Source organism: Protomyctophum bolini, assembly GCF_963924005.1.
Source record: "Protomyctophum bolini genome assembly, chromosome: 16".
NCBI classification, from domain to species: domain Eukaryota; kingdom Metazoa; phylum Chordata; class Actinopteri; order Myctophiformes; family Myctophidae; genus Protomyctophum; species Protomyctophum bolini.
The window spans coordinates 29,792,436-29,846,982 of record NC_137877.1 but is presented as its reverse complement, the minus strand read 5'-3'; the positions used below and the strand labels follow the sequence as shown (position 1 = coordinate 29,846,982).

At 40.2% G+C, this 54,547-nt stretch overlaps 1 protein-coding gene across 1 annotated transcript; it reads right to left on the bottom strand.

Moving 5' to 3' along the window:
- Nucleotides 1-17,180: 17,180 nt before the first annotated feature.
- On the bottom strand, nt 17,181-41,821 carry prpf40a (PRP40 pre-mRNA processing factor 40 homolog A). The gene is made up of 27 exons (XM_080785406.1): nt 41,774-41,821; nt 38,294-38,374; nt 38,044-38,187; nt 35,840-35,923; nt 34,702-34,720; nt 34,575-34,594; nt 32,728-32,772; nt 32,522-32,632; nt 32,178-32,298; nt 31,921-31,945; nt 29,997-30,218; nt 28,840-28,945; nt 25,866-25,930; nt 25,605-25,769; nt 24,192-24,300; nt 23,807-23,957; nt 23,262-23,395; nt 22,053-22,167; nt 21,207-21,298; nt 20,534-20,650; nt 20,254-20,391; nt 19,246-19,341; nt 19,070-19,156; nt 18,670-18,766; nt 18,531-18,592; nt 18,240-18,401; nt 17,181-17,732 (listed from the first exon to the last, which is right to left on the bottom strand). Exons 1-27 carry the CDS (start codon nt 41,774-41,776, stop codon nt 17,643-17,645), a joined length of 2,661 nt encoding a protein of 886 aa, XP_080641532.1. The 5' UTR covers nt 41,777-41,821; the 3' UTR covers nt 17,181-17,642.
- Between the last annotated feature and the right edge of the window lie 12,726 nt (nt 41,822-54,547).

The window sequence follows — 54,547 nt, the reverse complement described above, 5'->3', positions numbered from 1 at the left end:
TGAAAAAAAAAGTTATCCTCGTTTCTCATCATTTTGGACCGTGGGCTATAGCCCATATCGTACGGCATACTATAGCGCGCCGTTTTTCATCATTTTTGAAGATTTGAAAAAAATGACGAAATGACAAAAACGATGGGTTATAGCCCATGTTTTTTGAAATTTTGAAAAAAAAAGTTAGCCTCGTTTCTCATCATTTTGGACCATGGGCTATAGCCAATATCGTACGGCATACTATAGCGCGCCGTTTTTCATCATTTTTGAGGATTTGAAAAAAATGACGAAATGACAAAAACGATGGGTTATAGCCCATGTTTTTTGAAATTTTGAAAAAAAAAGTTAGCCTCGTTTCTCATCATTTTGGACTGTGGGCTATAGCCCATATCGTACGGCATACTATAGCGCGCCGTTTTTCATCATTTTTGAAGATTTGAAAAAAATGACAAAATGACAAAAACGATGGGTTATAGCCCATGTTTTTTGAAATTTTGAAAAAAAAAGTTATCCTCGTTTCTCATCATTTTGGACCATGGGCTATAGCCCATATCGTACGGCATACTATAGCGCGCCGTTTTTCATCATTTTTGAGGATTTGAAAAAAATGACGAAATGACAAAAACGATGGGTTATAGCCCATGTTTTTTGAAATTTTGAAAAAAAAAGTTAGCCTCGTTTCTCATCATTTTGGACTGTGGGCTATAGCCCATATCGTACGGCATACTATAGCGCGCCGTTTTTCATCATTTTTGAAGATTTGAAAAAAATGACAAAATGACAAAAACGATGGGTTATAGCCCATGTTTTTTGAAATTTTGAAAAAAAAAGTTAGCCTCGTTTCTCATCATTTTGGACCGTGGGCTATAGCCCATATCGTACGGCATACTATAGCGCGCCGTTTTTCATCATTTTTGAAGATTTTAAAAAAATGACGAAATGACAAAAACGATGGGTTATAGCCCATGTTTTTTGAAATTTTGAAAAAAAAAGTTAGCCTCGTTTCTCATCATTTTGGACCATGGGCTATAGCCAATATCGTACGGCATACTATAGCGCGCCGTTTTTCATCATTTTTGAGGATTTGAAAAAAATGACAAAATGACAAAAACGATGGGTTATAGCCCATGTTTTTTGAAATTTTGAAAAAAAAAGTTATCCTCGTTTCTCATCATTTTGGACCATGGGCTATAGCCCATATCGTACGGCATACTATAGCGCGCCGTTTTTCATCATTTTTGAGGATTTGAAAAAATGACGAAATGACAAAAACGATGGGTTATAGCCCATGTTTTTTGAAATTTTGAAAAAAAAAGTTAGCCTCGTTTCTCATCATTTTGGACTGTGGGCTATAGCCCATATCGTACGGCATACTATAGCGCACCGTTTTTCATCATTTTTGAAGATTTGAAAAAAATGACAAAATGACAAAAACGATGGGTTATAGCCCATGTTTTTTGAAATTTTGAAAAAAAAAGTTAGCCTCGTTTCTCATCATTTTGGACCGTGGGCTATAGCCCATATCGTACGGCATACTATAGCGCGCCGTTTTTCATCATTTTTGAAGATTTGAAAAAAATGACGAAATGACAAAAACGATGGGTTATAGCCCATGTTTTTTGAAATTTTGAAAAAAAAAGTTATCCTCGTTTCTCATCATTTTGGACCATGGGTTATAGCCCATATCGTACGGCATACTATAGCGCGCCGTTTTTCATCATTTTTGAGGATTTGAAAAAAATGACGAAATGACAAAAACGATGGGTTATAGCCCATGTTTTTTGAAATTTTGAAAAAAAAAGTTATCCTCGTTTCTCATCATTTTGGACCATGGGATATAGCCCTTATCGTATGGCATACTATAGCATGCCGTTTTTCATCATTTTTGAGGATTTGAAAAAAATGAAAAAATGAAAAAAAACGATGGGTTATAGCCCATGTTTTTTGAAATTTTGAAAAAAAAAACTTATCCTCGTTTCTCATCATTTTGGACCATGGGCTATAGCCCATATCGTTCTAGTCAGGGTTCTAGTCTCCTGAAGAACATTTTCACTGTCCATCTAAATTCTAAAAGGCTGGTTAAATGAGACATGGGCTATAACCCATCGTTTTTTTCATATTTTCATTATTTTCAAATCCTCAAAAACTATGAAAAGCGGCATGCTATAGTATGCCGTACGATATGGGCTATAGCCCATGGTCCAAAATGATGAGAAATGAGGATAACTCAAATTGTCGTAGTGGTTAAGATGTTGGCTTTCCACGTGGGAGACCAGGGTTCGATTCCCGGCTGTTACACTATCATACAAAAGAAGACCTCAACAGCGCTAAGAAAGATCTTATTAATATGATGCTGTGTTATTTAAACTTTACTGAAGGCTAACGAACAAAAGATCACTTCAAAATTACCAGGAGACTTTGCCTGAGAGTGTCTGACTGATGGTGCAGTGGTCTAATCATCAGGGTTTCAGTACAGACATTCCATGTTCAAGGCCTGTTCCTCCTACAGCTCAATGCTGCAGTAATTTGAATTTTTCAAGGCTAGAATAAAAAATAAAAACTCAAAAGCACCCGGAGACATCTGCTGAATGCCCAAAGGTGCCGTGGCGTAATGGTGTGAAGCGCTTGGCCCGATGCCTCTGCTACAGTCAGTTGGCCGGTTCAAGTCCCATGTCATGACATCAAGGTGCTGGAGGACCATCGGGAGTTCCTCCTACAGCTCAATGCTGCAGTATTTTGAACTTTTCAAGGCTAGAATAAAAAATAAAAACTCAAAAGCACCCGGAGACATCTGCTGAATGCCCAAAGGTGCCGTGGCCTAATGGTGTGGAGCGCTTGGCCCGATGCCTCTGCTACAGTCAGTTGGCCGGTTCAAGTCCCATGTCATGACATCAAGGTGCTGGAGGACCATCGGGAGTTCCTCCTACAGCTCAATGCTGCAGTAATTTGAACTTTTCAAGGCTAGAATAAAAAATAAAAACTCAAAAGCACCCGGAGACATCTGCTGAATGCCCAAAGGTGCCGTGGTGTAATGGTGTGGAGCGCTTGGCCCGTTGCCTCTGCTACAGTCAGTTGGCCGGTTCAAGTCCCATGTCATGACATCAAGGTGCTGGAGGACCATCGGGAGTTCCTCCTACAGCTCAATGCTGCAGTAATTTGAACTTTTCAAGGCTAGAATAAAAAATAAAAACTCAAAAGCACCCGGAGACATCTGCTGAATGCCCAAAGGTGCCGTGGCGTAATGGTGTGGAGCGCTTGGCCTGATGCCTCTGCTACAGTCAGTTGGCCAGTTCAAGTCCCATGTCATGACATCAAGGTGCTGGAGGACCATCGGGAGTTCCTCCTACAGCTCAATGCTGCAGTAATTTCAACTTTTCAAGGCTAGAATAAAAAATAAAAACTCAAAAGCACCCGGAGACATCTGCTGAATGCCCAAAGGTGCCGTGGCGTAATGGTGTGGAGCGCTTGGCCCGATGCCTCTGCTACAGTCAGTTGGCCGGTTCAAGTCCCATGTCATGACATCAAGGTGCTGGAGGACCATCGGGAGACGGTGCTCTCTCCCCCTGTTTCCTGAGATGTAACGGTTGGGGCTTATGTCTGAAAGAACCCTGTCCAGCTAATCTTTTACCATGAAAATGTCCAATTTAACATACTCTTACCACCTCTCAGTGTGCCATTTTCCAACTGGCCTGGAAGCCAGACATAAAAGAGGGACTTTCCAACCAAGTTTTGGGCCACATCAATTTCCCAAATTTGCAATTTCCGCAATTTGCAATTTCCGCAATTTGCAATTTCCTCAATTTCCGCAATTTCCAATTTCCCAAATTTGCAATTTCCGCAATTTGCAATTTCCGCAATTTCCGCAATTTGCAATTTCCGCAATTTGAAATTTTCAATTTCCCAAATTTGAAATTTCCGCAATTTCCGCAATTTTCAATTTCCGCAATTTGCAGTTTTTCATTGTCAAATTCATATAGTCACAGACTATTCTGTCAGATGATGGGCCAAAATGCATTGCTATTTCTTTTTAAAAGTTTGACCTAATTCTTATCTGTAAAACTTTAGGTGGACAGGGTTCTTTCAAACATAACCCCCAAATGCTACTTTTCAGGAAACAGGGGGAGAGAGCACCGTCTCCCGATGGTCCTCCAGCACTTTGATGTCATGACATGGGACTTGAACCGGCGAACTGACTGTAGCAGAGCCAACGGGCCAAGCGCTCCACACCATTACGCCACGGCACCTTTGGGCATTCAGCAGATGTCTCCGGGTGCTTTTGAGTTTTTATTTTTTATTCTAGCCTTGAAAAGTTCAAATTACTGCAGCATTGAGCTGTAGGAGGAACTCCCGATGGTCCTCCAGCACCTTGATGTCATGACATGGGACTTGAACCGGCCAACTGACTGTAGCAGAGGCATCGGGCCAAGCGCTCCACACCATTACGCCACGGCACCTTTGGGCATTCAGCAGATGTCTCCGGGTGCTTTTGAGTTTTTATTTTTTATTCTAGCCTTGAAAAGTTCAAATTACTGCAGCATTGAGCTGTAGGAGGAACTCCCGATGGTCCTCCAGCACCTTGATGTCATGACATGGGACTTGAACCGGCGAACTGACTGTAGCAGAGCCAACGGGCCAAGCGCTCCACACCATTACTCCACGGCACCTTTGGGCATTCAGCAGATGTCTCCGGGTGCTTTTGAGTTTCTATTTTTTAATCTAGCCTTGAAAAGTTCAAATTACTGCAGCATTGAGCTGTAGGAGGAACAGGCCTTGAACATGGAATGTCTGTACTGAAACCCTGATGATTAGACCACTGCACCATCAGTCAGACACTCTCAGGCAAAGTCTCCTGGTAATTTTGAAGTGATCTTTTGTTCGTTAGCCTTCAGTTAGTAAAGTTTAAATAACACAGCATCATATTAATCAGATCTTTCTTAGCGCTGTTGAGGTCTTCTTTTGTATGATAGTGTAACAGCCGGGAATCGAACCCTGGTCTCCCACGTGGAAAGCCAACATCTTAACCACTACGACAATTAGAGTTATCCTCATTTCTCATCATTTTGGACCATGGGCTATAGCCCATATCGTACGGCATACTATAGCATGCCGTTTTTCATCATTTTTGAGGATTTGAAAAAAATGAAAAAATGAAAAAAAAACGATGGGTTATAGCCCATGTTTTTTGAAATTTTGAAAAAAAAGTTAGCCTCGTTTCTCATCATTTTGGACCGTGGGCTATAGCCCATATCGTACGGCATACTATAGCGCGCCGTTTTTCATCATTTTTGAAGATTTGAAAAAAATGACAAAATGACAAAAACGATGGGTTATAGCCCATGTTTTTTGAAATTTTGAAAAAAAAAGTTAGCCTCGTTTCTCATCATTTTGGACCGTGGGCTATAGCCCATATCGTACGGCATACTATAGCGCGCCGTTTTTCATCATTTTTGAAGATTTGAAAAAAATGACGAAATGACAAAAACGATGGGTTATAGCCCATGTTTTTTGAAATTTTGGAAAAAAAAGTTAGCCTCGTTTCTCATCATTTTGGACTGTGGGCTATAGCCCATATCGTACGGCATACTATAGCGCGCCGTTTTTCATCATTTTTGAAGATTTGAAAAAAATGACGAAATGACAAAAACGATGGGTTATAGCCCATGTTTTTTGAAATTTTGAAAAAAAAAGTTAGCCTCGTTTCTCATCATTTTGGACTGTGGGCTATAGCCCATATCGTACGGCATACTATAGCGCGCCGTTTTTCATCATTTTTGAAGATTTGAAAAAAATGACAAAATTTCAAAAACGATGGGTTATAGCCCATGTTTTTTGAAATTTTGAAAAAAAAAGTTATCCTCGTTTCTCATCATTTTGGACCGTGGGCTATAGCCCATATCGTACGGCATACTATAGCGCGCCGTTTTTCATCATTTTTGAAGATTTGAAAAAAATGACGAAATGACAAAAACGATGGGTTATAGCCCATGTTTTTTGAAATTTTGGAAAAAAAAGTTAGCCTCGTTTCTCATCATTTTGGACTGTGGGCTATAGCCCATATCGTACGGCATACTATAGCGCGCCGTTTTTCATCATTTTTGAAGATTTGAAAAAAATGACAAAATGAAAAAAACGATGGGTTATAGCCCATGTTTTTTGAAATTTTGAAAAAAAAAGTTATCCTCGTTTCTCAGCATTTTGGACCATGGGCTATAGCCCATATCGTACCGCATACTATAGCGCGCCGTTTTTCATCATTTTTGAGGATTTGAAAAAAATGACAAAATGACAAAAACGATGGGTTATAGCCCATGTTTTTTGAAATTTTGAAAAGAAACGTTATCCTCGTTTCTCATCATTTTGGACCATGGGCTATAGCCCATATCGTACGGCATACTATAGCGCGCCGTTTTTCATCATTTTTGAGGATTTGAAAAAAATGACGAAATGAAAAAACGATGGGTTATAGCCCATGTTTTTTGAAATTTTGAAAAAAAAAGTTAGCCTCGTTTCTCATCATTTTGGACTGTGGGCTATAGCCCATATCGTACGGCATACTATAGCGCGCCGTTTTTCATCATTTTTGAAGATTTGAAAAAAATGACAAAATGACAAAAACGATGGGTTATAGCCCATGTTTTTTGAAATTTTGAAAAAAAAAGTTAGCCTCGTTTCTCATCATTTTGGACCGTGGGCTATAGCCCATATCGTACGGCATACTATAGCGCGCCGTTTTTCATCATTTTTGAAGATTTGAAAAAAATGACGAAATGACAAAAACGATGGGTTATAGCCCATGTTTTTTGAAATTTTGAAAAAAAAAGTTATCCTCGTTTCTCATCATTTTGGACCATGGGCTATAGCCCATATCGTACGGCATACTATAGCGCGCCGTTTTTCATCATTTTTGAGGATTTGAAAAAAATGACAAAATGACAAAAACGATGGGTTATAGCCCATGTTTTTTGAAATTTTGAAAAAAAAAGTTATCCTCGTTTCTCATCATTTTGGACCATGGGCTATAGCCCATATCGTACGGCATACTATAGCGCGCCGTTTTTCATCATTTTTGAGGATTTGAAAAAAATGACGAAATGACAAAAACGATGGGTTATAGCCCATGTTTTTTGAAATTTTGAAAAAAAAAGTTAGCCTCGTTTCTCATCATTTTGGACCGTGGGCTATAGCCCATATCGTACGGCATACTATAGCGCGCCGTTTTTCATCATTTTTGAAGATTTGAAAAAAATGACGAAATGACAAAAACGATGGGTTATAGCCCATGTTTTTTGAAATTTTGAAAAAAAAAGTTAGCCTCGTTTCTCATCATTTTGGACTGTGGGCTATAGGCCATATCGTACGGCATACTATAGCGCGCCGTTTTTCATCATTTTTGAAGATTTGAAAAAATGGACGAAATGACAAAAACGATGGGTTATAGCCCATGTTTTTTGAAATTTTGAAAAAAAAAGTTATCCTCGTTTCTCATCATTTTGGACCATGGGCTATAGCCCATATCGTACGGCATACTATAGCGCGCCGTTTTTCATCATTTTTGAGGATTTGGACAAAATGACAAAAACGATGGGTTATAGCCCATGTTTTTTGAAATTTTGAAAAAAAAAGTTATCCTCGTTTCTCATCATTTTGGACCATGGGCTATAGCCCATATCGTACGGCATACTATAGCGCGCCGTTTTTCATCATTTTTGAGGATTTGAAAAAAATGACGAAATGAAAAAACGATGGGTTATAGCCCATGTTTTTTGAAATTTTGGAAAAAAAAGTTAGCCTCGTTTCTCATCATTTTGGACTGTGGGCTATAGCCCATATCGTACGGCATACTATAGCGCGCCGTTTTTCATCATTTTTGAAGATTTGAAAAAAATGACAAAATGACAAAAACGATGGGTTATAGCCCATGTTTTTTGAAATTTTGAAAAAAAAAGTTAGCCTCGTTTCTCATCATTTTGGACCGTGGGCTATAGCCCATATCGTACGGCATACTATAGCGCGCCGTTTTTCATCATTTTTGAAGATTTGAAAAAAATGACGAAATGACAAAAACGATGGGTTATAGCCCATGTTTTTTGAAATTTTGAAAAAAAAAGTTATCCTCGTTTCTCATCATTTTGGACCATGGGCTATAGCCCATATCGTACGGCATACTATAGCGCGCCGTTTTTCATCATTTTTGAGGATTTGAAAAAAATGACAAAATGACAAAAACGATGGGTTATAGCCCATGTTTTTTGAAATTTTGAAAAAAAAAGTTATCCTCGTTTCTCATCATTTTGGACCATGGGCTATAGCCCATATCGTACGGCATACTATAGCGCGCCGTTTTTCATCATTTTTGAGGATTTGAAAAAAATGACGAAATGACAAAAACGATGGGTTATAGCCCATGTTTTTTGAAATTTTGAAAAAAAAAGTTAGCCTCGTTTCTCATCATTTTGGACCGTGGGCTATAGCCCATATCGTACGGCATACTATAGCGCGCCGTTTTTCATCATTTTTGAAGATTTGAAAAAAATGACGAAATGACAAAAACGATGGGTTATAGCCCATATTTTTTGAAATTTTGAAAAAAAAAGTTAGCCTCGTTTCTCATCATTTTGGACTGTGGGCTATAGCCCATATCGTACGGCATACTATAGCGCGCCGTTTTTCATCATTTTTGAAGATTTGAAAAAAATGACGAAATGACAAAAACTATGGGTTATAGCCCATGTTTTTTGAAATTTTGAAAAAAAAAGTTATCCTCGTTTCTCATCATTTTGGACCATGGGCTATAGCCCATATCGTACGGCATACTATAGCGCGCCGTTTTTCATCATTTTTGAGGATTTGAAAAAAATGACAAAATGACAAAAACGATGGGTTATAGCCCATGTTTTTTGAAATTTTGAAAAAAAAAGTTATCCTCGTTTCTCATCATTTTGGACCATGGGCTATAGCCCATATCGTACGGCATACTATAGCGCGCCGTTTTTCATCATTTTTGAGGATTTGAAAAAAATGACAAAATGACAAAAACGATGGGTTATAGCCCATGTTTTTTGAAATTTTGAAAAAAAAAGTTAGCCTCGTTTCTCATCATTTTGGACTGTGGGCTATAGCCCATATCGTACGGCATACTATAGCGCGCCGTTTTTCATCATTTTTGAAGATTTGAAAAAAATGACAAAATGACAAAAACGATGGGTTATAGCCCATGTTTTTTGAAATTTTGAAAAAAAAAGTTAGCCTCGTTTCTCATCATTTTGGACTGTGGGCTATAGCCCATATCGTACGGCATACTATAGCGCGCCGTTTTTCATCATTTTTGAAGATTTGAAAAAAATGACGAAATGACAAAAACTATGGGTTATAGCCCATGTTTTTTGAAATTTTGAAAAAAAAAGTTATCCTCGTTTCTCATCATTTTGGACCATGGGCTATAGCCCATATCGTACGGCATACTATAGCGCGCCGTTTTTCATCATTTTTGAGGATTTGAAAAAAATGACAAAATGACAAAAACGATGGGTTATAGCCCATGTTTTTTGAAATTTTGAAAAAAAAAGTTATCCTCGTTTCTCATCATTTTGGACCATGGGCTATAGCCCATATCGTACGGCATACTATAGCGCGCCGTTTTTCATCATTTTTGAGGATTTGAAAAAAATGACAAAATGACAAAAACGATGGGTTATAGCCCATGTTTTTTGAAATTTTGAAAAAAAAAGTTAGCCTCGTTTCTCATCATTTTGGACTGTGGGCTATAGCCCATATCGTACGGCATACTATAGCGCGCCGTTTTTCATCATTTTTGAAGATTTGAAAAAAATGACAAAATGACAAAAACGATGGGTTATAGCCCATGTTTTTTGAAATTTTGAAAAAAAAAGTTATCCTCGTTTCTCATCATTTTGGACCGTGGGCTATAGCCCATATCGTACGGCATACTATAGCGCGCCGTTTTTCATCATTTTTGAGGATTTGAAAAAAATGACGAAATGACAAAAACGATGGGTTATAGCCCATGTTTTTTGAAATTTTGAAAAAAAAAGTTATCCTCGTTTCTCATCATTTTGGACCATGGGCTATAGCCCATATCGTACGGCATACTATAGCGCGCCGTTTTTCATCATTTTTGAGGATTTGAAAAAAATGACAAAATGACAAAAACGATGGGTTATAGCCCATGTTTTTTGAAATTTTGAAAAAAAAAGTTATCCTCGTTTCTCATCATTTTGGACCATGGGCTATAGCCCATATCGTACGGCATACTATAGCGCGCCGTTTTTCATCATTTTTGAGGATTTGAAAAAAATGACGAAATGAAAAAACGATGGGTTATAGCCCATGTTTTTTGAAATTTTGGAAAAAAAAGTTAGCCTCGTTTCTCATCATTTTGGACTGTGGGCTATAGCCCATATCGTACGGCATACTATAGCGCGCCGTTTTTCATCATTTTTGAAGATTTGAAAAAAATGACAAAATGACAAAAACGATGGGTTATAGCCCATGTTTTTTGAAATTTTGAAAAAAAAAGTTAGCCTCGTTTCTCATCATTTTGGACCGTGGGCTATAGCCCATATCGTACAGCATACTATAGCGCGCCGTTTTTCATCATTTTTGAAGATTTGAAAAAAATGACGAAATGACAAAAACGATGGGTTATAGCCCATGTTTTTTGAAATTTTGAAAAAAAAAGTTATCCTCGTTTCTCATCATTTTGGACCATGGGCTATAGCCCATATCGTACGGCATACTATAGCGCGCCGTTTTTCATCATTTTTGAGGATTTGAAAAAAATGACAAAATGACAAAAACGATGGGTTATAGCCCATGTTTTTTGAAATTTTGAAAAAAAAAGTTATCCTCGTTTCTCATCATTTTGGACCATGGGCTATAGCCCATATCGTACGGCATACTATAGCGCGCCGTTTTTCATCATTTTTGAGGATTTGAAAAAAATGACGAAATGACAAAAACGATGGGTTATAGCCCATGTTTTTTGAAATTTTGAAAAAAAAAGTTAGCCTCGTTTCTCATCATTTTGGACCGTGGGCTATAGCCCATATCGTACGGCATACTATAGCGCGCCGTTTTTCATCATTTTTGAAGATTTGAAAAAAATGACGAAATGACAAAAACGATGGGTTATAGCCCATGTTTTTTGAAATTTTGAAAAAAAAAGTTAGCCTCGTTTCTCATCATTTTGGACTGTGGGCTATAGCCCATATCGTACGGCATACTATAGCGCGCCGTTTTTCATCATTTTTGAAGATTTGAAAAAAATGACGAAATGACAAAAACTATGGGTTATAGCCCATGTTTTTTGAAATTTTGAAAAAAAAAGTTATCCTCGTTTCTCATCATTTTGGACCATGGGCTATAGCCCATATCGTACGGCATACTATAGCGCGCCGTTTTTCATCATTTTTGAGGATTTGAAAAAAATGACAAAATGACAAAAACGATGGGTTATAGCCCATGTTTTTTGAAATTTTGAAAAAAAAAGTTATCCTCGTTTCTCATCATTTTGGACCATGGGCTATAGCCCATATCGTACGGCATACTATAGCGCGCCGTTTTTCATCATTTTTGAGGATTTGAAAAAAATGACAAAATGACAAAAACGATGGGTTATAGCCCATGTTTTTTGAAATTTTGAAAAAAAAAGTTAGCCTCGTTTCTCATCATTTTGGACTGTGGGCTATAGCCCATATCGTACGGCATACTATAGCGCGCCGTTTTTCATCATTTTTGAAGATTTGAAAAAAATGACAAAATGACAAAAACGATGGGTTATAGCCCATGTTTTTTGAAATTTTGAAAAAAAAAGTTATCCTCGTTTCTCATCATTTTGGACCGTGGGCTATAGCCCATATCGTACGGCATACTATAGCGCGCCGTTTTTCATCATTTTTGAGGATTTGAAAAAAATGACGAAATGACAAAAACGATGGGTTATAGCCCATGTTTTTTGAAATTTTGAAAAAAAAAGTTATCCTCGTTTCTCATCATTTTGGACCATGGGCTATAGCCCATATCGTACGGCATACTATAGCGCGCCGTTTTTCATCATTTTTGAGGATTTGAAAAAAATGACAAAATGACAAAAACGATGCGCTATAGCCCATGTTTTTTGAAATTTTGAAAAAAAAAGTTATCCTCGTTTCTCATCATTTTGGACCATGGGCTATAGCCCATATCGTACGGCATACTATAGCGCGCCATTTTTCATCATTTTTGAGGATTTGAAAAAAATGACGAAATGACAAAAACGATGGGTTATAGCCCATGTTTTTTGAAATTTTGAAAAAAAAAGTTAGCCTCGTTTCTCATCATTTTGGACCGTGGGCTATAGCCCATATCGTACGGCATACTATAGCGCGCCGTTTTTCATCATTTTTGAGGATTTGAAAAAAATGACGAAATGACAAAAACGATGGGTTATAGCCCATGTTTTTTGAAATTTTGAAAAAAAAAGTTATCCTCGTTTCTCATCATTTTGGACCATGGGCTATAGCCCATATCGTACGGCATACTATAGCGCGCCGTTTTTCATCATTTTTGAGGATTTGAAAAAAATGACAAAATGACAAAAACGATGCGCTATAGCCCATGTTTTTTGAAATTTTGAAAAAAAAAGTTATCCTCGTTTCTCATCATTTTGGACCATGGGCTATAGCCCATATCGTACGGCATACTATAGCGCGCCATTTTTCATCATTTTTGAGGATTTGAAAAAAATGACGAAATGACAAAAACGATGGGTTATAGCCCATGTTTTTTGAAATTTTGAAAAAAAAAGTTAGCCTCGTTTCTCATCATTTTGGACCGTGGGCTATAGCCCATATCGTACGGCATACTATAGCGCGCCGTTTTTCATCATTTTTGAAGATTTGAAAAAAATGACAAAAACGATGGGTTATAGCCCATGTTTTTTGAAATTTTGAAAAAAAAAGTTAGCCTCGTTTCTCATCATTTTGGACTGTGGGCTATAGCCCATATCGTACGGCATACTATAGCGCGCCGTTTTTCATCATTTTTGAAGATTTGAAAAAAATGACAAAATGACAAAAACGATGGGTTATAGCCCATGTTTTTTGAAATTTTGAAAAAAAAAGTTAGCCTCGTTTCTCATCATTTTGGACCGTGGGCTATAGCCCATATCGTACGGCATACTATAGCGCGCCGTTTTTCATCATTTTTGAAGATTTGAAAAAAATGACTAAATGACAAAAACGATGGGTTATAGCCCATGTTTTTTGAAATTTTGAAAAAAAAAGTTAGCCTCGTTTCTCATCATTTTGGACCGTGGGCTATAGCCCATATCGTACGGCATACTATAGCGCGCCGTTTTTTCATCATTTTTGAAGATTTGAAAAAAATGACGAAATGACAAAAACGATGGGTTATAGCCCATGTTTTTTTAAATTTTGAAAAAAAACGTTATCCTCGTTTCTCATCATTTTGGACCATGGGCTATAGCCCATATCGTACGGCATACTATAGCGCGCCGTTTTTCATCATTTTTGAGGATTTGAAAAAAATGACAAAATGACAAAAACGATGGGTTATAGCCCATGTTTTTTGAAATTTTGAAAAAAAAAGTTAGCCTCGTTTCTCATCATTTTGGACTGTGGGCTATAGCCCATATCGTACGGCATACTATAGCGCGCCGTTTTTCATCATTTTTGAAGATTTGAAAAAAATGACAAAATGACAAAAACGATGGGTTATAGCCCATGTTTTTTTTAATTTTGAAAAAAAAAAGTTAGCCTCGTTTCTCATCATTTTGGACCGTGGGCTATAGCCCATATCGTACGGCATACTATAGCAACACTGGAGAACGACCACGATATCTTTGAAACGATCGCTTAAGAGTTTCACTGCCTTTACGTTGCTAAATAACAATCGTGTGTTTGTTATAACCCCCTTAACTTCCACGTTTTTGTTACACAGACGGCACGTCTTCTCTACCTCCACTTTGTCGTTGTTCGCCATTGTTTTTATTCTCCTTATTTATACGTATTTAATGTTGTTTTCCCTCATAAATCCCTCCTAATTCAAGTGTGATTCACGCATGCGCACTGTGAGCACCCGTGTCGCGGCTGTCGCCTGCAAACGACGTCAGATGAAGGTGGATCTGTGGCCATCATGTGATTGGTTGAGGGAAATTCTAATCCCCTCCCCCTTGAAATCTCTCAGACAGGAGACAATGTCAGACTGAAGCTTCAGCTACAGTCTACTCTACAGTCTGATAATCAGGCTAGCTGTGAACAGCATTTCCCCCATGGGAGCAAAAAGGTCTAATTATTAGGGTGTGGTAATAATGCTATTGTTTTTTTTACCCTAACTGCACAGGACAGTTTTATGTGGCCGTTTACCTCTTGGATATTTATAATTGTGTTTTCAGGCAGGGAGACAAAACTTAGACATTACAGCAATGATTAGGCCATGTGATCAAGATCTGTCTGATTTACTGTAAATCATTGTCTATTTAACTGCTACTTCTATGATCACTCAATACCAAACAATGCACGCCCACTTGTTTATTTATCAAATGGACTTATCTATTTTCCCTTAGCCTCACATATTGCCCCAGGCAGATTAAGTCTGATCCCTCTCAATTGAGGGAGGAGTCGGACTTCACGGCCAAAGTGGTGACGAGCCAACCAGATTTGTCTGGAACCAGGCTATAACCAACCAGGGCACAGTATGTGAATATGGGGCGGGACATTGCAGAAGAATATCTAACATTGAGTGGGATGAGACGAATATCCACGCAATGATATTAGTAAGAACTAGAACTGCACTCTGCCGAGTGCATACTTGCTTGTTGCACACTAGTAGGCCATAAATGGCCTACTAGTGCGCAAGCAGAGCGCGCAAGTACTTTCGACCGCTGGAAAGTATCACATCTCAGTATCTCTGTGAAGGAACGTTTGAAATGTATAATCATTACGTGTAACTATTTGCTACCTAACTACTTTTTTACAGAAAAATGAATCATTGATATGTGATGAAAAAAAGGTATATAAACTGAATTAAAATATATTATACATAAATTGTCAATTGTTTTAAATGTATTTCATTTTGTACTATAGTGATATTAATACTAAATCATGATCAGAGTAATATGTGTCTCTAACTTCAATTTCTGTAATAATACTTTCAAATTTGTTGAAATATACATGATCTAAAATACTTCCGAAATCTGTAGTTGGATTTGTATTCAATTGTTTAAAGCCTAATCTTGACATGAAGGTCTTTATATTTATATCTTTTTCAGTATAATGGTCTTCATTGAAATCTCCTATTATCATAATTGTGGAAGTCGGAGATGATAGATACTTTACCATTTTCTTGAGAAATGTGTTTAATTCCGTAAGGTTTGTTTTAGGTGATCTGTACATAAGAATGATATATAGATCTTTATTTTTTACATGTATACATACGTGTTCTACTTTTTCTAATATCTCGATTTCTTTTTTAATTATTTCAATGGCAATATCTTCTTTTATAGCAAACATAACTCCCCCACCTATATCATATTCTCTGTCATTCCTGATTGTTTTGTAATTGGTGTTCATTGTTTTTAATTTAAAAGTAATGTTATTATTTTTCTTTAAGTGTGTTTCAGTAAAAGCTATTAGATCCAACATTTCGAGTTGGGAATATCTTGTAAATGTGTTAGATAACCTCTGATGTTCAACAATCCAATTTTTAATGAATGTTTTAATGGTAATTGAGTTATCTTCCGTATATTTGGATTTTCTAGAGGTGATTGTCGTAATCGTATCATTTCTCTTTCTACATTCTTATCTACTTTGATCTTTTTAGGACTAAAATCAAGTATATATAGATCTCTTATCCTTTTCACTCGACTGAATGCTACATAGGCTTGTCCCGGGTTAAAACGTGAGCCCTTCATAGATACGACAATCTCTTGTATAGTTAAACCTTGAACCTTATGAATAGTTAATCCCCAAGCTAATGTCAACGGGAATTGAAACCTATTTGTTGATCCTGTTCTTCTGCCTCCATGGAAAATTATAGCTTCATGTCTGTATATTGGAACTGCTTCTGGGTAATTTTTATATTTACTATTAGACTTCGCATTAAGACCAACATCTTTGTCTTGGAATTTAACAAGTATTACTGTAACATAGGTGTCGTTTTTCTCAAAGTCAATATACTCAACAAGTCCTCTGATACCGTTGACTAATCCATCAGATACCATTACATTAGTAGTCAACATCACTTGTGCACCAATTGCTATACTGAGTGTTGTTGGTAAACCTCCTGTTTGTGATAGTTTACTTTTTGTGCAATCCAGATCAAATAACCGTGTGTCTTTATCTTTTCTACTATCTTCTGCCTTTATATGAAAAATAGTAATAGTAAATAGTAAGTGATGATGTAAGAGATATGGTCATCTGTGTAGTCTGGTCCCAGCAGACCAGGCACAGATTTACAAATTACAAATCACATTACAACTACATACAGAGTATGTAGTTGTAATTTGATTAGCAGTATACCGTGGTTACTTGGTTCCAAAAAGTGAAGCCAAGTTTTTTTCAACCGTAAGTCTGTGCCTGGTTTGCTGGGACCAGTTACAACATTACGTCATCGTTGAGAACTGGGACCAGAGTACATGGTGTGTATATGTATGACTAGCTCTCAGTGATGACGTAAGAGATATGGTCATCTGTGTAGTCTGTTCCCAGCAGACCAGGCACAGATTTACAAATTACAAATCACATTACAACTACATACAGAGTATGTAGTTGTAATTTGATTAGCAGTATACTGTGGTTACTTGGTTCCAAAAAGTGAAGCCAAGTTTTTTTCAACCGTAAGTCTGTGCCTGGTTTGCTGGGACCAGTTACAACATTACGTCATCCTTGAGAGAGTACATGGTGTGTATATGACGTAATGTTGTAACTTGTAACTTGTAACATTACGTCATATACACACCATGTACTCTCTCAAGGATGACGTAATGTTGTAACTGGTCCCAGCAAACCAGGCACAGACTTACGGTTGAAGAAAACTTGGCTTCACTTCGAAGAGACCAAGCGAAATGATTACTTGCGCGCTCTGCTTGCGCAAGTAATAATAGTATTGCTATGCGAGGCAAATTTTCCCTAGAAAGTACTTCTAAATTGAGTAAATTCAAAACTCTATACTAGGATATGCTTTTAATTCAATATCAAAACGGTTGGCAAAGGAAAACATGTACAACTAGAATGGACTAAAATGGATCTAAAGCATAGTAAAGGCAACAAAAAGGGCTGTCAGACATGTCACCGAACATTAACCCATGCTGATATCATTAAAATCAAAGGTGTGATTTCAGCATAGCACCTTTCCCTATCATACTGAACATGGAAGCAGGTGTTCTCCTGTGCAGCCCATCACCAGTATGTGCAGTACAGTCAGATGAGCATGGGAGCCCATCACCAGTATGTGCAGTACAGTCAGATGAGCATGGGAGGGAATGCATGTTGTTAAGAAGTTGTAGATACAAGGATGACGAGGATGGTCAGAGAGAGGGACACATGATCACGGTGCGTCCAATTGGATGGTCGGAGAGAGGGACACATGATCACGGTGCGTCCAATTGGATGGTCGGAGAGAGGGACACATGATCACGGTGCGTCCAATTGTTCCAGCAGAGTTCTTCTCCTCTTCTCCAGTTCCCCTTCACTCAGCTCGCTGCCCGACGTATCCCAGCCACCCTGCTCGGTCACATGACACAGCACGGAATAATCAGCCTTTTGCAACAGATCTAACAACTTCAGCCCTATATACTTCACCAGATGACAAATGGCAAAAGTAGAATCTAAAAGCTCACAATGCCTCACATTGTGTAGATCTATTTTTTATCTTTAAGAATTCTGAACATTTGCCCAAAACAGGGACACCAGGATAAATGGCATAAATGATGGTTAACCTTTCACTGTTACAAATGATTACCTGTCAAAGCAGCCAGTAAGGCAGACAAACATGGTGCTACAGTCCCAGGTTTAAAAGTTTTTGCCTCCCCAACTCCCACCCAGATAACAAGAATATCAACTAAATGTGCTGCATTAGTAAAGTATTTGCCTCTCCAACTACCACCCAGATAACAAGAATATCAACTAAATGTGCTGCATTAGTTTTTTCATAAATGAAAGCATTGGATGTTATCCTACTTTTTTTAAACTTTAGAAACTGAGTTCAGACACCAGAAAGCAAACACCAACCTCTTCTTTGGCAGCTTTCCTTTTAGGTGACTTCTGTCTGGATTCTGTGTGTGCTTTCCCTCGGGACCGGTCATTCTCTTTATCTTTCTCCTGGTCCTTTTCTCGCTTTCCATCCCGCTCTCGTCCTTGTCCTTTCTTGTCTCCGTCTGACTCGGGAGAGCCCTTGGGGGTGTAAAGGTCGGCATCAGAGCAGATATACAAACGAAAGGCTCACACAGCCTCCCAAAAAATGTTTCAGTGGAAAAAGACAAAGGACATTGTACGTCTTTTAGGGCTCTTCGGTGCACTTACAGACTTATGGCGTCTCTTCTTTGTCTTCTTCTTGTGCTTCTTGGATTTCTTATAGCTTCTCTCTAGTTGTAACGGAATGAGGAACATCAGTGACTGGCCTTTTATGTTATTCTGAAAAACGGCTGGGAAAGATACTCACCAGACTCTCCGCTAGAAGAGCGCTCAGATGGGGACTTAGACTGGGACCTCCTCCCCCCCTTCTTCTTGTGGTACTCATCATCCTCAGATTCTGAGCCCTGTTCACACACAGTTGTAACGCAAATGGTCAACCTTGTCCTTTCCCCATTTTGTTCCATTGTCATCAAAACATGGTTAAATAAAAACATACAACACAATACTTTAATTTGTGCTGTATTAACAACGCAGCGCATGTATGTATGTATGCATGCATGTACGTACACAGTATATAATAGTAATTCAAAACAAAATGTAGGAAACAAAAGATAGAGGGACCCATAAAATGTGTCTGTGACCCACAAGTGGGTCCCAACCCTGTGTTTAGGAACCAGTGATCTAAGCGCTTTATGAGGATCACTAACCGATCGAGAGCGGGATCGCTTCCTGTGATGTTTCTTTGACTTCTTGGAGTGCTTTTTTGTTTTGGAATGGTGATGCTGGCATTCATGCTGTTGATGGAAAACATGTCAGTAAAACAAAACGGATAGTATACCTGAATTACAGTGGTCACCTGTTGAGGTTATGTAATGAGGTTTACCTCCAAGACGTGCATGAAATCTTTAAATATCCTTTTCCTCTCCGATTCCAGAGTCACGTCTTCAAAGGCAGATTCTTTCAGGAATCTTTCTCTGACCTAGAAGGCCAAAACAAAGCCAATCAATCAGTGGTAGGGCTGCACCTATTGTTCAATTATTCGATTATTTTCCCTGTGTGAAGTGCGGAAGGGAGTGCGAATCCCGCATTGGTCTACTCAGACACACTGAACGCTGCACCAAAAGCCGAAGAACCCCTATCCAGAGCGCGACTCCATCCAGAGCGCGACTCCATAGTCTCTCGAGACTGAGGGATGCCAATGAGAACCTTATAATCACGTTGTTTTTTTTGCAATACTATTTTAAGAGGCGCTATCACCTCCAACGTCTGGCTTTCAGACATGTCATGTGGCAGCCCAAAGTATAGACTTTGTATGTTTGCTTTAAAGGGACATTTCACCGCTAGAAGAAACTGCAGTCACTCAGTTAATAGCATTTCTATTTTGTAGTAGATAACAGCAGCACAATTCCTAAGGCATCAGGATGCCTGAGGAAGGTCGCAAGACCGAAACGTTGCACTTTGACATTAAATAAAAAACTCTTGAACCAGTGGCAGTGTGCAGGTCTCCCTCCTTCTTCTACATGTTTACAACCTCACAACTAAAAATACCATTTAAAATCACACCCGTGTGAAGTTAGGGGCACTCTTATCATCGTACATCATCATCTCATACTGGCCAATCAGAATGCCTGTTGCCACAAATGTACGTCATATTTGGCAGACATTTTACCTAATTTCTCCTTTCATTGTCGATGGCAAATATGAGACATATGGGGACAAGATGACGTAAATTCTCCCATCATTGTCAATGGCATTTAATGTTTGTGTTGCGGACATCTTGTGGGGACAAAAGCTGTATATAGGAGGGGCTAGCACCCCTCAAAAATAAACGTGTTTTTGAGGGGCGTCATGCTTGTGAAAGCATGCGACTAAAATGCAGATAAGGACGTACTCCCTCCCATGCGGTCTCTGGCTCCAGGGGTGGCGTGGCCTGCTTTAGCATGCTCTTGAACGCTGCCTCTTTCCGTTTCATCTTCCTGGCCTCCTCCTTCTCTCGCTCCCTCTCTCTGGCTTCAGCTTTTTCCAGCAGCTGCACAGAATAACAAGGAAACATGAGACCTAGAGTTGAGTCTGTGTCTGTAGACGGTAAGCTTGTGAGGAAATGGTTTGTTCATGTAGGATAATATGTAACTGTTACAGAGATGGCAGGTACAGAGGACAGGATGTCTTACACTGTTGAAGGCCAGCTTGATGTTGCCTGCATCCAGCGTGGTGGCTCTCCTATCTGAGCTGATGACTGACCCGAAGTCTTCAAAGCCAGTGTTGACTTCAACCAAGTAGCCTTTATCCTGAGAGTGGTAACAGAGAGAGAAAGGTAATGAGTGTAAAGCACAAGACCATTAACACCATGGGGGTGCCGGGGAGGTATGGCAGCTTTTACTATGAAAGCCCCCCCTTCCATTCCGTACAAAAAGCGGGAGGCATAAGGTTCCGTCTTTACCTCACGATGTCACAAATAAAGTCTCTCTAGAAGCGTTAATATTCCAAATGAGAGGCTTGTTGAAGTCAAAAATGAAGACAGAAGTATGCCCATCAAAACCATGGAGAGCTCCATAGATTAAGAGATACGAGGCATTCTTTCTGAACCGTAAACAAGTGAACGGCAGTGCGCATGCGCAAAACAGCAAGGAGTATGGTGTAGAAGGAGAGACCAACCCCCAAAAAAAGAAAGGAAATCTGAATATTTAGTTTTTGTTTGATAGATAAAAAAAAGCGGTAGGATTTGTACACGTCCCACGGACTGAATGTGTTAATAAAGGATTGTGTTGCTAAAAATAGATTTATATCAACGTTAGCTCGTTACATGAGAACGTGTTTTGGCTGAAACATAAAGCAAGAACGCACCTTAAGGATGTCTTTGATGATCCTCTTCTCGTCGTGGTAGCGGGCCTTCAAGTCCTCCACATAAAATTTAAAAAGGTCCAGAGGGGTGGAGCCTGTAGAACAGACTTCAGGAATGAGCATTTGATGACGTAATCTTGGCCCAAAACAGCCAGGAAAAATTAAGAAAAGTCAAATGTGGAAATTAATTTGAAGCTTCAGTCCCAAAAGAACACTGAAGGAACATTGAAACTCTGTAGTTTTATATTCTGGAATGTCTTTATTTCAATGTATACAGCCATTCTGAACTCATGGAAGATGTTGTGTTTGTGCGGCGTGCGCGTATGTGTGGGTCTAGTCCAGCATTTCCCAAACTTTTCAGTTCAAGACCCAAAAAAGAGAGGGACCCAAACTAGTGAAAATAGCACATCAACAAGCTCACAACGCATCGCTTCGCCTGCGTTATAAGCTTGTAGATCGGCTACTTTCACTACTTCTTTTCTACTACTTCTTTTCTAATTTATGGAACTTAGATTTTTCTTTTATTTCTCCCTGAAATTGCTGAAAATGTTTTGTTTTCAATTCATGAAAGATTTAGCTTTTTGGGGAATGTTTTTTGTAAATGTTTGGAAAATTAAAAACAAAATGTAGGAAACCAAAAAATTAAGGGACCCATAAAAATGGGTCCGCGACACACAAATGGGTATCCCGACCCGGTGTTTGGGAACCAGTGATCTAGACTCTAGACAGTCAAGTCCACGTGCTGCTATGAAGCACGTGTGTGTGTGTGTGTGTGTGTGTGTGTGTGTGTGTGCTCTTAATGTGGTGTTGCAGACATGTGGTCCACGTGTGCCATGCATACAGTCCTACCCGGCTGGCCCAGCATGTTGGCGAAGCGGATGTCAGAGCTCACAGTCGGGTACATCTCCATCCAGGCAGACATGGAGTGGAGCTGACCATGATCATGGAGCTCATCCAGGAATTTCTGTTGGGTTAAAACAAAATTATATTTACACAGGTATATTATACAGGCTTTATCTATCCATTTACACTGGAAATCCCCATTTTCTGATAACGTTTTTGTGTGCGTAATATCTCATCTAAATTCAAGTTGTGGGGCAGGTGGATTATGCCCAAATAGGAACATGCCTGATGTTACAGCACTAGCAGATATGCCAAAATATGGACACTGTTGTTAGGCAATGGTTGATGTCAGCTTTCTTAGGCAACTGATTGTGCCGTCAGACCAGAGGGAGGGAGAAAGAGAGACAGTGAGGGAGAGGAAAGAAAGAGCTTGATAAGAGAGCAGGAAGGAGTGGGAGAAGAGGAGGACTATTTTACACATACTATGGATCTATGTCTATATATGCTTATGTATAAAACACCTTCTGACAGTACATCGGTCTAAAAATCTGATTCAGGACAATACCTACAATTACCCGATGTGGTCTACATGTAAGGCAAGACACCATCTCAATGACGAGGGCTCTCTGTGGCTACAGAGGCTTAACTCTCGACAGCTGAAAGCCGTGATACAACAGAGAGCTGTGTCCCAAGTGGGCCACACTGGCTGCGTACTGCCAGAGGCTTCTCTTTTCAGAACTGCTTAAAAACAGCCTTCAGGAGAAGGCCACACTGTGCATCTCAAGTTGCAGAGAAACTCTGGATACAGATTTGACTTCATGTTTGACTTTGCAGCATAAGTTTACTGCCACGAAGAACCAGAGAAAATACAATGATGAAAGCAAATAGCATTTATATTGATATTTTGAAAGGACTTTATGTGCAAATACATCTTCATTAAATATCTAGGTGATTTGGTTTGATTAAGTCATTCATTCTTATAGCCTATCACAGGGGTTCTCAACCTGGGGGGTCACCAGATTATAAAAAAAAATAATATATATATGACCACCAAAAAGGTATATTTATTAGGCAAACTGAAATATTAAACTGACATTCTGACCAGCTTTATCAGATGGAAGATACCCATTATATTTCTCTAGTAAGTTGTGTAATGAGTAAATGTGAAGTGTCGGGAACCTTTCTATAGCCGACATTGTTTGATAGTGCCCTCACCTGGAAACACTCTCTGTTCTTGCGTTGTCGTCTTCTCTCCCTCAACAGAGTCTTCTGCTTCTCATCCTCCTCTTCCTTCTCCAGAGCTCGGATGTGCTCCTCAAAACATATGAGAGCGTCCTCCTTGTCCATGTCTGTCGGTACATAGTAGGGATGTTAATAAACATATGAGAGCGTCCTCCTTGTCCATGTCTGTCGGTACATAGTAGGGATGTTAATAGTTAATAAACATATGAGAGCGTCCTCCTTGTCCATGTCTGTCGGTACATAGTAGGGATGTTAATAAACATATGAGAGCGTCCTCCTTGTCCATGTCTGTCGGTACATAGTAGGGATGTTAATAGTTCATCGCCGTTAAGAAATTCTTCACAGTTAACCATTCATCGTTTTCCACAAATAACTCAGCTAGTGTGTACGTTAAGAAAGAAAAACGAACATTAAAGAGCATGAACATGCAACTTAAATGTGAAGATGAATTAATAGTAATGAATGGTGGTTGTTAATCAGTGGTATGTGAACAAATGTGTATGCGTTTGCTCGCTTACTCTGCAGCTCCTCATCTTCAGCGAATGTGGGGTTGTCCAGTAAGTATTGCTGAGCCTCAGACCAGGTGGTGCGGTAGGTGACATTGGCCATGTTGTCCAGAATGTTTTTAAGGGCTTCCCAGTTCCTCTTCCTGAGCTGCTTGGCTTGTTCCTGAAGCACCATATTTGAGCATAGGAGAGCAGAAGAAAAGATTAGGATTTAACCAATGGCAGACAGGTTGAATGGGCACAAATACAATGGGGGCACCTCAATGTTGGTTTTGTAGATTTATTGTAGAAATTGAAGAAATATTAGGCGTTAAATGTAATTAAAACATATGCATTTGGCCGTTTTTTTGTGTGTGTGTGTGTGTGTGTGTGTGTCTGTGTGTGTACAAGGTCAGACCTTCTCTTTCTTTGCCAGGTAGAACAAGACATCTTCATAGATCTCCAGTCTGTCTCTCTCAGGGACGCAGCTCCACACCTCCATCTCACTGAACATCTGTTCTGCTTTCCTGTTTGGCACAAAGAGAAACGGCCACAATGACACATGCATCCACATGGGGGCAGCATTTCAACACTAAACCATGATACACCAACTGCATGGATTCTTCCACCAAAACGATGGTAAAAGTTTAGACAGTTTGGATTAAAGGTCTCGAATACAAATACAAATTGACCAAAGACACTGAGAAAGCAGCGGATGACTGGAGACTCAAACACAGAGTCAGACAGCCCTGCTGTCACTCTCCAGCTGCCCAGTGTGTGCCTTCCCAGAATATAGATCCAGTTAACGCAACAATTCTGGTGCCAGCCATGCTCTTGAACTGGCCCGTTGTCAAGGTCGCAATTCGATTGGCGAGCGCCCTCCGGCTTTGGGAGGGTTTGTCACTTTCACACCCAAACAACTGACCAGAATGTGCTAGTCTGCTGAATGTAAACATTAGTCAGAAAGATCAAAACACATCATTTTAATTCGAAAATAAGACAACCTAATCGCTCTACATTATTCTGTAAAATGTATATTCATAAGGGGAAGAAAAAGAGAAAATTAAAATTAAAAGCAACTAATAACATATCCATTTGAACCCTTTAAGACCTGATTCTACAAAATATCTTCTAAATCACGACGGTTTTCTGAAAAGCCTATGTTTCTATGTCAGTGTGGTGCTCAAACTATTTCATGTCAAGGACCCAAAAAATCATATGTATTTGGCCACTGACCCTCCTCTGAGGGACCTCTCGACGCAAAGATTTGAGTTAAAAGCAGATTTGAGTTAAAAGCCGATCTACAAGCTCGTAGTGCGGGACTCGGTGCTGCGCTATGAGCTTGTAGATCTGCTATTTTTTCAACAAATAAAGTTTAAAATAATGGTTAAAGTGGTTAAAAGCTATACGGTGACACAGACACGTGCGTCCTCAGGTCTTAATGGGTTAATGGAGACTAGTGAGAAAGGGGAAGTCAGATTCCATAGATCTATAGATCTGATTGATAGTTGATAGTATAGATCTGATTGTCTGATAGTTTGAGCTGCAGCCTCCAGGACTAACATCTGCTGATTCACCAAATTACTTGTCACCTTCCAAATGGACGAATGGAATGGAAACCGATTCCCACAACCGCAGTCAATGTATTCTATAGGGGTTACAATAATAGTACTGTAGGTGCGTGATGATGTGCAAAGCAGGGCACACCACTAGTGACCTTTCATTTCAATTTGCATAATCACATCGACAATTCAGCAAACAGAAAATCAATGACACTGGAAATGAGAAATAATAGATACATGGGAGTGTGAGACTGCACTGCTGCGCTTACTTGTATCGGGTGGTAGAGGTCATCTTCTCGTGATTCTCCAAGAACCTCTGGTACGTCTCTTTAGACTCTTTGTATTTAATCCTAGCCTCCTCCTTCTCCTCTTTCTCTGTCTGGACCTTGTAAGCGTTGAACGCCTGCTTCTTCTCACTCAGTTTGGGCAGGGCACTTAATTGGGAAAGGGAAATAATAAGATGTCAGTTAGACACAGGTTCATAGTACCCATCATAAAGAAGGTGGATTGACTTCAGGTGGAGAGGGTACCTGTAGCGAGGGTCGTTGATGATCATTTTCATAGCCTGCTCCCACGAGGCGTTGGATGACACGCCCTGCAATCCAAAGACAACACAACTTGAGTTTGTGTTGAACCTCAAGAGCGGGACTGTGCCATTACGCTGAACACAGGTACATTTACATATATATTGCATGAATACATAAAACGGAACAACCCCATTATAGCTGCGGAACAAAGGGGACTGGGATTGAAACGTGGTCATGTAGTGTACTGTACATGAAGCATGTGACACACAAAGAAAGTGTGTCTGTGCACCTAGGCTGGTAACCGTCACAGGTTCAAGTCCCGACAACCATTTCTGCGTGTCCCCCCGTTTCCGTACTATAATCTATCAATATAGGCAAAAAGGCAAAAAAAAGAATCTTAAAAAAAATACTAAATTAAGCATGTGTCAGGTTAGCCCCAGTTGGAGTTGAACTGCTTTGGCTTCAAACAGAAAAATTTACGGTTGACGCATTCTCTTAATTACTAATAGATTAACAGTTTAAGAGGCGTGTGTTGGAGTGCCAATAATTCAAACAGATGGAAGCTAGTACTTATGTAAGTGTTCTTTCAGCCTCATGCCTACTCCCACAGAGAATCCATCATCCATTATGAACCGATTTCCACCGCATGCATCTGCCTTGTCAGTTGTCACAGTTATTCTAAGTCAGCGAGGCGTGCCGCTCTGTCTCACAGTCGTAATCCCAAGCAGCGCCCTATGCCTTTGATCCAATAACGCTAATCATAAAGACAGAGTCATTAAGATCTTGCAGGGAAATGGCAAGCAATCTCAGAGGAGAGCTTTGTGCACCAAATTAAAATGAACTAAATATAGCAGCATTGGGTGGTGGGAAGGCGCTGAGCCACCAAACGCACAAACACAGTCCACGGCAACAGGAGGTGAGGCTTAATAATTGTAGCTAAAACCTCCCTGGGGGCTCATGAGGAGAAACGGGGATTAGATACAGATCGAAACACAAAGGCTGCCCTGGTAGACAGTCAGCATCAGGAATGGCCACATAGGTGGCTGAATTGCCATGGCGTTAAAGGTGCACCCATGCTAGAAATTGAAAATAAACCGTTCAAACTATATTTAAGGGTTAGTCCTTTGAGCTATACTTTGAAAGCATTTCCCAACAGGAAAGATTTACAAACTAGAACCCACATCAACACACAGCAATAAACATAGCTATTGACAATATGAGGATCTGGCTTTGTGGTCTTGTAAAAGCTGGAGATTTAACACCTACATAAGTTTTAATTAGTAGAAGGGCCTTACATTTCCAAAACAAAAATGCCCATACAACCAGAAAATTACCTAAGTAAATCCAGTGTGCAGCATTTTTTATTCAGGATGCAGCTAAGCTTCATTCAAAAAGTAAAAATGCAAATAACCATGTTCAAACAACAAAACTAAATTGGCACAATTAAATAAATTAATATATATATATATATATATTCAATTGATTAAACCGAGCTAGCCAATTGCGTTCCTTCTTCGTATATTTTAAAAACGGAATCTGGGAAAAGAATTTTCCCAGATTTTCCCAGAAAATAATTTCATTCTGAAAAAGGCTTATAAATACTGAATTTAAAAAAGCAATGCCTCTTTATTCCAAAACTAGGGATGTTATTGAAATGTTGGCCCATATCCAAACATTAACAGCAGAATTTAGTATTCTATTTAAAAACACGTTTTTTCAACGTAATTATAATAAATAGCTGCTATATTATTACCGATATATTCTTTTTATATTGATTTGATACCAATATTGCATTTGCCAATGAATTGCTCATCCCTAATAAAAAGTGTTTGAAAAAAAGTAAACAACTGGAGGTGGCCATCTCACTTCTGTATTTCCAGTTTTATCCATCACATAGCAACTGAAAGGCATACGATATGTTGCATACGAGCATGAATATAAACCCTCAAAAGACGAAGGCTACGGTTTTATTAGTGTTAAATGAATGAAAATTTGAAAAAGGTCAAATCAGTCGTTTCAAGAATGTCAGTTAACACCCCAATCGTCCAGGACGAAGTTCACCGTCCTTCCATTAGTAACACCCAGCACGAAGTTTTATCCAAAAGACGAAGATTATTGTTATAACAACCGATCGCATCGCTCCACAGCCTAGGAATGTTGCGTAACAGTGGGACGTCAACGAAAATGTTCCTGTCAGTCCTTGAATTGTAAATCGCCATCTTTCTAGATCAGTTTTGGCCCAGCTGGCCATTGGCTGGCCCAAACAACGAGGTTAGTTGGTTTTTATTTTGACTCGAGTGGGTGGGGAATCCCGATCATAGACTGTAACGGTAGCCACGCCCCTCAGAACATACGCGACTTTATGGTCATTTTTTAAATTAATAGGACCATCATTTTCCAAAAAGAATATTATGACATTAGAAATGAGACTTTAAACTAGTGACTGGAAGCAGAAAGTATTCATGACCATGTTTATTAAGGTAATACAGTCTAGGTGAAGTTGGGCCCAAATACATGGACTTCTATGGGGCTATGGGGGTTTTTTGGGCCCAATGACAGCGCCACAACAGGCCATTATATGAACTTTCAGGAAATCCCAATTTCCTTAGTGGCTTCACAAAATATCTGTCTGACTGCCCCCCTGGTTAGACGGCCCACCGCGGTCCAGTCGCTAGTCGTGGTAGATTTAATCTTACCTCCCGTTGTTGATCTCTGCTACATTTAGCTGCTACATCCACATCCGGGATAACATCCGGTCCATCGCTAAACATGCTCCGCTGCTATAAATCGCTTGGCCGCTATGATTTAATCAATCGGAGTGTTATATGTTTCACTGCTAAATACCAATTAACATACACTGACAGTGTGTGGCCCACATAGACAAGACAAAGTGCAGCATCTCCACTCCGCTCTGTATTTGACCTAGTTGACTCTTTCTTTATAGTAATCACATGTGACATCATGGCTGAAGACGCACCTTCTCCTTCAGCAGCTCCTTGAAGGCCTGCTTGGCTTCCTCTTTTGTGTTCCACTTGTAGGTCTTCTTCTGAAGCTCTGGACGCTCTACCTTGACAGTCTCAGTACTTGGGAAGGTGAAAACAAAACGGGTCATATTGCTTTCATTTGAAGAAGTAAACGGGTTTAGTCTCCAGAAATATTTTTGTAAATACTTTCAGCTTAGATACAGTATGATGCGATGGGTCAGGAAAACACTAGTCTTCCTATAAGCTCAGACATAAAATTGAATTGTACACTTTTTTTCTTGTACTGCAGGGCCTTTCTACAGCCACCTTATGGGAAGGTTTACTGGACATAGTAAGGGTCACTTTCGGTCACTTTCGGGAGGACAGTTTAATAAAACAAGATATTGCCTATGAGAGATGCCAGGCACAAAATTATTCAATGAAGCCACTTGAACCATAGCATCTCTATTCTGGGGGAACTTTCCCCGAAAAATAGCTCTATGATCAATAAAGATTTGGTGTAGAGGGGTAAAAGGTGCGGACCAAGTACCTTAGCTGACCCTACTTAAGTTTAATAAGTATAGAGGGTTTCAGTGGTTAAATTATTTAATAGAATACATTGGACACATGTAAGGTTGCACACACTGGGATTAACAGATTCCAATGTATGCAGGAGATGACCTTCGAGTGCAGGGGATATTGTATGTAATTCTGGCTGCTGTTTTTGAGGACCTATAAGTGGACATCTATATGCAGGTGACGGTGAATAATTCATGGGGGAATTATATCTCCATTTGTTTCCATATTCATTTATTTCATCGGTTTTACAGTGCATAGGGAGGTTATAGGATCTTTAGAACTATAGTATCTTTATATTGTCATTGTCCATCAATGTCAAAATATGGAACAAATGAAAGAATTATACAATATATGGGAGAGATGGGGTAAGAAACGGCACTGGTAAAAACCATAACTGTGCAGGTCTCAAGATGCCATTTCATAGACTTGCAAGACAAGGCAATAAAATACCATAAGGTGGGACTCTCTACCTCTGCAAACACATTGACATCACACACTATGGCGTTCTTATGTCTGCGTGACCCCATGATGCGGGGCTTGCACGTGGCTGATTGCAGCAGTCAGTCTATTCGTCTCCATTATCTGACATTACCTGACTGGGACTTCGACGGCAGCAGAGCTCTCCGCAGAGGGAAGCGGCGCATCAGTGGCGCTGACCTCGGGCACGTGATGCATGGCCACCTGGGACAGGTGTTCCTCCGAGGGTGCAGGCGCCATGGCCTCGGCCTCCATCGCGGTTGTCATGACTGCCACAGTGGGATCTGCTTGCAGGATGGGGACAGGCATTGTGCCGGGAGCCGCAGTCTCTGTCACCCTGCAATCATCAGATCAATGATGAGTGACAGGCCCAGTCATATGGCATGACGGCCTCGTCAGTTGGAATAACGGTAAATGTTGCTGCTTCGAATGAAGTGGGTCAGTCCTCCTCCCACGAGTGGAAATATATAAACTACAGGTCCATCTCAATGAATTTTGTAAAAGTTCATTTTCTTCTGTAATATAATTCAAAAAGTGAAACTTTTTTTTGTTTTAATCTTGATAATTATGGCATACAGCTCATGAAAATCAAAAAATCCTATCTTCTCCAGACCAGTAAAAAATTATTTTTTAAACAAGAAATGTCAACCATCTTAAAAGTATATTAATGTATGCAGTTAATACTTGGTCTGGGCTACTTTTGAACAAATTGTTTAATCAATGGGGCGTGGCATGGAGGTGATCAGCCTGTGGCACTGTTGAGATGTTCTGGAAGCCCAAGTTTGCTTTGATAACAGCCGTAAATTAATTTGTATTGTTCAGTCTTATGCCTCACACCTTCCTCTTGACAATACAACCTAGATTCTCTGTGGGGTTCAGGTCAGGCCATTTGGCTGGTCAGTTAAGCACAGTAATATCATGGTCAGTACACCAGTTACTAGTAGTTTTGGCTCTGTAGGCACTAGGCAGGTGCCAGATCGAGCTGGAAAGGAAAATTAGCATCTCCATGAAGCTTTTCAAAATACTGAAGCACAATGTACTCTAAAAAGATGGCTGTGTTGAAACCATTGTTAAGTTCTCACTGTCAGTGGATCAACACCATAGAAGATAACATGGCCTAAATCATCACTGTGTTTTGTCATGTCCAGAGTCTTAACACACACTGCTGGAAAAGGAAGATCAGCATCAACATAAAGCTTGTCAATGTACGGAGGCACACAGTGCTGTAAAATATCATAATAGATGGTTTCAACACAGCCATCTTTGGCCATTGTGCTTCAGTATGTTGACAAGCTTCATGGAGATGCCAACTTTCCTTTCCAGCTCGATTTGGCACCTGCCCACAGTGCCAAAACTACTAGTAACTGGTGTACTGACCATGGTATTACTGTGCTTAACTGACCAGCCAACTGGCCTGACCCCCACAGAGAATCTAGATTGGATTGTCAAGAGGAAGGTGTGAGACAAATTAATTAATTTACGGCTGTTATCAAAGCAAACCTGGGCTTCCATAACACCTCAACAGTGCCACTGGCTGATCGCCTCCATGCCACGCACAATTTATGAAATGATTTGTTCAAAAGTAGCCCAGACCAAGAATTAACTGCATCCATTAATATACTTTTCAGATGGTCGGAATTTCTCGTTTAAAAAAATATATTTTTTAGTGGTCTCGTAAAATATTCTAATTCATTGAGATAGGATTTCTTTTAATTTTCATGAGCTGTTAGCCATAATCATCAAGATTACAACAAAAAAAGGTTTTAACTACTTCACTTTATGCACAATGAATTGAGAATAATATGAGTTTCACTTTTTGAATTATATTACGGAAGAAAATGAACTTTTACAAAATATTCTAATTCATTGAAATGGACCTGTATAATATAGGTAGGTTTTTTTGCTGACAGCAAAACAAATTATTGTCTTTCATCTCTTTTCAAAGATGCATGTTTTGTGAGAAATTATGTTAAATGACTGTCTGAAATTAGATTTAGCACATTGTGTCGGGTAGGTAAAGATAAACAGGAGGCTCTTACCCATTTTCCTCTGCTTTGATCATGGCTGGGAGAGACAAAAGCAGAATGCTGGTAAGAAACAATATCTTTCCATTTTAAAAGCGCATTTCAGATGAGGAAAGAGCCAGAACAAATGTACTGGAAGAGACGCTATTTGTCCAATAACCCCCCCCCCCCCCTCCTTCCAAATTTAAGGTAATACACAATATTATCAGTAAAAGATGGTCATTTGCTGTGGCTAAAACACAAAAGCTTGCTATTAGTCATTGGCTCAGTACCTTCCAGATCCTCCAATTCTTTGGGTTTGGTCCATCTGGACTCCTTAGTCTGGGAGTTATAATAGTAAGGTTTTCCTGTGTCTGACTTGTACTCCTTCCAGGGGCATTTGGACAACATTTGCTGTTACACAGGAAATAAAACGGTTACAGTCATTACTGCCATGTGTTCCCACATCAACACTAAAAAAGGTTTCTTGTGTGTGGGTGTGTGTGTGTGTGTGTGTGTGTGTGTGTGTGTGTGTGTGTGTGTGTGTGTGTGTGTGTGTGTGTGTGTGTGTGTGTGTGTGCGCGGCCACAATTCACTAAATGCATGTGATGTTTTTTGTTTTTTTTTATAGTTTTACTTCTGCAGGAGACTTGAGATCATCTGGTTTCTCCCAAGTGGACTGCTTGGTCTCAGTATTGTAAAAGTATGTCTTCCCATCCAGGGACTTGTGCTCGGTCCACACAGACTTCTGTGGAGGATGAAAAGAAGTGGCAAGATCAGTTGCTCAGTCAGTTATTATATTCAGTGTTTTAAAAACATTGTCAATATCTAAAGGGCATATACCAGCTTCTTTGGTGCTTCATCCTGTGGTGACCCATTTGTGGTGCTCTGAAAGACAAAAGAACACATAGCATTATTAAAGGCACAACAAGCAAAACAGAGGGAATGAGGGTACCAAGCTGAACACTATATTCTCATCATATTTGAATGATTATAAAACTGCACAAATTCTTTGATGCCAAGTTTCAAAAGGAATAATCGTCGAAACAAGATCTGAGAGCCAACCAGAAATATGTTTATTGTAGTGTTAAAAGTACCTCCTTTCAACGTAACTCTGTAATATAATTCAAAAGCGAAACTTTCATATATTCTAAATTAATTGTGCATGCCATGAACTGAAAGTTGTAAAACCTTATTTTGTTTTATTCTTTTTAAAATTTGTATCCCACGATTTTGCAACCCATTTCTTCACCCAGTGTCAATTAGCTAATGCAGCGGTCCCCAAACTTTTTTGGCTGTGCAACCCCCGGTTACCTCCTGATCTGGCTGACGCACGCCCAGCGCTCAGTCTCGTTGTATTTGGCCAAAAATGATACATTTTGTAATATGATTATGGCAAATAATCACAGAATGTCACTGCACTGAGAGACATACATGATACATCTGAGAGACAAACATGGTCTTACAACCATGTTTTACGGGATCTTGCCGTTTGTGTTAAATAACACCATAAAACCACCATTACCCTTTTCATGTAACGCACCCCCAAGAGGACGTTCGCACACCACAAGAGGTGCACGCACCACAGTTTGAGAACCCCTGATCTAATGTAATCCTGGGCGCTACACTTCCTCCGCCAACCTGGGGAGGGCAGCGGACTGACCTCATGCTTCCTTCTATGCATGAGGAGTACAAGCTGCTTCTTTTCACGTTGACAGGGGGGAGTTTCCCCGGCCGGACGTATCGCGTGGAAGGAACACGTTATTCCAACCAGTTCCTTTCCCCTCCATCAGACGCCCCGGCTGGCCAGGGGGAGGTAGTTTAGAGACCAGGATTACTGCATGATTTTTGTGAGGGTACCTACAACCTAGTACCTACCCGTCTTAATCTTGATTATGGCATATCGCATAAAAATCTAAAATCCAGCCTCCCCCTGGCCAGCCGGGGCGCCTGATGGAGGGGAAAGGAACTGGTTTGAATAACGTGTTCCCTCCACACGATACGTCCAACCAAGGAAACTCCCCCCTGTCAGGTGTAAAGGAGCAACTTGGACACTCGGGAGTCGGGCATAAAGGAAGCATGAGTTCAAGTCCGTTGCTCTCCCCTTGTCCCCCATATATGGGGGACCATATGTAGAGCCCAGGATCACATTAGATGATTGACACAGGGGTGAAAAATTGGTTACAAAATCGTGGGATAAAAAATATGAATTAAATTAAATTATGTAAAATCCATATATCAACATATTAGATTATTACATGAGCATGTTAAGGTTTGCTTTGATAGCAGCCTAGGCACATTTGTATTATTGATTATAGTGTCTCTCCAATACCTTCCCCTTGACAATATAACCAATTATCTGTGGGGTTCACGTCAGGCCAGTTGGCTGGTCAGTTAAGCACAGTAATACCATGGTCAGTACACAAATTACTAGTAGTTTTGGCACTGTCCTGTTGACAGTCCTGTTGAAAAAGGGAATCAGCATCTCTATAAAGCTGGTCAACATACGGAAGCCCAACATGCTCTAAAGTCTCCTGTTAGATGGCTGTGTTAACTCAGTGTGAGTTTTCACTGTCTGTGATGATTTTGGGTGCCACGTCATCTGCTGGTGTTGGTCCACTGTGTTTTATCTTAATGATCATGTGTGAAGGCAATGTCTTCAATGGAAAATAGGCTTATACTATACTTACAGCCGTTCCTGGTACAGGAGCTGTGAAGATAATAACCAAAACACACAAATCAGGATAAATCAATGAATTCTGGATTATGACAAAATATATAACCATGAATATAATTTGTTAATATACAAAGTCTTACCTGTAGATTCAACTCCAGGCTGTGGAAAAGATTTCATCAATATAATTAGAAATTATTTAGTTCCACCTGTCACTGAGCACTTTAAAAACATTATGTTGAAAATATATACCATCGCACTTTCATTGCATAAGCTTATCTTAAATCAGAGACCATCGATTCCAGCTTTGCAATAAATAACTTTGAAATCAGCATAGTATCAATTCCAGCTTTGCAATGAATGACATGAAAAAGTTTCCGTAATTAGCATATTACACTTTACAGTCAACAAGAGAAGTTGTTAAGTCGATGACTCATCTCCAATAGCATCTGGCTGCTGTCAAAGGACTTGATATATCAGAATCACACTTCTACAGAACTTCATTAGCATTCATCAACCCAAAAAAAAAGGTCTTTATTTAACTTCACATGACATAAGTGCTAACGCCATAACTGTCACCTGTGATCATAGCCTTCCAACAGTGGAGGGTTCAGTTAGTTCTGACACGGTTGTTTTTAAGGAAAGGAATCAGAGGGCCAGAGCATGCTGGGTGAGAATCAGCAGTGTGAGCTCAGCTGACACCTCTACATGACGGAGTAGCTATATGCGATAGGACACGATAAACAGAGGAACAGATCGTATCTGTGATAAAGTGGAATGAAGTGCTGCGCTAATGGAACAAGGTTCAATGATCAGTTGCGTGGTTCAGAATCACTACGCATTTTCTATTTTATTATATAATGGCCAATTTAATTTGAAACTTTAATCTTGTGGCCAGCCAAAAAATTGTCTAGAGGAAACCCTGACCAAGTGAGTAGATGGAAATTATGCCATATTATTATTCATTGAGGACCAATTAAAAGCTAAGGTTGAAAATTGGAGAGCGCCTTTAACACCAAAAATAATTTAAACGATCAATACTCTAAACACAATTAATACTGCAATACTACTACTACTACATACATACTGGCTACCAATACAGCGAGCCCACAGCATTTCTACAGGAACCGTATTTTCTAGTTCTAAATATGCAATCTCTAAATGTGTACATATCAGAAGTGTTCCAACACATTTACAGCGTTTGCTGCATGCAAATAGCTTAACTTGGCGAGTGTGAAACACAGCAGCAATGTGGGAGGGGGAAAAAGTGAGACAAGTTACCGGTCCCGCTGGCTGCAGTGCCCCAGCTGGCATGCGAGGGGGCATCATCATCCCTGGCATCATGGGCGGCATCATGCCCGGCATCTAATAAAAGATGCATCATGAAAAATTCATTCGACCCACTCATTTCCATCTCACTTGGTGCATGCAGAGGTATTAATACACAGTGCGACATGGGGTGTTTGCACCCATGTGCAAAGGCTGTATGTGACTGACTGGTGGGAAGGGGGTAGGGTGGGTGAGGGAGTGAGAGAGAGCTTTGACTGAGTAAGCCACGGTGCTGCGGTGAAGCTCTAAACCGTATCAGTTCACAACCTTTTGGCCTGTGACACTGGCAGGCAATGTGGCTCTTCATATTCTTCAGCAACTGCTGTTATAACTGATCCCTCACCTGAATTCAGGTACACAACAAATGCAATGCTTTTCAGAATCCGCATCATGTTTCTTCCTCTTTTTTCTGTCTCTGGAATCTAAATATGGCTATGTCACTTCACCTTCACATGAGGGCATGATGCACTCATGTCGCAAATCTGACATTCGACAGTTGTCAAAAAAGATATACTCCAACAAATGTCCGGTTGTTTGTTTTCATCTCTGTCTTGTCACATCTTTCAAGGATTTTCACATCTTACAAGAGTTCCTCTGCTGTAATGTGTATTTTGTTCAAGCTGTTATAAATAACTTTTGAACAAGCTCACATTGGATAACGCCTCTGTGAATAATAATCGTATCGTAATCTGACTGACTGATTGACATGACGAAGGAGCTTGTTAGAAGACTAATCTACACATTGTTATTAAGTAAAAGTAACATGTCAATGCGTTCTTTCATCAATCTTTCATTAATCTGTCTGACGAGAAGAGCTGCTCTGATGTAGCCGGTACACACGCAGAGCATCTAGGGTAGCCACTCAAGGGAAAACGGAGCCTGTTAACTTTCCACCAAGGGAACAGATTCATTTCCAGCGGTGGGTAAACATGATGTAGCTCACAACTTAATTTACTTATTTGTAGTTATGTCCCTTATGTGGGACATATATTATAGTTAACCAATAAGCATATTCAGTTAATTGGCTTTGACATTTGGAATAATATCCAAAATGACAGTAATAAGCCTTTTATGGCAAATTATAGGCAGCACACTTTAATTATGTCATTTTCCTTCTCACATTGAAATATGCATGGAAGAGCTTAAAATGGCCTCAAATTTTGTAAAGCCATTTACATTGTTTTGTTGATTCTTACTGGCACTAAATATGCTTAATGGTTACACAAAATGTACAGGTGTAGGTGCTGGAGAGAAGTTGTGGTATATATATATATATATATATATATATATATATATATATATACACACACACACACACACACACACACACACTTGAGAACAGGTTTCTCAGGCCAGGTGGCCTAATTATGGATATTAACAATACAACTAGCCTATTAATACTTTATATTTCATATTGTGAGCTTGTGGAACTGTTCACAGTGTTGCCAAGTCTAGTCATAAGCTACTTTGGACTTGTTTATCTGTAAAGTTTATTTAAAATATTGGTGGTCCTTGAGATGAAAATGTTTGAGAACCACTGCTCTAAAACAACATTGGACAATGATGTTTGACAGTTAGCACTATAGTTGCTAATAATAAACTTATTTTCTGACTTGGCCTGTTAACATTTTCATAGACCTGGTTGCTTGTTTCTCTCTCAGTCAAGAAATGTGGCAACCGTCAAAGCTAGTCCTAGGGTTTGTTTTGGTTGTGATGCATGGATGATGGCATCATGATGCTACCGCACAGACCACACAGACTACCGTGGAGGCGCGGACCCCCACGCAGACTATCGCGGACCCCCGCGCTGACCTCTGTGGGGGTCCGCGCCTCCGCGGTTGTCTGTGTGGGGGTCCGCGTATAAGGGGGGTCCCCGCGGAGGTTAGCGCGGGGTAGTCTAGTCCATTTGGACAGATTAGTTCCATTTGAAGTAGGCTAAGGCTACACTCGCAGTTACAGAGGCCCAGCTCCCAGACCCAACTTTGATAATAGATTAACGGCGATATTTTTATTTTATCGCGCGATAAGAGTCTTGCGTTAACGCAGCACGTTAACGCCGATAACGGCCCAGCATTAATATAAATATATATATATATGTGTACACACACACACACACACACATAATAATGAATCCAGATAGTGACTCTGAAGCTCACCTGTCCCATTGGAGGTGCCCCCATCGGTGGCATCATACCAGGGGGCATTATACCCGGTGGTATTGGGGTCATGCTGGGAGGCCGCTGTCCCATGGGTGGCATTCCCATTGGAGGGAAATGAGGCGGAATTCCAGGTGGCCCCATCTAGACAAACACAGGAGGAAGATAAACTCAAACAAACAGTGTACAATTTAATTCCCTAATGAACAAAACTAAAATACTATGTTGACAATTTTTAACAGAAACTTACGAAGGGTGGGGGCATCCCTGTGGGTGCAACACCAGGATATGGTGGAGCTTGGCTCGGGCCATTATTTGCCTCTGATGAAGACTGTTAAGCAAAGACCAATCAGCAATTAGAATTAGAAAATGACTGAGTGACTGGAGTTGGAGGTAACCAAAGTATCAACGACATGACAACTGCAACACGTTATATTATAAGTAACTAGTTTACACAGGCAAAGTTTGTTTATAACCAAGAGGACGAGGTTAACTTGACAAATACCAATGAACAGTTAGCTAACACAGAATTTCTGTGTCGTCATTGTGGATTGATTGAATACTACTGTACTACAGTCAAAAGTTATGCTAAATATAAAAATAAAATATATATAAAAATATATGTGGTCCACACAGAAAATGTTATGCATATAATGCATACAATACATATTGTTTGAAAACTCAGTAGCATCAACAGGTCTAGGTTTTAGGTTGTTATAGGTTGTTTCTATTAAATCTGTTGTAATGTAATGTAATTGTATCTATTATCTGTATTCATTTTAAAGTGCACTGTTGCACTCTGTTTTTATCCTGTAAAGCACTTTGAATTGCCTTGAGTATGAAAGGTGCTATATAAATAAAATTGCCTTGCCTTGCCATTAGAGAAACTAAAAGGTGAGTTAATTTTCTTTCATTTGCTGCTTTCTTTCGTTTTAGGGATTTTAGCAGTTTTTGACAGGGGGTGGGGGCATTCGAGCATGGGACTAAATATGTATTTTTTTTTACATATACATATTTAGCCCCATGCTCGAATGCCCCCGCCCCCCTGTCAAAAAGAGCTAAAATCCCTAAAACGAAAGAAAGCAGTAAATGAAAAAGAAAATGGACACTCATCTTTTACTTTCTCTAATAACAACCTAAAACATGAACCTTGGTTGAAAAGAAATAAAGTTGTCCTTTAAACTGTGCTCATTGCTCACTGAAATTTTGAGGTCAGCCATTCTTTTAGATACGTTTTAAATTTGGGTAGGGAGTCTCAGTCGAGATCTTTATTGGTATTTGGTAGGTCATTTTACGTTATGGCAGCTAAATAGAAAACATTTTTCATACATGAAGAGTGGGCAGTTGGGCACTGTACTGGATACCTGAGAAGTCTGGGTAACATTATTTCTTTGGAAGAGGAGGCACGAATGGGCAGTAGGCAGTGGCACTTGAGGTGAATTCTTTTTGGGGGGAAACTGGGCACTACTCTTGCGAGATTGTCTATTTTCGGCACATGATCATTAAAAATCACACCTGTGTGAAGTGAGGGGCGCTCTTATCATTGTACATCATCATGAATTATCTCAGAATGCCTGTTGCCACACATTCATATTTGACATAATTTCTCCTTTCATTGTCGAAGTATGAGACGTGTGGGGACACTATGACGTAAATTTTCCCTTCATTGTCAATGGCATTTAATGTTTGTGTTGCGGACAAAATCTGTATTTAATATAAGCTATAATAATAGCTGAACAAGTACAAAATAAGTATGAACAAGGAATTTAAGTACTTTACACCACTTTTGCATTCAAGCTTATTGTATTGATGTTTAGGACACAAAAAACACTTTCCTGGGGTTTTTGTGTGTGTAATATGTTTATTTTTTAGTCATGACATTTTCATGACCAATGTCATGAAAATGCGTATATCTTTTCTACGTCCGAGCATAGACATGGTGACGCCCCGCCTGCCTCTGATTGGCCTACCGACACATCCGGTGTCTTCGAGGTGGAAGATTCATGCTGGATAGTCTGCTACGCGAGGTTACTCCGTGGTGGGAAATAAATAAATAATACAATATATAATACAAGAGAATGACAGCTTGGCACGCGCGACAGTAACTTTTTATTTTTGTAAAAACATTATTATACTGTAAAAAGGTCTCTTTTCCCTTGATCTTTTTAGTATAATAGTATTAACACAGCCAAATCAAATCATAGTCCAAGTACATAGGCCTACGTGTTCAATAAATTATTCAATCAAAGCAAACGGCACAAACATTATTAGTTTGCCTCTTCTACAAAATTGTAAGTTACAAGTTACTGTTGCGTATGTTGCCATTCTCTTGTACTTGTGTGCAGCGATTATTTCCCACCACGGAGTACCCTTGCATCTCGGAGGACAGTCAAGACGGGCAGTGGCCAATCAGAGGCAGGCGGGGGCCGGGGCGTTACCATGTCTATGCCCGGACTTAGAATAGATACGCCATGAAAATGTGGTCTCACTTCCTTCCTGGACTACAAAGTCACACCTCCATGCAGCCTCCCCCTCTCCACAAGGAGGGGAAGTGGACTAAAGCATTATGGGCATTGTAGGAATTCAGCAATCCAGTCAAACCCTAGTAAACACACAGACTTCATTATTTTTCTGGCCATAGGGTTCAAAATTTCAAATTGTGCTACTGCTATCTACTACAATACAAATACTATTAACATTGAGTCAAGTGAATGCAGTTTCTTCCAAAGGTGAAATGTTTCTTTAAGTATGTTGCATGCATGCATTTCATTACCAGCTTGGAAAATTATAAAACGTTTTCTGTGGACATGATCAATGGTCCCTAGACTGTAGACTTCATTTTTTATCGTCCCTAGCTAAAACTTCATGCACCTTATTATAACTAAGCAGTGGCACATGTATTCCTGCCCACTCTTTCGACGTTCTTCTGATGAATTGAAAATAGAGGACCCTGGTGTAAATAAGTCTTAGTGCTTTTCATGGTTTCGTCGTAAAGTAGCAGTTTTTGTATTGATTTTAGCTCTGGTCCCTCCATTGCTCTAATACCTTTACAAAAGCCTTAAAGGTGTGGACCAGAGATATATTGATTTGTGCTTTCGTTTGTACCCGTTCTACATACTGTGAAATACAATGTTCAATCAATCAAAAGGCCAGATTTCCCTAGTGCCCATGCAGTGCCCACAATGTTTTGGTGCCCACTCTTCTGCCGCTTCGCAGCCCCCTACATGATGTACATGGTTATCAAATATGTGTAATATTTAATGTGTTAAATTACTGGGGTTATGAATTTAAGCTACAGTGGGAAATGGCTACATGCTGGTGAATCACTCATTCACTTGAAGGAATCAGGCTAAATCCTGGACAGAGACGTTAGCTAACGTGTTCTGTCACATTGCAGATACTTAGCAGCACGTTATTTCAGCGAATTGTCTACTTTCTATTCCGAGCTAATTAGTGGCACTGACGACAGAGGCATTAACTCTTATATTGTATCAAATTGGTACCAAGAAATAGTCTGAGCCCCAACATATGTATGTATGCCGCTATTTTAGCCGAGTGCTAACACCAATGGGCTAACGCGTTATTTTTCTAGTAAACAACGACACGTTTAATATAAACATAGGGAGAGACAAAGGCAATCGTTGACATAACGGGGGAAAAATCTTTAATTGCAAATTTGAGACTCAGTTCAATATAAATAATCTATACTTTGTTTAAAATCGGCACTCACCATGTTGAGAGAGCGTCCGATGAGCCTGGCCACTCTACAACAACGTGCACTCTGATTGGTTAATTTTCCACTGAACCTCAGTAAGTTCAAAGGTCGTCTATCGTTCAAGTCATTCTGCGTCGCGATTACGCAGACATGCACAGTTGCACACGGAAAGATTACTGGTACTACAAACAAATGCATACACATATCGACAGTCTAGTCAAGAAGACACCTGACGAATAATAAAATCTAAACTACTACACTACTACAGTACTACTATAATAATAATAATAATAATAATAATAATAATAATAATAATAATAATAATAAAATAAAAAAGAGACAAACTTGAGAAAAAATAGTGTAGGCCTATGCATAACTCGTGTCTCGCGAAATAACCCTTCGGGTCCCGACCCACTGGTTGAGAATCACTGCTTAGATAAGCATGTTGGTTCTTCGCAGAGTACTAACTCTGTACTAACAATATATAACAAATTAATAATAATGAAATAAATATAGCTGCAAGCAGCGATAAAAGACGGGGCCAAGCAATAAGAAAAATCACACCTGTGTGAACTGAGCTGTGCAGGCTGCTCAACAACACCGCTGGCTGGCTGCAGTTATGATAGTGCTCAGTGCATGTGAAAGGCCCTTTTAGGCTGCTCAACAGTGCCACTTTAGGTCATCTAGCAGTATTGCAGATGTTCGTACCCCAAACATACATAGAGACAGACAGACAGACAGACAAGAAGAAAGCAGCCAAAATGAGTTTTCTTCGACGGGTGGCTGGCATCTCCGTTAGAGATAGGTAGGGGTGTGCTGAAATATCGAAATATCGATATATATCGATACGTCCTCCCGCGATAAATAATCGATAACGACTATTAAAATATCGATATAAATTGAAATGTTGTTCATAATGAAGTGATGAACAACATATTTAGAAAAGGAGGAAATGACAGCTAAAATAAAGCAAATCCCACTATCAGATTCCACAGCAACCAGAAGTACTGAATTACTGGATCGTGATTTGTCCAAACAGTTTTGCGGGAATACAAAATGCAGAATGCATTTCCCCAGCAGTGGACACCAGTGATAATGGTCAGTTGGTGGTGTTTGTGAGGTATTATGATGATACCGGTGATAATGGTCAGTTGGTGGTGTTTGTGAGTTATTATGATGAGGGTATGAGGCAAAGGGGGAGTTTATTGAGTAGTATTAATTTAGTGTTTGAGTGGTGCAACCACTATAGACAGCTATGAGTGTGTCCCTCCCTGTGTCCGAGCATGAAAATAGCGTTTTTTTCCAGTTCCAAGTATTTTGTATAGTTGCAGATATCGTTGATGAAATTTCATACAATATATCGATATATCGCAAATATCGCAATATATCGAATATCGTGATATTATCATGAAGTACCCATATCGTCAGTTCAGTCACGAGAGAGAGACTCGGAGTAGAGTCACTGCTTCTTCGCCTGGAAAGGAGCCAGCTTAGGTGGTTCGGGCATCTGGTTAAAATGGCGGGAAATCTGAGGTCGGAGCTTACTGGTTAAAGTGACGGATGTGTTCCACATGAGTCAAGGCATAGGCTATATGTGGCTTTTTGGGCAAACAAGGCATTTTCAAAACATTGCTATAGCGCCCCCTTTGGCCAATGGGAGTAAGACTGGTTTATTATTATTAATATTATGTCTCCTACTCCTACATAAATAAATGGGCCTGTAATGGTGTTTTAGCCGTTAGTTTGTTCATACTAAATCAGTAATCTATTTTAGATTATATAACTGGAGCTTATTGGAGGGAATAGATCTTGACACTTTTTTTCAATTATTGGTCTCTATGATACAGCTGTCCTGTCTATGAGAGGAAATTGGCCCCAAAGAGGGTGGCAACACGGAAAATAGTCAACTAGACCACTGTTCTTAAATTATATTCACACAGCCACTGCTATCTCAAATCCTTTCCTTTAGTCATTTGGACATTTTGTAACACAAATGAGGTTTGACGGTTTTCAAAGCCTCAACACATTTATAAAGCCTATAGTTAACCTGAACCTGGATATATGCCACTAATGCCAGTGTGGATATGTCATGTGTTGGTGAACTTAACCCTTATCACCATTATCAGACATAATTCTGTTCAGACAGAAAAGTAGTTTAATGACCTAACACCACCAGTTTAAAAAATAAATTAATCTTTACATTGTAGCCCTATGGGCTTTTTCAAGTACCAGACCACACTGTTCACATGTTGCACATCCAAAATCATTATAAAATAAATAAAAGACAATCATAATGGTCTAATGGATGTGATCTGGAGCTTATAGCGAATTTCTGTGGTTGGGATTTAGCTGTCCTTGGGATTTAGAGTGGTATTGGAGTGTGAAGCATACAACAAAAAGTTGTGAAACAGATGAGCCCCTGAGGTAGACAGCAATAAACTGTGGTCGATTTACTGAAGTGCTGCAGCACTCCTTATTCTTTCTCTTAACAAGCCAAAATGACAGATCCTAATGATGGGATTCAGTCAAACATGATGTAAGATACATCACTTATCTTTAGAGAAGCAAACAGTGTACACCTTTCTAAGTTAAGCATTGGAAGAATGTCACACACACACACACACACACACACACACACACACACACACACACACACACACACACACACACACACACACACACACACACACACACACACACACACACACACACACACACACACAATCTAATGCAAACTTCAAATTCGATCTTATATTTCAACCTCTTTTTTGTAAATTGTAAAATGTAAGGAATTTCTGTATGTCTGTCTGGGTCTGACCTTCGTATTATCAGGAGAACCGTTCATCCATTCAACTTCACACTTGCTGGGTGTATTGCTGAAAACCCAAAGGAATTGCAGTGTTGAGTGTGAAGTTGATCGGATGAGTGGCTCTCAAGAACTGACCTGTTCCAACTGGGCATGCGTTCTGGACACACCATCTCGTTATTAAAGCAAGTAATACCTTGTCATTACCAGGGTTATTGCGCTGACAATGCATCGGTTCGATACGCATCGAATGGCTTTCGGTACCCAGCATTTGCCAGTTTATTGCATGGGTGAAATATATAGGCTCTCTCTCTCTCTCTCTCTCTCTCTCTCTCTCTTTCCCTCCTCCTTCCTCCCCCTCTCCCTCTTGTGCTGATCGAGCTCTCTCTCTATCTCTATATATCCATATTTGGGCATAATCAATTTGCACTGGCCTCGTCTCCATATAGAGACATGGCAGAAACCAGACAGCCTAACAACACTGATTTGCCCATGTTCATATTTGGGCAGATCAGCACTCTGGCTCATATACACATAATAACCACATAACCACAACAAAATAGTAGATTTGACTCTTCAGAGCATTATGTGCAACTCAGACTACTTTTACCAGTTTGTGTGTGTTCATTTGGACCATTTTTACATTTTGAAAAAGAAAATCCAAATAAAAGTTTAACTCCCTTTCATTATGAAAAAGACACAGAAACGCAAATAAATGTGTTGTTGCCACGATGGAACATAAAAAGAAAGGCCTTGTCAATGTTTATTTCTTGTCTGGGACACTTGTCAGCTCTACTGCTTTGTAACTGTAAGCAGCAGTGTGACTGTTGACAGCTCTACATGTAATAGGCATTACTGCCTGTCAATCATGTCACCAAGGACTACAGCACAATGCTCTCATAAGCCTTATATTAGGCTTTGCATTCGTGACCGTGTGCTGATTGTTAATTCAGTTAATTAAATATCTACTGATGCATGAACTTGGACACATCATCAGTGTTGTAAACCTGGGATCATTGGGTGTTTCTGGGTCTTACAACAGACACCCTAGGGTGATCAGCATTGGTCGGGTCACCTGGAGGAGCTCCTCCAGATCCCAGCCTGTGCCCAAGTGGCATGCTACAGTCTCCTGCAAGACTAAGACTGAGACAGTCAATGGGGAAGATGGCTGTTGAGATGTTAGAGACACTGTTGAGATGTTGGCGACACTGGTGGCACTGTGGGAGTGTCCAGGCCTAGCTCCTCCTTCATCTGACCAGAAGTCACACTCACCACCCCGGTCACCATCTCTCCGACCGTTCTCTGTCTCTCCAGATGTCACCACCCTCTCTGTGCCCAAGTGGCATGCTACAGCCCCCACTGTCTCCTGCAAGACTAAGAGACAGTCAATGGGGAAGATGGCTGTTGAGATGTTGGCGACACTAAGAGGCTCCTGGTGCTGTGGGAGTGTCCAGGCCTGGCTCCTCTTAAGTCTGACCAGAAGTACCGAATCCTTCTGTGCATTGCGATTGAGTATGTTGCTGTGTCCTATGCCAGGACAGTGTGTGTGTGTGTGTGTGTGTGTGTGTGTGTGTGTGTGTGTGTGTGTGTGTGTGTGTGTGTGTGTGTGTGCGCGCGTGTGTGTGTGTGCGCGTGCGTGCGTGCGTGCGTGCGTGTGAGAGAGAAAGGGAGAGAGAGGGAGAGAGCGAGAGCGAGAGACCGCGAGAGAGACAGAGAGAGAAAGAGAGAGAGAGAGAGAGAGAGAAAGAGAGAGAGAGCGAGAGTGAGAGACAGAGAGAGAGAGAGGGAAGGAGGGAGTGAGAGAGACAGAATGTTGGATATGCTGAATGTCAGCCGGTCATTCTTCTATAGACAGTCTTTAGGTTGTCACTCAGAATGAGAGGAAGAAAGAATGTGCTGTCACAGAGGCTGTGAGACAAATGGACACCATCAAGTAACATGGAAAATGATGGAATGTGTCAACATTTTTGTGTGGACATCATGAATGGACACCATCACGTACCATATTTTTCAATATTCTGGTGCTCCTACCATCTCAGACATCAGTTAAAAGACACTTCTTTATAGAAATCTTATCTGAGTATGTCTCAAGACAAAAAGCAGCATGACACCTCGGTTGTGTTGTCCATTTTGTTTTGGCCATCGTGTTAAAAGGGAGGAGAAGAACAATGGAGATTAGAGCTCTTTGGTGGGCAGGTGTTTCTGTACTATCAATAACACTCGCCATCTTGATGTAGAGGCAAAACAAACACTAACACACAAACCTCAAAAAACAATTAACGGGACCTCACACAACCGATAGTCTATTCTTCCTCATCCATACACGACCTACAGTTCTATATTTACTTGGTGTTTTAATGTACAGTATATGCACAGAAACATGATAAGTGTCTTGGCAGGAATGGATGCATGCATTATCCATTTAAAAGCTAAAGCCCAGCTGGTGGTCGAAAGCCACGACACTGGCTGCAGTGGCTGTTATGTATACTGTAATGTGAAGGAAAGGAGGCCAGCACTTGAGCAGAGAATTAATGCAGGAGGATAGCGACCTTTGAACAGGGTCTTTATGCTCCATGTCCACTTTACATTTCTGAAATAATATCCTCTACATACTCACGACCGAGTACAGAACATCAATAATGCTTGGTGGTTATAAAAATGAACCTGGCTTGTAGAACATGCATTGCCGTCTAGCTGTCTAATGGCAGTTGTCTTTAAAGTATTGTGAAAATGTAATGAAACTGTGCCATGGTGGTTTTCAAACAAATGCAGACAGTTTGCAGCGAGCTCAAGTACATTTATTAGTACTGCCTCTACAGTGCTTGTGGCTGGACGTTTCAAGATAAGTATATAGCCTCTCTTTAGAGTTACTGAGTTGATTCAAAATGTCACTGATGCATTAAGAGATAATATTGCCTAAAGACTGATGTGCTGTAATGCCTCACAACGCACAGAACTGCCTTTGCCTTTCTCCTCAGCATTCTTCTCAAAGCATATTTGTTCAGTTCATCTTAATTAATCAATAGCACTCTAAATGCCAACACAAATGTTTTGCATTAGAAAACCCCAAACCACTTTCACAGCTTCTCATTAAATCTACAGCAATGTGTTTTAATGAGGCATATTGGTGTCCTTGCTTTGAATATCAAAACAAAATACCAATGTAATGATTAGTGCAGCTCATTTTCATTCTGCATGTGAAGCATTTGAAATTAATTAAACTTATCTGTATTTTCTTTTATGAAACACAAATTGCTAAAATTGATGCATATGCTGCCACAGAATTGAGGTTCCTGCTGAACATGGCTGGTTAATTAAAACATGAGTTCTTCACTGCATGAGAGTGCACCATTACACCCACTAATAGTCACACAGCATTTATTTCCAGGAGCTGGACGGATGTTTAAGTCACAGGATTTTCTCTGTCTATCTTGATGAAATTTATAGCCAACATATTACACTGTAATCTCTGGATCAGCCCTGTCCTTTAGCTACTCTCACTACATTACTGTGAGGAGATTAACGTGACTGCCTTTTAAAAATACTATCTGATGATAATCCTATCTCAAGGGAACAGCAGAGAACTTTTTTACCCAAAGGAAAAGCTAAATATATACAGAGATCAATAATCGCATTGACTTCCATGCAGAATGTAGTAGTTTCTGTTACATAGACCTACCCTTTTCCTCAGAACAATGTGTACATGAATGAGCAGTCAATCAGCTATTAAATTGCTCATTTTCTGTTTATAAATAATACCCCAATCGACTGTCAGTCAGACGATGAAGCCCGATTTATACTTCCGTGACGTGTTGTGAGTTTGTAGATCGGCTATTTTCGACATGTGTAGCAGTGTGGCATTACATTTGATAGTCATCACTTCCAACTCAGATACATGCCCATTAATGTTATGCATATTTGATATCTTCTGCTATTTGATATGTTTTATATTTGCACTGTATCACACTCTTTACATTATTTATTGAATGATGTAGTTTTGTTATTTGATACTTTTTATCTCCACCATGCCAGACAGCCGAAGCCCAGAGATGATGTTTCCACCCCTGTCAGTCAGTCAGTCAGTCAGTCTCTGTGTAGTCTCTCGAGACAGACTGTTGACAAACGTCAAACGGCCTCTCTGGCTGCAACTTCCGTCAAGTCTGGGTTACTGGCTGACTTCATAATCATAAGCTATGTAAGCGGTTGTTTCACCCCGCTCTAAAGATGTTACTTTCCACAAGTTTATGAAGAAAAAAGTGGAATGTCCGCACACGATATAATTCTGCTCCCCGTCTTTGTTATTTCAACCTATAAATAAACAACGTTTCGCCCCTCCGGGCTTTCTCATGGGTATGGCCTTGAAAACCTTAAATAGGTGGAACATAACTGGGTGTCGTCATTCAATCAATTGATAAGCCAATAGGCTGTATGTGAAGATCCACTCCAGAGCAATACAAATACATCAATTAAGGGGCCATACACTCACGAACAATAGGTTTAAAATGCAATACATACACTAAAACCTTCCACAAAGTTTTTCCCTATATTGATTGCATGTATCATGACGCAACTCCAGCCTCTTTGTGCCAGACTAGATTTTCCATCCATGATTGCCTTCCAAATTTTGCAGGCCCAGTGTAGCCAACCCACCCTGGCGGAGAGCTGTGCTCGAATTGGAGCACACTTTTCTAGTTACTCTTATTGGTTTTCTTTTACTATGTAACTGCAAATTTGGTAAGCTCACACTGTGATGTTATATGACAATTAACTAAATTAACAATTAACTTAAGTTAAAGCTAGTTGAGTTATAGCAGATACATAGTCTACATAGAGACTAAAGTATATGCAAATGTCTGTGGTTTTGTTTTTACATAAAGCAAATAATGAGAAGGAAAACTGATTCAATGTTAAAACTATCTTTAGACCTGTTGACAAATGTGACCAGATTTGACTGAAAGTCTGCCATCATGCAAATTCCAGCTTTTCACCAGAGGAGAAAAACCTTTTTTAATTATTTTTTTCAAAAGGAGTTAATAGCACAGGCAGACTCTTCACATACTAGAACATGTCTGAAATATGTGTCAGAGCTGGAATCGACATGTAAATATGAAATAAATGCTTAAACATGTAGCTAGGTGTAATGTTAGAGACCACAGAAGTGAACCTTTCAAGCCTGTTTTCTCAACTCGCTGTTTTCTGCAAGACATTACTCTATAAGCTATATCTCCAAAACTGGTGGGTCAAACTGAACAACCAATATGTCAATTTGAAGCTATGATTCCCTGCTTTCATATCACATGAAGAAACGGGGGGAAAAAACCCCAAAAAACAATGGCAGTCCCTCAGTCAAATTTAGTCACATATGTTTGTGAAAACTGGCATAGTTGTTTTGGAAGACTGCTGAGATCAGGTGGGGAGACTACATCAGGTGTGGAATGGGACTGATTCCTGTGGGAGTCGCTTTGGTGGGGCTTCTGTAACATGGGGAAGGCAGTAGACAAATCAGTGTCACTGAGTCTGAGTCCCACAGTACATCCAAAAAACAATGCTCATCCACATGAACGGTCTGACATCTGTTATGTAAGCAAAGAAAGAACATCAGCAACATCACCACTCTGCAACATATTGGAACGCTTATGAACATCTGGGAATACAAATCTTACATGCAAGACTGACCTGTAGCACTATAGAGAGAACATTTTGTTATATTGGCCTGCATGTCTACCGTATTCACATATGTTGGTGCATACTAGTCTGACTTCCACATAAGAGAATACATTTTCTTGCTACTATCATACCCAACGACAAGGCCAGAGTTTCAAACTTAAATGGTAAATGGTGCATTTATAGCGCTTTACATAGATTGTGCATTACAGTCACCCATTCACACGCACACATTCATACACCGATGGCGGAGGAAACCATTCAATGGTAAAAGGTTAAGTTCCCACTTCCCAGTTCTTCTCAATGGCTTTACAGAAATACAGTCTTCCAAAATTAGAAAGTCGGAAAGCGTCTGTTCTGTTGTAGATGGTGCTGTGCAGATGCTGTATTGTCAGGTTGGGACTTGTTGGATAGCGCCGAAAGCCGACCGAGACAGCCGCAGGGTGGTGAAGAGCTTTCTTCAACAGCAGTTACCCTTCTAGTAGGGAGGCTCAAAGCCCTATAGTAACTATTAGTACGTAGTATTAGGCGCCTGCTAGGCGGAGAATTCTCATTTTCTAATACAGCCTCGAAACCAATTCTGCCAGGCAACTCGCTAGCCTGCTGGTCTAATCATTGGATTCCGAATCCACACCTCCTGCATATCTCTCCCCTTCTCTCTCTCCCTCTTTCCTGTCAGTCTTCATAGTAACCTCGCATCAGCGTCACCAGATCAGACTATACACTTTGGAGGTGGGTGCGGGGGCCAGAGGAACGGGGAGGTGGATGGGTGTGGGGGAGCGCAACAGCAACTTGAAAGTTGAAATCAATCAACTTGAAATCGAGTATAGAGATCCTTAATATTGCGATCACCCTGTCCTTGACCGAGTAGTTTCTTCTGAAACCCGATCCGTTATGAGTCATTTATGCACTGATCTTCAAGCCAAGGGCACAGGGTACAGCTTCCCTTGTAGCCGACAATCCCCATCGTCGGAAACCTATATGAAAGCCTCCAAATGATCAGCCCGCCCAATGCGTCCTCTGCACCGACCTCGACTATGATTTTTATGAAAATAAAATCCTTGAAGTGAACATCCGGGGATTACACACCAATATTGGGGACCTCTCCAACCTCTGCTGTGAGAAGTAGCCTTCAGTTGTCATCTTAGTATAGAGACTTCTGAATCCACCATTCCAGATGGGGCAGATGAGATAGAGATTCCTGGCTACTCAATCAGGTGTCGCAGAGATCGCACTGGAGCGACCAGTGGCGGTATAGCAGTCTACTGTCTTTACGGTGTCTAATCTCCATCTACCATAATCCATCCAAAGACCCTGAAGACTTTGAGCTCATGTGATTCACTGTTGCACTGAAGACCAGGACGCTGCTGATAGGTGCCCCCCCCCCCCCCCCCCCCCCAAGCGCCTCCAATGAAGTCTTGTACAACCTTGACAGAAACACCTTCTCAGTGATGGAGCCCAGTGATGAGCCCTGCAATGCTCATTGGCGACTTCAATGTGTCTCACAAAGAGTGGATGGGGAGCAGTGTCACGGATGCTGCTGGACAATGTGCCCTGCAACTTTCCAACTGCCTCAAACTGGATCACTGAACCAACTAGATACAACATTCTATATCTGCTTGAATTATCCTCTTTCAATCTGTAGTAAGTGTTTATTTCATAAAAATCCACAGTAGACATTTTATGAGCTACTTCCTGTCAAGAAATTCCTTGCAGATGATTATTTTCGAAGTATCAGAGTATGGAAGCGCTCGTTATCAGTAAAGCAACCTCCTGCTGCCTGCTGCTCTATGTGCACATTCAAAACAGGTGGTACGCATGGGCCGTTGAGTGATATTCAACGAGCGCTTCCAAACTCCAACACTTAGAAAAAAATCACATGCAAGGAATGGATGAATGGGCTGTCTATGCCTATGGGAAGTATCACCTAGGTTAGGTAGCACCTTGCTGGCAAGATGGCTGCGGTCTGAATATGGCCAATGACTTGTCGTCTGTGTTTTGGCCAAGACACTGGCCTCGGCTCCTGCAGGCTCCTGCAGACTACTGCCACCTCCTGGTACGGAGAGTTATTGCATGTGCACAACACGCCGTCCGGCGGCAGTTTGTGCAGAACTTTTGCATCCGACCTGACTGCCAGTCTGTCGGATGCAAGTACAATCTGTTTGGTGAGAGACACCTTTATATCCAGTCCCGCAAGCTCATCTTAACCGGAATTATTTGTTTCCTCCCCAACATTTCAACCGTGGACACAGAATTGTAATAATTCAATAGAAGGAAATGGACAAGTGACTATTATATTAGCCCTACCTTCAACCTTCATTTACTTTTTCTTTTTAACTATTTATAAGGAGCTTTCTGCATTTGAATGCTCTATTTCAGACCTTCTTTTGGTGAGGGAGTCAGGAAGAGCCTTTGTCCTCCCGGATATGGTGACTGACACAGCATTATGATATCCACTTAGTTGAAAGCACCTGCTCCCAATCTATAATGAGCATTCAGAGTTTGCCTCTCATGAACCAAATGGTGAAAACCTGATGGGAACTGTGAGAGAAGGTAAGAAATAATATCCTCTTGTCAGAAGCTCAGGTGGGGAGCATACATTTAAATTCCCCATCTACTTCAACACGCTGACACCTTTGATAATTCATTAAAAGCTGTGCTGTCAGTTGCCAGTGGAATCATTCAATCTGTGATGGATTTTCTCCCGTTAGTTACTCAGCATCCTCCCCTGTCAATGTTCACTTTCATAATGATTCCACCCTGCAAGGCAATTTCTCCAAATGAAGTAAAAGGTCATTATTATTTTTGGGCTTACAATGCATCAATGAATAGTGAGGGAGGTCATTTATGTGGAATTTCTATTCTCAGCATTGGAGTAAATTATCTATTTATTTTTCAAGCTATTGGTCAAATTCCAAACTCTCAAACCTTTTTCATTTCAAGGATCCTCGTAACTCAGAGAGTTAAGGCTCATACATAGTCTGGCGTTTCGGTGGTTAGGTGACCACCGAAATACAACATGACGTCACGAGCCGCGGTGAAGAGCAAACCACCGCCGGCGCCACCGCTCCAGCCCTTCTCTCTGTTTTTACTCACCACCGCTCAACGTTATTTCAGCTCCGGTGATCAGGTCACCACCAGAGTGGTGGTGACCTCACCGCCGAAAAACCAGACTATGAATAGGCCTTTACAGACCTGTAAGGGTCCATGTGGAACCCCCTCAAGGTACCCTAAGGGCCCCTGGCCCACGTTCAGAATCACTGGGTTAAACAAAGTACCTCTCAGAGGTGTTGTTTGCTTAAATTTAATCAAATTCATAAGCAGGTACTGTAAGGAACAACCTAATGCATTGTGAATATTATACTCATATCCATACCTACACTATGGTAATGATATCTTCTCATTACAGGTCTTTGTGGGGTAAATTAATTTTAAGAGAACAATATGACTATTTATTTAATGAGTGGCACCGTTACTTGTAGATACAGTAAGCAGTTCCATGCAGGACAGTTAGAACCACGTTTCTTAAACAGCTTACTGTATTTATTTACATAAGACCAATGGCTTCTTTGCTTGTTCTTAAGTTTGATTATAAATATACTGTAAATATATATATATAAATAAACTGGTAATATTTCCGGAATTGCAACTACACCATATCGTATACCTGGGCCAACTGGGCCTATAGAGGACTGGAAACTTCTGAGTGAGTTCCTGATTGTTAATTAGATAGCTTTCTAAACTGTCATTCTTCTTTGTCTCCCCGACTTATTTAATTCGCTCCCTCTCGAATGTTCTGCTCTCCCTTATCTCTTGGAAACAGTTGGGCAGAAGCCATCTCTTCGGCTGGCTCTCATTTAGGCCGGAGTAATGCTGTTGACTTCACACATGGAGCCATCCTTTTGTGCCATTTCTCACAGGCTCTGATACCACAGATTTACCCTGTCAGACTTGAGATGGGCTTTTAATTAAATGAACAGTGCTGACTTGCTTTCACAAGCGATATCGCCAACACTCGTTGGGTCAAAGAGCTTTTTAGGCAACACCTATCTATTTTTAATTTCCGTCTCTAATTGAATATTTTGTCATCTGTTCAAGAATGAGAGCTGTTTGTATGTAAACAGTAAGCATGAAAATCAGGCAATAAAGCCCCCTTTGGGACATGCTGAATAATGAATACAGTGATAAACTTATTTTGTGCAGATACGACTAATGAGCATAATCAACATTTCATATTGTCTTCTATCTTCCATGTTATACAGCATTGTTTGGCGTTTGCGCGTCTTACTGGTCTAATGTCTGACTATTCACACTCCTTT

Excerpts from the sequence above, each read along its gene's own strand:
- prpf40a (XM_080785406.1), bottom strand. Across the intron at positions 32,773-34,574 it reads CTCCTGTACCAGGAACGGCT|AGCACCACAAATGGGTCACC; the intron begins GTAAGTATAGTA and ends TTTGTCTTTCAG. Across the intron at positions 22,168-23,261 it reads AGAACAGAGAGTGTTTCCAG|AAATTCCTGGATGAGCTCCA; the intron begins GTGAGGGCACTA and ends TTAACCCAACAG.